Source organism: Triticum urartu, chromosome 3A (assembly GCF_056163025.1).
Source record: "Triticum urartu cultivar PI428250 chromosome 3A, HENAU_Tu73, whole genome shotgun sequence".
NCBI classification, from domain to species: Eukaryota; Viridiplantae; Streptophyta; class Magnoliopsida; order Poales; family Poaceae; genus Triticum; species Triticum urartu.
The window spans coordinates 712,599,492-712,671,580 of NC_141875.1; the positions used below are offsets into that span (position 1 = coordinate 712,599,492).

Genomic DNA, 72,089 nt, shown 5'->3' on the forward strand with positions numbered 1-72,089 from the left:
CTTATGTGAAAAAGTTTCAACCTGATAAGCTCAAACCCAAATCGGAGAAATGCGTCTTCATAGGATACCCAAAGGAAATAGTTGGGTACACTTTCTATCACAGATCCGAAGGCAAGATATTCATTGCTAAGAATGGATCCTTTCTAGAGAAGAAGTTTCTCTCGAAAGAAGTGAGTGGGAGGAATGTAGAACTTGATGAGGTAATTGTACCTTCTCTCGAATTGGAAAGTAGTTCATCACAGAAATCAGTTCCAGTGATTACTACACCAATTAGTGAGGAAGCTAATGATGATGATCACAAAACTTCAGATCAAGTTACTACCGAACCTCATAGGTCAATCAGAGTACGTCCGCACCAGAGTGGTATGGTAATCCTGTTCTGGAAGTCATGTTACTAGACCATGATGAACCTACGAACTATGAGAAAGCGATGATGAGCCCATATTCCGCAAAATGTCTTGAGGCCATGAAATCTGAGATGAGATCCATGTATTAGAACAAAGTATGGACTTTGATTGACTTGCCCGATGATCGGTGAGTCATTGAGAATAAATGGATCTTCAAGAGGAAGACGGACGCTGATAGTAGTGTTACTATCTACAAAGCTCGAATTGTCACAAAAATGTTTTCGACAAGATCAAGGTGTTGACTACGATGAGATTTTCTCACTCGTATCAATGCTTGAAAGTCTGTCCGAATCATGTTAGCAGTTGCCGCATTTTATGAAATCTGGCAAATGGATGTCAAAACTGCATTCCTTAATGGATTTCTTAAAGAAGAGTTGTATATGATGCAACCAGAAGGTTTTGTCAATCCTAAAGGTGCTAACAAAGTGAGCAAGCTCCAACGATCCATCTATGGACTGGTGCAAGCATCTCGAAGTTGGAATATATGCTTTGATAAAGTGATCAAAGCATATTGTTTTATACAGACTTGCAGTGAAGCCTATATTTACAAGAAAGTGAGTGGGAGCACTACAACATTTCTGATAAATATATGTGAATGACATATTGTTGATCGGAAATAATGTAGAATTTTCTGGAAAGCATAAAGGGATGTTTGAAAGGAATTTTTCAAAGAAAGACCTCAGTGAAGCTACTTACATATTGAGCATCAAGATCTATAGAGATAGATCAAGACGCTTGATATATTTTCAATGAGTACATACCTTGACAAGATTTTGAAGTAGTTCAAAATGGAACAGTCAAAGAAGGAGTTCTTGCCTGTGTTGCAAGGTGTGAAGTTGAGTAAAGACTCAAAACCCGACCACAACAGAAAATAGAAAGAGAATGAAAAGTCATTCCCTATGCCTCAGTCATAGGTTCTATAAAGTATGCTATGCTGTGTACCAGTCCTATTGTATACCTTAGCATGATTCTGACAAGGGAGTACAATAGTGATCTAGGAGTAGATCACTGGACAGCGGTCAAAATTATCCTTAGAGTACTAAGGAAATATTTCTCGGTTATGGAGGTGATAATAGAGTTTGTCGTAAAGAGTTACATCAATGCAAGCTTTTGACACCGATCTAGATGACTCTAAGTCTCGATCTAGATACATATTGAAAGTGGGAGCAATTAGTTAGAGTAGCTCTAAGCAAAGCATTGTAGACATAGAAAAATTGCAAAATACATACGGCTCTGAATGTGGCAGACCCTTTGACTAAATTTCTCTCACAAGTAAAACATGATCACTCTTTGAGTGTTAATCACATAGCGATGTGAACTAGATTATTGACTCTACTAACCCTTTGGGTGTTAGTCACATGGAGATATTAAGTAATCACATAAAGATGTGAACTATTGATATTAAATCACATGATGATGTGAACTAGATTATTGACTCTAGTGCAAGTGGGAGACTGAAGGAAATATGCCCTAGAGGCAATAATAAAGTTATTATTTATTTCCTTCTATCATGATAAATGTTTATTATTCATGCTAGAATTGTATTAACATGAAACTTAGGCCCCGTTCGGCAGTCCTCCGTGGAGTGGAGCGCGCGGAGCGGGCCTTAACCAACTCTGCAAATTGTGGCCTTAATCTCCGGCACGGAGCCGCGGAGCGGAGGGAATCCGAATGGGGCCTTAGTACATGTGTGAATACATAGACAAACTAAGTGTCACTAGTATGCCTCTACTTGACTAGCTCGTTAATCAAAGATGGTTAAGTTTCCTAGCCATGGACAAGAGTTGTCATTTGATGAACGGGATCACATCATTAGAGAATGATATGATTGACTTGACCCAGCCGTTAGCTTAGCACGATGATCGTTTAGTTTGTTGCTATTGCTTTCTTCATAACTTATACATGTTCCTATGACTATGATATTATGCAACTCCCGTTTGCCGGAGGAACACTTTGTGTGCTACCAAACGTCACAACGTAAATGGGTGATTATAAAGGAGCTCTACAGGTGTCTCCAAAGGTAAATGTTGGGTTGGCGTATTTCGAGATTAGGATTTGTCACTCCGATTGTCGGAGAGGTATCTCTGGGCCCTCTCGGTAATGCACATCACTATAAGCCTTGCAAGCAATGTGACTAATGAGTTAGTTGCGGGATGATGCATTACGGAACAAGTAAAGAGACTTGCCGGTAACGAGATTGAACTAGGTATTGAGATACCGACGATCGAATCTCGGGCAAGTAACATACCGATGACAAAGGGAACAACGTATGTTGTTATGCGGTTTGACCGATAAAGATCTTCGTAGAATATGTAGGAGCCAATATGAGCATCCAGGTTCCGCTATTGGTTATTGACCGGAAATGAGTCTCGGTCTTGTCTACATAGTTCTCGAACCCGTAGGGTCCGCACGCTTAACGTTCGGTGACGATCGGTATTATGAGTTTATGTGTTTTGATGTACCTAAGGTTGTTCGGAGTCCTGGATGAGATCAGGGACATGATGAGGAGTCTCGAAATGTTCGAGACGTAAAGATCGATATATTGGAAGGCTATATTCGAACATCGGAAAGGTTCTGAGTGGTTCGGATATTTATCGGAGTATCGGAGAGTTACAGGAATTCACCACGGAGTATATGGGCCTTATTGGGATTTAGGGGAAAGAGAGAGAGGAGGCTGCGCACCCCCAAGGCCTAGTCCGAATTGGGCTAGGGAGAGGGGCGGTGCCCCTTCCTTCCTTCTCTTCTCTTTTCCCTTTTCCTTCTCTCCTACTCCTACTACTTGGAAGGGGGGAGGCATCCTACTCCTGGTGGGAGTAGGACTCCCCAGGGCGCGCCATAGTAGAGGGCCGGCCCTCCCCCTCCTCCACTCCTTTATATACGGAGGAGGGGGCACCCCATGGACACACAAGTTGACCCGTTGATCTTTTTACCCGTGTGCGGTGCCCCCCTCGACCATAATCCACCTCGGTCATATCGTAGCGGTGCTTAGGCGAAGCCCTGCGTCGGTAACATCATCATCACCGTCATCACACCGTCGTGCTGACGGAACTCTCCCTCGAAGCTCTGCTGGATCGGAATTCGTGGGACGTCACCGAGCTGAACGTGTGCTGAACTCAGAGGTGCCGTACGTTCGGTACTTGGATTGGTTGGATCATGAAGACGTGCGACTACATCAACCGCGTTCCCATAACGCTTCCGTTTACAGTCTACGAGGGTATGTGGATGACACTCTCCCCTCTCGTTGCTATGCATCACCATGATCTTGCGTGTGCGTGGGATTTTTTTTAAAATTACTGCGTTCCCCAACAGTAGACGCCTCATGGAAAAAGTAGAAAAAAAGCTAAGCCGAGTGATGAAATGTGAGGAGAGAGAGAATCTGTGTAGAGTCCATCCAATGGTAGCCTCATATCCCTCCATTAGGGAGAGAAAATTCAAACTAGTACCTCAGCCTTTTCTACTAGGTGGATGGCATGGCTGCTCCCATAAATCATGCCCTTATTATCCATAAAATAGTCCTCACAATCGATAAAGGACACCGAGCCATGCCATTGATGGTTTTGAGGGGAGAAGTGCTCGCGCTTCTATGTTGAATTATGTTATTATAACTCGGAAGATACATGTAAAGACGCTCGCTAAGTTGTTTGACATTCATATGAATTGTCTTACAAATTATTCCAAAACCTCAAAAAAAAATATTCACAGATCCAAAAAATGTCCGCTTTTCCAAATTTTGTTCCTAGTTTCGGAAATTATTTCCATTTTTCAAAAAATGTTTGCATTTTCTATTTTCGTTCAGAATTCTATGAAAATTTCTTGTTTTTCAAAAATCATTCGCAAATTTAAAAATGTTCGTGTTTCCAAAAATTGTTCAAAATGACGAAGAATTTTGCTGTTTTTCAAAAATCTGTTCACAGGTGAAAACAATGTTCAACTCTATAAATAACTATTCGCAAATTTGAATATATGCCCGTGTTTAGAAAAATATACAGGTTTTCAAAACAAATTGTGTTTGAACTTTCAAAAATGTTTAGACCTGTCGTGGCTTATAGGCCCTGTTTGGTTCAGCTGTGGATTTCTAAAAGCAGCTGTGAAAAATCTGATGTGAAAAGATGTAGGTCATTTGGCAAACCAGGTGATATAACTTTTTCAGATTTTGGCCCGTAACAAAATCAGATTTTTGGAAGCACGTCCTAGGCTTCTGCTTTTGATTCAGATTTTGACAATGGATTTCTAAAATCGAATTCTGCTAAGTTTACCCTTTGGTTCAGATCCGTCAGATAAGAGCTGAACCGAACAGGGCATAGTACTTTCCTCGTTAGCTGCGTCATTTTACCGGAGAAGCTTTCGTGGTGCAATGGCTACAGAACTCGCTTTTTTTTGTAGAGCACGTTACAGAACTGTCGCTGCTAATGGGCCGGCCCACTAGATCGCCCCTGTGGGAATTTCTCTTTCCCAATCCCCATCCCCTCCCCGTCTTCCCTCTCCCACACCGGCGGCGGCGGCGGCGTACCCTAGCGAGGAGGAAGAGAGAAGAACCCGACCGACCATGGCGACGATAGTGAACACCACGGAGGAGGAGCCGATGCTGGCGGTGGTGCGCTCCACCGCGCAGCTCGCCTGGGCCGACGCGGGCCCGGAGGTCGCCGACCCTGAGGTGGCCCGCCTCTGCGCCGAGGCGCAGCAGCACCTCCTCGCCGCCCGCTGGCTCGACATGGCCACCCTCATGCTCGCCTCCGCCGACCTCCTCCTCCTCTCCCCCAGCGCCCCCGACAAAGGTACCTCTCTCCGTCTCCATCCCCACCGGCTTCTTGTCCAATCGCGCCTTGCTTATCCATCCTACACTCGCTGCTGTCAGATCTCGAGTGCACCCTGACCGTCACCTGCAACCTCGTCACCAAGGCCGGATCCGAGGACGAGGCCCTGGAGATCGCCAAGCTCATCTGCGCCAAGCTCACCCACCAGCCGGCCGACAAGACCACGCTGCGCATCAAAGTCCTCTTCAGCCTGTACAACCTGCTTCCGAGCCTCTCCGGCAAGGCCTTGGTCTACAGGAAGGCGCTCGAGCTCGCCGCCACCGCCGGGAAGGCCGCCGCCGACTGCGTCGTCCCCACTTTCAAGAACATCGATGCCTTTGTCGCCTACTGGGGCATCGGCAAGCCGGAGCAGAGGGAGCTGTTCCTTGCTGTCACCAGGATTCTTAAAGACCACAAGGGGTGCGGCCCTTTGCTTCCAAGTTCCTTGCATTTATTTTTTAGCCAGCGTGTAAGTAACATGGCGGCAAGATTGTTGTATACTGACACGATCCGTTCTTGTTATGATGATGATGATTGTCAGCATGACCAAGGACTACTTCAAGTTTCTGAACAAGTACCTGGCCACGTTCGATGGATCGGGTGATGATGCTGATGCAATCGGTGCGGCAAAGGAAGAAGCTGCTGCAGCAATTGTTGAGTTTGTCAAGTCATCTGACCTCTATCAGGTACTTTTATTACATCTCCGTCTTAGGGCTTGTGTTCGTGTCATAATGCATCGCTTTCTCCATACCAGAAACATGCCATTCTCCAATCATGTCACCAAATGTGAATTTGGTTATGACAGTCAAATATCACTATATTAGATGTAAGAAGACTAAAGTTATCTGCTCGCACTAGCCTGCAAATGTTAATCTTGTCAACCTTAAATATTTCTGGTTACTACCAGACCGAGCCAAGCCAAAATTGTGACAAGATGTCCCTTACAAGCTTTCTTCTTTTGGTTTGATGGATTATTGCTTCCACAAACTTGTGCCGCTATGCATTGCATTGCCCAATTCCTCTGCTACTGCTTTGTATGTCGTTGTGCCTTGTATGCCAACAGTAGGTTCTGAAATTCTTGAGGGATTTATTTAGCAAGTTTTAACCCTGGCAAACTATACATGTGGTTTAATGCCAGTTAAAAATCTAGCACTGGCTGCATACCTTACCTTATATGCTGTATGTATTGATGGAAATATGCTTATTGCAGTGTGACCTGCTCGATATGCCAGCTGTTGCACAGCTCGAGAAAGATGACAAGTATCAGCCAGTTTACGAGTTACTGAAGATATTCCTTACTCAGAGGCTCGAATCCTATTTAGCGTTTCAGACTGCTAACTCTACCTTGCTGCAAGGATATGGTATGTTCTGGTGAGCCAATGCTAGCAATACTACATTGCTTCAAGTTTTGGATATCTAATAGTGGACCATTTACAGGACTGGTTCATGAGGAGTGCATAACCAAAATGCGTCTCATGTCCCTGCTTGATCTGAGTGGCCATTGTTCTGGGGAAATTCCTTACTCTGCAATTACAAAAGCCCTTGAGGTAATCGGCTTACCTTGCCTTCCTATTGTTGTTCACTTGATTTAATGTTACATTGACTTTTTTAATTCTTTGTTAGATCAATGATGATGAGGTGGAATATTGGATTGTGAAAGCAATTTCATCAAAGATTTTGGACTGCAAAGTTGACCAGCTTAATCAATTGGTCATTGTCAGGTATTCATGTCCACAAGACTTTCTTGGTCCATATTACAGTGTTATCCTTTCCTTTTTCGTTTATACTTGTTCTGACATGTAATTTCAGCCGGCATACTGTGAGGGTCTTTGGGATGCCACAATGGCAGAGTCTACGTTCAAAGCTTGGAGTGTGGAGGGTAAGCCTCTCACAATTACCTCCTCTCAAATTTGCAGTAGAAAATTTCAGCTGCAAACTAGTTCAAACATGCATAGCTTTCCGATTTCCCGATGAATGTCAGATGTGTAACTCGTACAGTGACCTAGAGAACTTTTAGGTGCTTACCGAGCAACTAATACAGTTTCCTCTTAAAATTCTGCTACAGGGAAACATTGCAAATGCTATCAACACAATCCAAGCTAACAAGGTGACTGAAGATGGCGGGCAGGGGATGCAAGGATTGATGATCCGCTGATCGGAGGGGACTCCCCAAATTGAGACTATAGTCTATGAGATTAGATGAGCAATCTTATTGTATTAGACATCTTGTAATCCGAAATACTTCTACCACATGATCATGCTGGCTTTATCCTGGTTTGCAGCGGCGTGCTAAGCAATCTCATGTTGCATGAATTTTGTAGTCAAAAGCCATGCTTGAAGTCAGCTGTTACTCGTTTACACACATATTCCTGATTGTTCGTACTGGATGCCTGTTTATCATGATAATTGTTTCTTCTCCAAGTTTTGGCTTTGGAATTATGGAGAATTTGTATCTTGTTTTTTTATCAAGTAGCTGGTGTTTTATCTGGATGTGCTTTGCCATCCTAGAAAGCAAGCATGCAACCTGTCGGTGACGACGGACCTTGAGACAAGTGCAACTTTTGAATAAAAAATTCACACAAAAATAAATATGAACGACACCCAAAGAGGGTCGCTTAATATCGATACACAATTGTTGTTTAAACTCTAGAAAATAGCTTAGAGGTTGTTTGGATACGATTTAGTCTTATGACTAAAAGTAGTGGGACTAAAACTTGCTAGCATCATGCATGCTTGGATTCAAATACTAAAAAGACTAAAATCAAGTTAATGGGCATTTATTATCCTTCAAACCCTTCAATTCAGAACTCGCTTGTGTTAAAAGAGAGGAGTTAAATGAGGAGAGAGAGAGTATTAATCCACATTTTAGTAGAGGTACCCCTAACAAAAAAATTTAGTCTCAAAACTAGTTTTAGCCCCTCTTTAGTCAGGGGTGCTTGGAACTTTAGCCTCTTAAAAAAACTATTTTTAATCAGACTAAAATAAGTACATTGTATCCAAGCACCCTCTTAATTCTTTTACATGGCCGGCCTGGCCTTTTATTGTGCACGCAGGCACAAGCAACGTGAGTTGAGATCCTAACCTGGAGATAACTACAGATTTATTACCTTAAACTAATTTTAATCGTGCCCATGAAGGGCTAACGAGGCGGCGTGTGGAGGTTGGGAGCGGCTATAGGTCAGTTGACTGACTTTTTTTTGTCAGTCAACTGACCCAAACTCGTTTCAGTCGAATGGCTACAGTTCAACATGCTCCTGTGATTGACTGACCCAAACTCGTTTCAGTCTACTGACTTTTTTGATTGACGTATTTACTGAATCCCAAGCCCAACATGCTCCTGCGCCAGTGGACTCCCTGACCCGTCTATTACCCTTGAGGAAGAAAGAATATTAAAAAAAACCTGAACATTGATAGTACCCTTTAAGAAGAAAGGCAATAAAAACCACACAATGGTAAAATCTGCACGCAATTTACACAGAAATTGTTTTTTGTTATAATATGCAAAAATAAAGGTATTACCATTAAAGAAATAAAATTAAATAAAATGAAAATGAAAATGAAAAAATAATGATTTTTTCTAGGGAAGAATAAAACTCTTTAAGAAGAAAGATAATAAAAATCAAAAACAAAATAATGAAATTTTCTACGAAAGATTGAAACCCTTTAAGAAGAAAGAAAATAAAAAAACAAAAACAAAATAATGAAGTTTTCTAGGGAAGAATGAAACCCTTTAAGAAGAAAGAAGAAAAACGAAAACAAGTACAAAATAATGAAGTTTTCTATGAAAGAATGAAACCCTTAAAAAACAAATACAAAAACTAAACTAAAACAAAACAATAAAGTTTTCAATGTAATAATAAAACCCTTTAAGAAAACGAAAATATAAAAACAAAAACCAAAACAAGCTAATGAAGTTTTGGGAAATTAAACCCTTAGAAGAAACAATTTTTTTTTAAAAAAAAACTTGCACACAAGTATGCCCTCAAATTGCACTTTTCTAATATGCCAAAAATAAGCACATATAGTGCAATTTTTGCTTCTACTATAATTTACGCACATGGTGTATCATACCTACGAGTATACTTACTTACAAACACACACAAAAATTATAAGAATAAATGAAGTTGTGGGGACCCCGACTCATAAGTCGTGATCACCGAATGCATGTGTACAGTGATCCCAGAGATCGATGCTCACTGAACACACATAAGCTGAATAACAAGAGTCTTACATCCATACGTACCGTATTACACAAGTAGGACCATTATGGTCAAGTCTTGAGTATAACATCGCAGCGGAAATCTTCGTCGATAACTTGGACCCATGCCACCTGCCTTAACCCTACAGGCATTCTGACTAGGAAGCGTCCTAGCTCGCATGTTCGTCACCGAGGTACTCTTCTTCATATCATGTTCTTTCATGCCTGGCCAATAAAATAACCAGTGGCAAGCCAATGAGTACTTTGAATGTACTCGCAAGCAACCCATGTTTTGGTTCAAGATACAACAATGCATGATATAGGTAATTTTTGTTGTTGCGGAAAGCTAGTTTTTGAGTGCAATGACATGTTCAACAACTCGTAAGACATGCATCAGGAGAATTCAAGTAACCAAGAGGACAGTTTACAGATATCAACACAAAGGGAGTGGGCTCCAACCCAACTCATCCATGTCAAGTCCTTTGACTTGACCCAAGTAGTTCTTCCCACACACACTGGTTTGTAAACAAGTGGACGTAGCCCAAGAGCGGTTACCCAACTGTCCTTGACCGTGGACACGGCTATTCGAATAGTTTTACACTCTGCAGAGGTTGCACACTTTACCCACAAGATCTGGGGAACTTCCGTGTCATCCACGACCCGCGGTACCTCAAGTACCCGGGGTAAGCACCCGATCACTATCTTTCCCTAGACGACACTAACATGGAGTCCACTCGATTGGTAGTAACCCCCGTTCCCAACATTTCACAACTTAAAATTGTGGAGCCTCGCTCCCATATTGATCACATACCACTGGCACGGGGCACCAACGGTGTGTCCGGTGCCCCATAAAAATGTTCTTAGCCGCCCTACCTGGCACGACCCCGTCCCGAGAGAGAGCACCAACTCTCCCCCGTCACTAGTAATGTGGGCTCCAAGCTAGTATCGGCCTAGGTAATCAATAATGCCCTTTCCCATACAAGGGTAGAGTGGTTGCGCATGTAAGGTTGGAATAACGGTCGCAACTTAAACCAATCCGTTTTGAAAAACAACACACACACTTGCCTCAGTACACCACTTCGTCATCAAGTGGTTACCCAACTCATCATCTCCCCCGGGCATAAGTGGCACCCGGTGGGGGTTTTTGAAAAGTCTTTTGAAAATACTTTGTCTCCATCACCATGCATATACCCGTCCCTTTTGCGTAGCACTACTTAGCATCCTATCTACTCCCACCGGCATAACCCTCATAAGGAGGTAGGGTCATGCACAATGCAAGTATCAACGTGTTGGAAATATGCCCTAGAGGCAATAATAAAAGCATTATTATTATATTTCCTTGTTCATGATAATTGTCTTTATTCATGCTATAATTGTGTTATCCGGAAATCGTAATACATGTGTGAATAATAGACACCAACATGTCCCTAGTAAGCCTCTAGTTGACTAGCTCGTTGATCAACAGATAGTCATGGTTTCCTGACTATGAACATTGGATGTCATTGATAACGAGATCACATCATTAGGAGAATGATGTGATGGACAAGACCCAATCCTAAACATAGCATAAGATCGTATAGTTCGTTTGCTAGAGTTTTCCAATGTCAAGTATCCTTTCCTTAGACCATGAGATCGTGTAACTCCCGGATACCGTAGGAGTGCTTTGGGTATACCAAACGTCACAACGTAACTGGGTGACTATAAAGGTATACTACGGGTATCTCCGAAAGTGTCTGTTGGGTTGACATGGATCAAGACTGGGATTTGTCACTCCGTATGACGGAGAGGTATCACTGGGCCCACTCGGTAATGCATCATCATAATGAGCTCAAAGTGACCAAGTGTCTGGTCACGGGATCATGCATTATGGTACGAGTAAAGTGACTTGCCGGTAACGAGATTGAACGAGGTATTGGGATATCGATGATCGAATCTCGGACAAGTAACATACCGATTGACAAAGGGAATTGTATACGGGGTTGCTTGAATCCTCGACATCGTGGTTCATCTGATGAGATCATCGAGAAACATGTGGGAACCAACATGGGTATCCAGATCCCGCTGTTGGTTATTGACCGGAGATTCGTCTCGGTCATGTCTACATGTCTCCCGAACCCATAGGGTCTACACACTTAAGGTTCGGTGACTCTAGGGTTGTAGGGATATGTATATGCAGTAACCCGAATGTTGTTCGGAGTCCCGGATGAGATCCCGGACGTCACGAGGAGTTCCGGAATGGTCCGGAGGTAAAGAATTATATATAGGAAGTACTATTTCAGGCATCGGGACAAGTTTCGGGGTCACCGGTATTGTACCGGGACCACCGGAAGGGTCCCGGGGGTCCACCGGGTGGGGCCACCTGTCCCGGGGGGCCACATGGGCTGTAGGGGGTGCGCCTTGGCCAACATGGTCCAAGGGCACCAGCCCCAAGAGGCCCATGCGCCTAGGGTTTCAAGGAGGGAAGAGTCCTAGGAGGGGAAGGCACCTCCTAGGTGCCTTGGGGAGGAGGGATTCCTCCCCTTGGCCGCACCCACCTAGGAGATTAGATCTCCTAGGGACGGCGCCCACCCCCTTGGCCCTCCTATATATAGTGGGGAGATGGAGGACTTCTTACCTCTTGCCTTTGGTGCCTCCCTCTCCCTCTCCAACACCTCCTCCTCCTCCATAGTGCTTGGCGAAGCCCTGCCGGAGTACTGCAGCTCCATCAACACCATGCCGTCGTGCTGCTGCTGGAGCCATCTTCCTCAATCTCTCCTTCCCCCTTGCTGGATCAAGAAGAAGGAGACGTTACGCTGACCGTACGTGTGTTGAACGCGGAGGTGCCGTCCGTTCGGCACTAGGATCTCTGGTGATTTGGATCACGCCGAGTACGCCTTCCTCATCTTCGTTCTTTTAAACGCTTCCGCGCGTGATCTACAAAGGTATGTAGATGCAATCCAATCACTCGTTGCTAGATGAACTCCTAGATGGATCTTGGTGAAACCGTAGGAAAATTTTGTTTCTGCAACGTTCCCCAACAGTGGCATCATGAGCTAGGTCTATGCGTAGTTCTCTTGCACGAGTAGAACACAATTGGTTGTGGGTGTTGATGTTGTCAACTTTCTTGCCGCTACTAGTCTTATCTTGCTTCAACGGTATTGTGGGATGAAGCGGCCCGGACCAACCTTACACGTACGCTTACGTGAGACCGGTTCCACCGACTAACATGCACTAGTTGCATAAGGTGGCTGGCGGGTGTCTGTCTCTCCCACTTTAGTTGGAGCGGATTCGATGAAAAGGGTCCTTATGAAGGGTAAATAGAAGTTGACGAATCACGTTGTGGCTTTCATGTAGGTAAGAAAACGTTCTTGCTAGAACCCTACTTCAGCCACGTAAAACTTGCAACAACAATTAGAGGACGTCTAACTTGTTTTTGCAGCAAGTGCTTTGTGATATGATATGGCCAAAGTTGTGATGAATGATGAATGATCTATATGTGATGTATGAGATGTTCATGCTATTGTAATAGGAATCACGACTTGCATGTCGATGAGTATGACAACCGGCAGGAGCCATAGGAGTTGTCTTTATTTTTTGTATGACCTGCGTGTCATTGAGAAACGCCATGTAAATTACTTTACTTTATTGCTAAACGTGTTAGCCATAGTAGTAGAAGTAATAGTTGGCGAGCAACTTCATGGAGACACAATGATGGAGATCATGATGATGGAGATCATGGTGTCATGCCGGTGACAAGATGATCATGGAGCCCCAAGATGGAGATCAAAGGAGCTATGTGATATTGGCCATATCATGTCACTATTATTATTTGATTGCATGTGATGTTTATCATGTTTTTGCATCTTGTTTACTTAGAACGACGGTAGTAAATAAGATGATCCCTCATAATAATTTCAAGAAAGTGTTCCCCCTAACTGTGCACCGTTGTGACAGTTCGTTGTTTCGAAGCACCACGTGATGATCGGGTGTGATAGATTCTAACGTTCACATACAACGGGTGTAAGACAGATTTACACATGCAAACACTTAGGTTGACTTGACGAGCCTAGCATGTACAAACATGGCCTCGGAACACAGAAGACCGAAAGGTCGAGCATGAGTCGTATAGAAGATACGATCAACATGAAGATGTTCACCGACGTTGGCTAGTCCGTCTCACGTGATGATCGGACACGGCCTAGTTAACTCGGATCATGTTATACTTAGATTACAGGAGGGATGTTTATCGAAGTGGGAGTTCATTGAATAATTTGATTAGATGAACTTAATTATCATGAACTTAGTCTAAAATTTTACAATATGTCTTGTAGATCAAATGGCCGACGTAGTCCTCAACTTCAACGCGTTCCTAGAGAAAACCAAGCTGAAAGACGATGGCAGCAACTACACGGACTGGGTCCGGAACCTGAGGATCATCCTCATAGCTGCCAAGAAAGATTATGTCCTACAAGCACCGCTAGGTGACGCACCTGTTCTCCCTGCAGAACAAGCCGTTATGAATGCTTGGCAGGCACGTACCGATGACTACTCCCTCGTTCAGTGCGGCATGCTTTACAGCTTAGAGCTGGGGCTCCAAAAACGTTTTGAGAGACACGGAGCATATGAGATGTTCGAAGAGCTGAAAATGGTTTTCCAAGCTCATGCCTGGGTCGAGAGATATCAAGTCTCCGACAAGTTCTTTAGCTGTAAGATGGAGGAAAACAGTTCTATCAGTGAGCACATACTCACTATGTCTGGGTTGCATAACCGCTTGACTCAGCTGGGAGATAATCTCTCGGATGATGCGGTCATTGACAGAATCCTTCAGTCGCTTCCACCGAGCTACAAGAGCTTTGTGATGAACTTCAATATGCAGGGGATGGAAAAGACCATTCCTGAAGTATTTGCAATGCTGAAATCAGCAGAGGTAGAAGTCAAAAAGGAACATCAAGTGTTGATGGTGAATAAAACCACTAAGTTCAAGAAGGGCAAGGGTAAGAAAACCTTCAAGAAGGACGGCAAGGGAGTTGTCGCGCCCGGCAAGCAAGCTGCCGGGAAGAAGCCAAAGAATGGACCCAAGCCCGAGACTGAGTGCTTTTATTGCAAGGAAAGTGGTCACTGGAAGCGGAACTGCCCCAAATACTTAGCAGACAAGAAGGCCGGCAAAACGAAAGGTATATGTGATATACATGTAATTGATGTGTACCTTACCAGTACTCGTAGTAGCTCCTGGGTATTTGATACCGGTGCGGTTGCTGACATTTATAACTCAAAACAGGAGCTGCGGAATAAGCGGAGACTGGCGAAGGATGAGGTGACGATGCGCGTCGGGAATGGTTCCAAGGTCGATGTGATCGCCGTCGGCACGCTGCCTCTTCATTTACCTACGGGATTAGTTTTAAACCTCAATAATTGTTATTTAGTGCCAAGTTTGAGCATGAACATTGTATCAGGATCTCGTTTAATTCGAGATGGCTACTCATTTAAATCCGAGAATAATGGTTGTTCTATTTATATGAGAGATATGTTTTATGGTCATGCTCCGATGGTGAATGGTTTATTCTTAATGAATCTCGAGCGTAATGCTACACATATTCATAGTGTGAATACCAAAAGATGTAAGATTGATAATGATAGTCCCACATACTTGTGGCACTGCTGCCTTGGTCACATAGGTGTCAAACGCATGAAGAAGCTTCATACTGATGGACTTTTAGAGTCTCTTGATTATGAATCATTTGACACGTGCGAACCATGCCTCATGGGTAAAATGACCAAGACTCCGTTCTCAGGAACAATGGAGCGAGCAACCAACTTGTTGGAAATCATACATACTGATGTGTGCGGTCCAATGAGTGTTGAGGCTCGCGGTGGCTATCGTTATGTTCTCACCCTCACTGATGACTTGAGTAGATATGGGTTTATCTATTTAATGAAACACAAGTCTTAGACCTTTGAAAAGTTCAAGGAATTTCAGAGTGAGGTTGAGAATCAACGTGACAGGAAAATCAAGTTCCTGCGATCAGATCGTGGAGGAGAATACTTGAGTCATGAGTTTGGCACACACTTAAGAAAATGTGGAATAGTTTCACAGCTCACGCCGCCTGGAACACCTCAGCGTAATGGTGTGTCCGAACGTCGTAATCGCACTCTATTAGATATGGTGCGATCTATGATGTCTCTTGCCGATTTACCGCTATCTTTTTGGGGGTATGCTTTAGAGACTGCCGCATTCACTTTAAATAGGGCTCCGTCGAAATCCGTTGAGACGACACCGTATGAATTATGGTTTGGGAAGAAACCTAAGCTGTCGTTTCTAAAAGTTTGGGGATGCGATGCTTATGTCAAGAAACTTCAACCTGAAAAGCTCGAACCCAAATCGGAAAAATGCGTCTTCATAGGATACCCTAAAGAAACTATTGGGTATACCTTGTACCTCAGATCCGAAGGCAAGATCTTTGTTGCCAAGAATGGGTCCTTTCTAGAGAAGGAGTTTCTCTCGAAAGAAGTAAGTGGGAGGAAAGTAGAACTTGATGAAGTATTACCTCTTGAACCGGAAAATGGCACAACTCAAGAAAATGTTCCTGAGGTGCCTGCACCGACTAGAGAGGAAGTTAATGATGATGATCAAGATACTTCTAATCAAGCTCCTACTGAAATTCGAAGGTCCACAAGGACATGTTCCGCACCAGAGTGGTACGGCAACCCTGTCTTGGAAATCATGTTGTTAGACAACGGTGAACCTTCGAACTATGAAGAAGCGATGGCGGGCCCGGATTCCGACAAATGGCTAGAAGCCATGAAATCCGAGATAGGATCCATGTATGAAAACGAAGTATGGACTTTGACTGACTTGCCCGTAGAGCGGCGAGCCATAGAAAATAAACGGATCTTTAAGAAGAAGACAGACGCGGATGGTAATGTGACCATCTATAAAGCTCGGCTTGTCGCTAAGGGTTATCGACAAGTTCAAGGGGTTGACTACGATGAGACTTTCTCACTGGTAGCGAAGCTAAAGTCCGTCCGGATCATGTTAGCTATTGCCGCATTCTACGATTATGAGATATGGCAAATGGACGTCAAAATAGCATTCCTTAATGGTTTCCTTAAGGAAGAATTGTATATGATGCAGCCGGAAGGTTTTGTCGATCCTAAGAATGCTGACAAGGTGTGCAAGCTCCAACGCTCGATTTATGGGCTGGTGCAAGCATCTCGGAGTTGGAACATTCGCTTTGATGAGATGATCAAAGCGTTTGGGTTTACACAGACTTATGGAGAAGCCTGTGTTTACAAGAAAGTGAGTGGGAGCTCTGTAGCATTTCTCATATTATATGTAGATGACATACTTTTGATGGGAAATGATATAGAACTCTTGGACAGCATAAAGGCCTACTTGAATAAGGGTTTTTCAATGAAGGACCTTGGAGAAGCTGCTTATATATTAGGCATCAAGATCTACAGAGATAGATCAAGACGCCTCATAGGTCTTTCACAAAGCACATACCTTGATAAGATATTGAAGAAGTTCAATATGGATCAGTCTAAGAAGGGGTTCTTGCTTGTGTTGCAAGGTGTGAAATTGAGCTCAGCTCAATGTCCGACCACGGTAGAAGATATAGAAGAGATGAGTGTCATCCCCTATGCCTCAGCCATAGGTTCTATTATGTATGCCATGCTGTGTACCAGACCTGATGTAAACCTTGCTGTAAGTTTGGTAGGAAGGTACCAAAGTAATCCCGGCAAGGAACACTGGACAGCGGTCAAGAATATCCTGAAGTACCTAAAAAGGACTAAGGAAATGTTTCTCGTTTATGGAGGTGACGAAGAGCTCGTCGTAAAGGGTTACGTCGACGCTAGCTTCGACACAGATCTGGATGACTCTAAGTCACAAACCGGATACGTGTATATTTTGAATGGTGGGGCAGTAAGCTGGTGTAGTTGCAAGCAGAGCGTCGTGGCGGGATCTACATGTGAAGCGGAGTACATGGCAGCCTCGGAGGCAGCGCATGAAGCAATTTGGGTGAAGGAGTTCATCACCGACCTAGGAGTCATACCAAATGCGTCGGGGCCGATCAAGCTCTTCTGTGACAACACTGGAGCTATTGCTCTTGCCAAGGAGCCCAGGTTTCACAAGAAGACAAGGCACATCAAGCGTCGCTTCAACTCCATTCGTGAAAATGTTCAAGATGGAGACATAGATATTTGTAAAGTGCACACGGACCTGAATGTAGCAGATCCGTTGACTAAACCTCTCCCTAGAGCAAAACATGGGTGTTCGATTCATCACAATGTAACTAGATTATTGACTCTAGTGCAAGTGGGAGACTGTTGGAAATCTGCCCTAGAGGCAATAATAAAAGCATTATTATTATATTTCCTTGTTCATGATAATTGTCTTTATTCATGCTATAATTGTGTTATCCGGAAATCGTAATACATGTGTGAATAATAGACACCAACATGTCCCTAGTAAGCCTCTAGTTGACTAGCTCGTTGATCAACAGATAGTCATGGTTTCCTGACTATGAACATTGGATGTCATTGATGACGAGATCACATCATTAGGAGAATGATGTGATGGACAAGACCCAATCCTAAACATAGCATAAGATCGTATAGTTCGTTTGCTAGAGTTTTCCAATGTCAAGTATCCTTTCCTTAGACCATGAGATCGTGTAACTCCCGGATACCATAGGAGGGCTTTGGGTATACCAAACGTCACAACGTAACTGGGTGACTATAAAGGTATACTACGGGTATCTCCGAAAGTGTCTGTTGGGTTGACATGGATCAAGACTGGGATTTGTCACTCCGTATGACGGAGAGGTATCACTGGGCCCACTCGGTAATGCATCATCATAATGAGTTCAAAGTGACCAAGTGTCTGGTCACGGGATCATGCATTATGGTACGAGTAAAGTGACTTGCCGGTAACGAGATTGAACGAGGTATTGGGATACCGACGATCGAATCTCGGGCAAGTAACATACCGATTGACAAAGGGAATTGTATACGGGGTTGCTTGAATCCTCGACATCGTGGTTCATCCGATGAGATCATCGAGAAACATGTGGGAACCAACATGGGTATCCAGATCCCGCTGTTGGTTATTGACCGGAGATTTGTCTCGGTCATGTCTACATGTCTCCCGAACCCATAGGGTCTACACACTTAAGGTTCGGTGACACTAGGGTTGTAGGGATATGTATATGCAGTAACCCGAATGTTGTTTGGGGTCCCGGATGAGATCCCGGACGTCACGAGGAGTTCCGGAATGGTCCGGAGATAAAGAATTATATATAGGAAGTACTATTTCGGGCATCGGGACAAGTTTGGGGGTCACCGGTATTGTACCGGGACCACCGGAAGGGTCCCGGGGGTCCACCGGGTGGGGCCACCTGTCCCGGGGGGCCACATGGGCTGTAGGGGGTGCGCCTTGGCCTACATGGGCCAAGGGCACCAGCCCCAAGAGGCCCATGCGCCTAGGGTTTCAAGGAGGGAAGAGTCCTAGGAGGGGAAGGCACCTCCTAGGTGCCTTGGGGAGGAGGGATTCCTCCCCTTGGCCGCACCCCCCTAGGAGATTAGATCTCCTAGGGCCAGCGCCCCCCCCCTTGGCCCTCCTATATATAGTGGGGAGATGGAGGACTTCTTACCTCTTGCCTTTGGTGCCTCCCTCTCCCTCTCCAACACCTCCTCCTCCTCCATAGTGCTTGGTGAAGCCCTGCCGGAGTACTACAGCTCCATCAACACCACGCCGTCGTGCTGCTGCTGGAGCCATCTTCCTCAACCTCTCCTTCCCCCTTGCTGGATCAAGAAGAAGGAGAGGTTACGCTGACCGTACGTGTGTTGAACGTGGAGGTGCCGTCCGTTCGGCACTAGGATCTCCGGTGATTTGGATCACGTCGAGTACGCCTTCCTCATCCCCGTTCTTTTGAACGCTTTTGCGCGTGATCTACAAAGGTATGTAGATGCAATCCGATCACTCGTTGCTAGATGAACTCCTAGATGGATCTTGGTGAAACCGTAGGAAAATTTTTGTTTTCTGCAACGTTCCCCAACACAACGAGGAAGTAACAGAGGCAACCCATCAAAGTGGTTACCATCTCATCATGATTCCGATGCAACACTAATAAAGTGCTATATGGCATGCATAAAAAGGGTTTCATAAATATGGTCAAAGGGCTGCTTGCCTGTTTTAACAAAGTCTTCGAGGTATTCAAATATCTCTGGTCCAACTCCAAGCATTTCATCTACTTCGTCAACTATCGTCGAAAGCAACCATAATAAGCAACACACCAAGGCAGGAAATGAAAGTGCTCTAAAAATATTGATTTGACTTTTCTAGGACATCTCTGGTTATATGAAAATTAACCAGAGTGGTTTCATTGGAATTGGGTCAGTGGATATTTCTAAACATTTGGATATGATGGAATCAAGGGGTTTATGGATTTGCAAGAGGTGTACAGAAATATTATTTTGAAAAATGAGCAAGGATACCCATTTAACAAGGCATGATTTTAGAAGCATCTAGGAGTTGGTTTCACTGGATTTGGAGTTCAAATGATTTCTCTATGAATTGCAAAGTTGGCTATATATGAAGGAATAGACCACTATTTGAGGTGATACAGAAAGTATTAGTAAAAATGTTCAAAAACTAAGTTTTGAACTTATAGACATCTAGGATTTTGAATCATGGAATTTGGATAAAAAATGGGCTCTCTGTGATTTTCTAAAGTTTATCACAGAAATGGAAAAATAGGATTTGCTAATTATTTGTGAAAGAAATATTTCTGTAAAAATGTGCAAGTAGAACCATGCGATAGGGAATGAATTTAGAAACTACTAGAAATTTGAATCATCAAATTTGGACACTGTTTGACTTCTTTAGAGATTTTTGAACTTCACTGGATAAAGAAAATGAGAAAAGGGGTTTTATACCTAATCTCATGCGCTGAGCGTAATTTAGCCGGGCAGCGCACTGGGCCTGGCCCAGCTCCTCGCGGACACCCGATGGGAGGCCACGCCGAAGGCGTATTCCCCGGTGACGCTTTCGCCGAAGGGAAGCGTAGAACAGCTGGCCCGTCTCCACTTAAATGACGTGGCCGGCCGGCGGGGTCACTGACCTGCGGGGCCCACGCGCAGGGTCTTCTTCCTCCTCCCGCGCTCGCGACAGGAGGGGATCGAGCCCCGTCTGCGCGCCGGCCGGCGCCTTCCCTCGGCGACACAGGCCACTCCTGGCCAAGCCGCGGCCACCGGAGGGGTCGCCAGGGAGTGGCGCATCAGGGGCTCCCCGGGGATGGCAGGGAGGGTGGCCGAGGCGCGGTGGGCACTGGCCAAGGAGGGCGGACACCCAGGCAATGATGGGCAGGGGCACAGTGCCCCGGCGGTCAGGGAGATGGGGGGAAAAGGGTCGCCGGACCCTGGATGCTTTCCTGGTGAGGAGGGGAGGAGGGGAGAAGCCCGCCCTTGCCCGAATCGGAGTGGAGGCCGGCGGCGGCACTCCGACCATGGAAGGTGCTGGACGGCACGAGGGGGAGAAGGAGGATGTCTGGGAGGTGCACGGGAGAGAGGGGGACCCAACCGAGGCGAGAGAGAGCTCGGGGGTAGCTTAAAATGGGCGAGGCCGCGGTGCACCATGGGCAGCGTCCATGGACGTGCTCAGGTGAGCTCGTGGAGGGATAATGAGGGCGAGGGAGGAGGGGCCCGACAGTGTTGCGTGTCGTGGACGCCGAGGCGGCCTCGGGGGACACGATTCCGGCGCCCAAGGTCGACGGGAGGCCTTGGAATGGGGTGCTACAGTGACGGAGAGCACTGTAGCATGCTCCAGAGCGCGAGCTCTGCACGCCATGGCATTGTTTATGTGCCAGGGGCGTGTCCACTAGTGTCTGGGGCTTTGTGGGGTGAGTAAACAAAGGGGGGGGGGTGGCCTTGGATGCCCTGGTGAACCACTAGGAGAGGAGAGAGGTAGAAGAAGAGGGAGAGACGGGCTGTCCAGGGAGGTAAATGGGGGTATTTTACCCCTCAACCATTGAGCAATGGCCAGGGGAGAGTTACCGGAGGTAGGATAAGACTAGGAGGGGCTGTGGTAAAAAGATAGGGTCATGGAGATTAGTGGAAGTGGTCAAAAAGGTGGTTTTGGAAATTTTGCTGAAGGTGTTTGTTGTAGGTTTGGGCAAGTAAATTAACTCCACTTGACATGAGAATTAACAAGATCAAGTGTCACACATAATTGAGGTTGACCACCAAGTTTGAGTCCATTTTAAGAAAGTTGCCAATGCAACTTTTGTAAACCCTAGAAATAAGCAGAAATGGCTTTACCAAGATTTAGTCATGCAAATCTATTCTCCTTGATGCACCACTTGGTGTAGTGTCATCATTTGAGGGTTTGAACATGTGCACAAAAATTCAGATCAAAAGGACACACTTGGCAATGTAGAGTTGTTCAAATTTGGTTCTGGACAGAAAGGGTTTTGGGGTACTTTGAACAAGATAACATTCTCTCCAACTTGTGCCATTTGGTCTAGGGTAGATTATTACACCATTTGAGCATGTGCACCAAGTTTGAGAGCATTTGGACATGTTTGACAGTGCAAAAAATGTTCAAACTTGAAAAAGGACAGAAGTGGTTTTGAGAGGGTTTCATGGGGTTATACTATTCTCCATGACATGATACTTGCCAAGATCATCAAAAATGTCATATGTGACATGTTAGAATTTTCTTGGATTTTTTATGAAAATATTTCCTGTAGAAATATTTCAAATCCTTGAAATGAGCAGAAATGGTTTTGGGAGGTTTTGTCCAATATTTTGATCATGACCATGTGTTGAAACTCATATATATGGAAAATATATGTCCATTGAGTCTCCCTAATTTTTCTCAAATTTTTTTAAATCTTTAAAATAATTTTAACCTATTAAAGACCATTTTTGGCCTTAAGAAAAAGCCTTTAAATCAAATAGGAAAATAACTTTTAAAATTATATTTTTGTGGTTTCTGGGTATCCTATATCTAATAGGAGTCAAACATATTTTTGGAAAGATTTTTACTGCCCTGAATTAAGTACTTGCAGTACAAATCTTAATTCAGGGGTTTTTGGAAAACTAATTTTTGAAAATACTTTTTGGCCAAATTATTTTTGTAAGAAAATACTATATTGCTCTATACACATGGCATGATCATTGGTTCAAGAGTTTGGAGCAAGGAGATGAAGTATAGGAGTTGGAGGATTTATTTGATTTTTAGAACACTTGCAAACAACAGACAAAATCCAAACAAGGCAAGGTCCAAAACACTCAAAAGTTTTTGCCAAACCACATTTTATCATGATTTATTAGCTTAAGTGTTGTGGCATGAAAATCAGGGTGTGACAGAAGTATAGTGGCATTGGTACCACCCTTTAAGAAGAAAGGAATTCAAAAAATAATGACACAATTTACACATAAATTGCACTTTTTAGTTATGTAAGAATAAACATATTATAGTGAATTTTACATAAAAACGAAAATTTTAAACAAGGAACGAATAAGTAGCATTGTTATCGTCCTTAAAAACATGAAATGAATTAAAAACTAAACATAATAAAACAAATAAAGTTTTCTAAGAGAGAATAAATTAGGGACATTAGAATCACTCTCAAGAGGAAAGAAAATAAAGAAAAAAACTTGTACACAACTTTGCACTGAAATTGCACTTTTGCAACGAATACACATATAATAATGCAACTTTAGCAGCCTAGTATAATTTACACACATATTGTATTGTACTTTCATGCATACATACACATTATAATAGAAAAATGTATTTAATTAGCAAAAAAATTGCACAAAACAATTAGTATTGATATTACCCTTAAAGAATAAAGAAAATGAAAAAATCCACATAATTAGCACAAAAATGCACTTTTATAATATGTAAAATAATTATATAAGAGTGAAGTTTCTATCTCTGATGTAATTTGTACATGCAGTACTTGCATGTATACATTTTCACGCACTCAACATCCAAAAATACACGTAAAGAAGAAGAAAAAACTCAACAGAAACATAAAAAAAAAGCATACACGTGCAGGAAACAAAAGTAAACAAATGAAAAAAAAAGCATACACACACCAAAATCCAGCCCAAGAAGGAATCAACTGACCGAAAATAGGTGTCAATCGAATCCAAACAGCCCAATATCACGAGCAAAATTTGACGGAAAAAAGAAAAGCAACACAAATCTTAAAGCACAATTCAAGGGTCGGAAAATTGATTGACCACAAAACTAAAATTCAGCCGACTGAAATCTAGCTATTGACCATCCACTCACCCCTATGAACGCACAAATGCATACGCTACCCCTATGAGCACCTTCGAAAAACTAAGCCGGCATATTGCATCGCCGGAAATCCTGAAATAAATTCAGGAATAAATGCGAGCAGCAGGATTTGAACCCTGGTGGGCTGGGGATACCACAGTCCCTCTAACCATCCAACTACAGGTTGGTTCACACTGATTCCGTTTCCTATTATGTAGCAAACCAATTTGATTTGTATTCCTCCAACATGAATAACCATTACTCCTTTTATGCATGGCATGTAGGGACGCCATTCTGCCCATTGATCCTTGTGAAATAATGTATGTCAATTTATATTTAATATGTCTTCTCCCATTAATTAGCATCGGTGTACCTGGTCCGAATAATGCTTTAAGATGACCATCACGACCTCTATCAAACTGAACTAAAATATTACTTCTTTTGTTTTGTTCATCGTTCGCTTTTCTTTTCCATGCCTCGTTGCCAATGACAACATCTGTGTGCACCCATTTATCAACGATTGGCATAGTCGATGCACTAGGTGTACCAAGTGTGACTGGTATTGGGCGTGCTACATCAGTTGGTGGGCCTACTCTACTACTAATGGCCACCTGCAGCGCCTGTATTAGGCCCGCGCTACTGCTACGCTACTGTTACCCGTTGTAACGTCCCGAGACCGATGTGCCAGGTGTCTTCCAGTTATTCGCTGTCTTTGCCATGTCATTCGCTTGCTTGTTGCATCTTGTCATGTCATCATGTGCATTGCATCATCATATTTTCAAACTTGCATTAGTCCGGGTTCCCCAGTTCTGTTCTGAGCCCAGACACACTTGCACGCGCCCGCGGCATGTCCGAAATAGTATTTTATAAGTGGCCAGAAAATGTTCTCGGAATGGGTTGAAAGTTGGCATGTGGTGTTGTTATGTTGTAGGTAGGCCGCCTGCCAAGTTTCATCGCATTCGGAGTTCGTTTGACGCCCCAATGGATAACTATAACGGCATTATAGTCGGTCTAACGTCGGACGTTTTCGGTCTCCGGAAACAGTCGCCGGGTCTCCCTCTCTTCTCTTCTCTCAGCTCGAGACCATCTACACAGCCCACTACCTACCGTCAGGCCCTACCTAAACTCTCTCGTCAGCCCACGGCCCTCCTCGCGCGCGCGTCCGAAAAGTTGTCCCGAACCCGACCCGGACTGTCGCCACATTTGTGTCCGGATTATCCCCAAACGTCTACAAAACGTCTCCATTTTTTTATTTGGGCTCCCTAGCTATTTTATTCACGATCGTCCGATTGTGATCGGAGGGACGAGATAGTCTCTACCCTAATCCTTTGTAATATAAATAGTGGGCAACCCTAGAAATTAGGGATCTTGTCCCACCCATTCCGTGTCCACCGCCGCCACTATCTTCTTGGGGATCCGCGCTGCCCAATCTCCAGCCGCCACCCACACTCCCTCGAATCCTCCATCGAGCCAACCCCGGCTCCTCTGAGATCCATCCAGCCGCCCGACCCTCGCCGGAGATGAGTCCTGACAGCCCTGCTCCTTTCCCCTCTTGCTTCTCTTTCTCTCTCGTCTCACATCTCCTCTCTCTCTCTCAGGAACCTTTTCTTCGATCCATCGCCATGAAGTGCCACAGGAGCTCCGCCACAAGTCCCAAGCCGCGCATCGCCACCAGGGATCTGCCGGACATGGCCTCTGCCCTAGGACCCGTGCCCGTGCCTCGGATCAGCCGCGCCGCCCTGGGTCCCCGTCAGCGTCGGCCCTCTTGTTCCTGCGCCGGACAGAGGAGCTCGACCCCTTCTTCCCGCTACGTCCTCTGCTTCTTCCTCGAGCCCGCAGGGGAGACGACCACCCCTGCACCCCGCCGCCTGCAGGGACTGCAGCCATGTCGGCCTCTCGCCGGAGTCCTTCTCCTCGCCGCTGCCTCCCTGCAAGCACCGCCGCATCGCTTCCCTGCTTCCTCTTCGCGCTCGTGGCCCATGCCTTCGCCTTGCCGTCGTCCAGCCGTGCCGACGCGCCCCTGCCTCCTTGTTTCCGAAGACGAGTGCCGCCGTTCTCCTGCATTGACCGGCGCCAAGTTTTCCCTGCGCCTGGAACCGCTCGGATCCGTCGATGCCTCGACCTGCCGCCTCGGATCTCGGCGACCACAGTTCGCCGTTGCCGCACCGAGACCCGCTGCCGCCTCCATCGCCTGCTCGTCGACGTTCTGCTTCACGCCGCGCCGCCGTCCCGTTCGTCCCTGATGAACTGCAGCTGCCGCTCGGGTCAACGGTCGTGCGCACTCGACCGCACGCGCCCGATCTACCTCCAAGCCAGGCCTTGGGCCGCCTTCCCACACCGGTCTGCTCCACGCCTCTGGCCGCGTGGGCTATTTCCCCTCCAACGGCCCGTTTTGGCCCATGGTGAGCGCCCCAGCGCCCAACAGTTTCGGGCCGAGCGCCTGTTTTTTTTCCGCGACCGAATTTGCTAATTAACCAGGGTTTGGCAGATTTGCAGAAAAACCCTCCATGTTCGTGCATTTAATAACTCATCATCCGTGCACCGGATTAAAAAACTTTATATATGAAACTTGCTTAGAATTTCATCTAGTTTAATAATATCCAACTTTCATCTATGTTTAAAATGTTTAAAATGCTGTTTGTTTAAATTTGTTTAAATAACTTGCTAAAATGCTTTAATTCATAACTAAATAACCGTAACTCGGAATTTAATAAACTTTATATGTAAATGGGGTGGAAAAATGCTTAGTTTAACATGATGGCTTTACTTTGCGTGTTTAACAACTCTAAAATAAGGTTTAGGGCAGAACAATACCAAATCTATAATATGCTCATGAGGAGTTTCCGGAATTGTTATTCGTTGCTTCCGGCCTCATTTAAACTTGACTAGATAGGTAGTTTACTTTGCTTCACCCTTGCCATGTTAAGAACATTTAATATTGTTGGGGTACATAAACGAGAGAGAACTAAATAATTGATGTGGTGTTCCGTCAATATGCAACCTGTTGCATATTGAGCTCCACTTAACTTGTAGTGTTGTTTGTGCACTTTGCCATGCCATGCATATTTAAACCGGACATGCATCATACTTGGTTGTGCATCAGGCCATGTTTATGTGATGGTTGTTTACTATGTTGTTTGCTTCTTTCCGGTGTTGCTTCTTCGGGTTGGTTCCGATAACGTCGCGTTTGTGAGGATCCGTTCGACTACGCCCGTTTGTCTTCTTCATGGACTCGTTCTTCTTCCTTGCGGGATCTCAGGCAAGATGATCATACCCTCGAAATCACTTCTATCTTTGCTTGCTAGTTGCTCGCTCTTTTGCTATGCCTATGCTACGATGCCTACCACTTGCTTATCATGCCTCCCATATTGTTGAACCAAACCTCTAACCCACCTTGTCCTAGCAAACCGTTGATTGGCCATGTTACCGCTTTGCTCAGCCCCTCTTATAGCGTTGTTAGTTGCAGGTGAAGATTGAAGTTTGTTCCTTGTTGGAACATGGAGATGTTGTTCCTTGTTGGGACATGTTTACTTGTTGGGATATCACAATATCTCTTATTTAATTAATGCATCTATATACTTGGTAAAGGGTGGAAGGCTTGGCCTTTTGCCTAGTGTTTTGTTCCACTCTTGCTGCCCTAGTTTCCGTCATATTGGTGTTATGTTCCCGGATTTTGCGTCCCTTACGCGGTTGGGTAATAATGGGAACCCCTTGACAGTTCGCCTTGAATAAAACTCTTCCAGCAATGCCCAACTTTGGTTTTACCATTCGCCACCTAGCCTCTTTTTACCTTGGGTTTCGCGGACTCAAGGGTCATCTTTATTTAAACCCCGGGCCAATGCTCCTCTGAGTGTTGGTCCAACCTGTCAGCTGCCGGTGGCCACCAGGGGCAACTCTGGGCTGGCCTACCCGTACCTTGGACAATCCGGTGTGCCCTGAGAACGAGATATGTGCAGCTCCTATCAGGATTTGTCGGCACATCCGGGCGATGTTGCTGGATTTGTTTTACCTTGTCGAAGTTGTCTTGTAGAACCGGGATACCGAGTCTGATCGAAATGTCTCGGGAGAAGGTTTATCGTTCGTTGACCGTGAGAGCTTGTGATGGGCTAAGTTGGGACTTCCCTGTAGGGATTTGAACTTTCGAAAGCCGTGCCCGCGGTTATGGGCAAATGGGAATTTGTTAATGTCCGGTTGTAGAAAACCTAAAGTTGATCTTAATTAAAATACATCAACCGCGTGTGTAGCCGTGATGGTCTCTTCTCGGCAGGGTCCAGGAAGTGAACACGAGTTGGAGTTATGCTTGACGTAGGTTGTTCTAGGATCACTTCTGGATCATAGTTTCTCGTCCGTGCTTTGCCTTCTCTTCTTGCTCTCATTTGCATATGTTAGCCACCAAATATGCTAGTCGCTTGCTGCAGCTCCACCTCATACTTTTACCCTTCCTATAAGCTTAAATAGTCTTGATCGCGAGGGTGTGAGATTGCTGAGTCCCCGTGACTCACAGTTACTTCTAAAACCAGTTTGCAGGTGCCGATGTTACCGAGCAGGTGACGCAACCAAGCTCAAGAAGGAGCTCGATGAAGATCTCGTTCTGTGTGCTTTTCTGTTTCCAGTTGATCAGTAGTGGAGCCCAGTCGGGACGATCGGGGATCTGTGTAGCATTTGGGGTAGTCTTCTTTTATTTTGGGTTCCGTAGTCGGACCTTGATTGTATCTGGTTGATGTAATGCTTTATTCATGTATTTGTGTGAAGTGGCGATTGTAAGCCAACTATGTATCTTTTCCCTTATTGTATTACATGGATTGTTTGCGAAGATTACCTCACTTGCGACATTGCTTTCAATGCGGTTATGCCTCTAAGTCGTGCTTCGACACGTGGGAGATATAGCTGCATCGAGGGCGTTACACCTGTCTACCTATAGGATTTTTCTAGTAGTGGAAGAACGTGAGAGAGTAGAAGCCACATAACTATTGGTATGGACCCGTAGTCCACGGATGACTACTCACATGGTCATTGGTGCAGCAAGGTTGATAAAACAAGCTCAATGATGACATTAGGTGTTGTATATGTTAGCATATTTTTCTACGAGCTTAGTCAAACTTAAAGGAGTTGGACTTAGCACAAACCTTGTTGCACCTTGGGTTTCATGTGTGCATGTGGAGAGGATATTCTACTTAAAAATATCTCCTAACTTAAAAAAGAAACACTAAAGTCCTGTCCTGCAGTTCTCCTTCGTCTAACTTAGTAAATTCCACACTCCCTCTTTCTGTTTTGATATTTTTTCCTTCCATCTCCGCTTTTTCCATTGCTACAAACCGCCTCAATTGTCACACCAATTATTGACTTATCAAATAAAATTGTGTTTTATGTGATAAGTCAATAAAGTTACCAAATGAGTGTTTATCAAATAAAATTCTACTTTTTAACGCAGTCACAATAATATGGGCAGGTAAATCATATGCTAAATACTATAATATTTATAACACGTCGCAATGCAGGGTAACCATTTACTAGTCCCTCTTATCCAAACTAAATGTGGTTCTTTTAGTTCAAATTTGAACTAAAACTACAACACTTATTCCGGTCTCCTATCCAAAACTTCACACCCTTTTCTTTACCTGATTCAGCATCATGCCAAGCTAATTACAAATGTATTACAAAGTCGCCAAATAATGGCCTTCCAAGAAAGACGGGAAAACCAATAACTTAAAGACAATTCAACAAAAGAAAGATGTAACATGCTAACCAAGACTACAGTATGTATTAACAAGCCCATCACTGGCGTGTCATCCAAAAAATTGAGGCATAAACTCATAGATATCTACGCGAAAATAAAGAGACCTGAATTCAGCCCCTCCCACCCACGCCGACGGCGAGTCTCATAGCCAGTACACTTCTGACTCGGATAACTGGAAACACAAAACTAGACTGGTCCACTTATTTGTTATTGTCCTTGAACCCTGCAAGGAGAGGCTCTTTCTTCTCGTCCCAATTGTTCAACCTTTTCTGTGCCTCCTCTACCTGAGGAATGTAGAAAAAACACAATACAGTTAAATAGTGCATCTTTTTCAACGCATATATTTGATAAGTTTGCATCAAGCATATACTCTCAAGAAGGTTCTAAATCATGTGATGGGAGGAACGACAATGAGCAGGCAACAGTTTGTATGTTACACTTCTGACAACATATATGGCGACAAGAAAGATAGGCTGTGTCCTCGGACATCAGGGAGTTAATTTGCTATTCATCATTTCAAATTTCGTTTAAAAGAACGGAAATGTAAATTCAACTTTCTGCTCTTGTAGTAATAAGGGATACCTCTTTGGTCCAGTCTGTTCTTATGGTGACCCATAGCAGAATGGCTGTCTGCAAGGCCGTTCCCCCAATCAAGCCACCCCAAATACCCTGCAAGTAGGCATGCGATTCCATCAAAACAAGTTAGAACACAGAATTGAAGACTGTATCATCACTGAATATATATATGAAAATTTCACAGACAGATCCATCACCTTTGCGCCAAGATTGAAGAAAAAACCGAGAACAACACCAAGTGGAACGCCTACAACGTAGTAAGAGCCGACGTTCACGTAAGCAACAAATTGTTGCCATCCACACCCAACGGCAACACCTGATGTTTCCATGGATGTTAGTAAATTTAAATCAACATGAATATGTGGTATCTCAAGAGAGAACATATGCATCAGAAAACATGGTAGACTTGTTTCCCTAATTTGTACCTTCACTTTTCTTCCCTAAGGGTCTACATCTTGTAGTAGCCTATTCTTTTCTTGTATTTGAATACAAAAACTAATCAAATCATGGTACGGAAACCTACTATATCCTTAAAATAACAGGATAGGCATAATAGTTTGTGCATGGCCGACAGGGTACGTTGGAATTCAGTAACTATGAACAAAAAATATAGATTGAATTAAAAAACTGAAATTGCATAGGAATTGTAACGTTAAACAAAATGTAGATGGGCTAGTGATACTACCAGCTACTTATGTTTGAAAATTGCACCTGCCATGAACACTCTAGAAAGTTGTACTAATGGGCCAGACAAGAATGAAGATAGCACATTTCGTCATGCAGAAAGTTTCTAAAAGTTACCTGTCAGTACAGGTTGGATGCCACCGAGAACGAGGGTTACGGCGAGCAACGGGCAGAGATCTGCCACCGCGTCCGAAACTGCTTCACCATCTGTGAACAAGTAGCTGATGTGGTTGCGGAGGCAGAGGATCACAACAGCAAGGATGGTAGAGATTGTTGCAGAAAGCCCGGTCACGACCCACACAGAGAAAAATGCAGACTTGGGGTTGCCGGCGCCAAGCTCATTGCTCACTCGTACACTGAAGAGAAAACGTATCAATTAGTTAGTTAGAGTACTTACCTAGTTGTCACTACGCAATGCTAATGTTTATCAAGGCCTTTGAATATAGACTTGCGAACCTTGCAGCGGCATTGAACCCAACGGAGATCATGAACACCCAACCATAAATCGTCATGCTGCACACACGCATCACAAGTTAATTAGCACCCACAGATGCCTCACAAGCCAATTAGCACCAATTTTGCAGACTTATTACTAGGAATAACATCAAGATTCAAAGTCCAATGATACTCACCACACAGACAGGGAATCCAGGGCAATCTCAGGGTTGGGGAGCAATCCAGCAATGATCACGAGCACCTGAAAGTACCATGTCTCAAGGCACAGCATCACGGCAGACGCGGCGGAGAGTTTGAAGAAACTTGGCAAACCGGAGAAGGCCTGCCAACTGAATCCCGTCCACGTGTGCCGGCACGTCGGGCTCACGACAATGTACACAAATTGCGCTCCGACGATAATCCACCAGCTCACACTCAGCACCAGTGAGGCACCGAGCAGCCCAAGGCCGACCTTGTACATGAGCACCCAACTCAGCATCACATGTAGAATGAGTGTTGCCGTTGAGATGTAAGCACTCGGCAGGACGATGCTCTGGGCCTGCAGGAACTTCTGAATGGGGAAGTTGACGGCGTACGCGAAGATCTGAGGAATCAGGCCGTAAACGAAGATCGATGCGGCGCGGGCTATCTCCGGTGACTGTCCCATCAATAAGAGGAGTGGCTCCGAGAAAGCGTACATCACAGCAAGTGGTATGCCGGTTAAGCCCAACAGAATGACGGAGCGCTGTAGGTAGATTCCGAGCATGTCGTACTTGTGTGCACCGTAGGCCTGCCCGCAGAGGGTCTCCACTGCACTTCCCATGCCCAGCTGTAAAAACAAAAGCGTAATGTCTTAATTGTTAGGATTGCCACGAATTGCATTCTAGCAAATTTGTAGTTTAGATTCATCATCATGAGTTACTTTCATATTGCTCCCTCCATTGTCATCTATTCTTTTTCTTCTTACATACTAACTTGCAAAACGTTTTTGCATTTTCTTAGAAAACAACATCTACTTGTGTTTTCAATAAACAAGGAAAGAGGTTCAAATTTGTTGATTGATTGCTGGATTTGTTTTGGAAATTAAACAATGAAGATAAACTGATGATCAACTAAAAACAACAGCCAAGGCAACTAGTAATCAATCTCAAGAAGCACATTGAGAATCCAAAGACTCTAAAGTATAATACTACGTGTCATGCATCATTACTGAGTAGGTGCATCTGGTGGATGAGTCCAGATTTTCCATTAATGTGCAGCCTCCTTCGAGAGCTGAGGGAAGATATCACATGATACCATGTTTTAAAACAGAATTTTTGATGTTTCAAAAAAAATCATGAATATGCACAAGACATGTTCACACAATCCCTAAAAATCCACAGGTGAATAGTAACATTTGTGTTTTGTCTTTTTGTGACACTATTGATGCTGAATTTGTCTTTTTTATTTCTCAATGTGTATTTTGAATTTGAATCTGATTTTTTTAGGGCTAGTAGACATAGTCTTGTGAACATGCACAATTTTTCTGGAATTTTTTGAAGCATGTAAATTTGATTTTTGTGACATGGTATCACGGTATGATGGTATCATGTGATAGTTGACACCACAGGATATTTCCCCGGAGAGCTGGCAGCTACACCACCATGATTGGTACGACTAAGTGGGGTCGAAACAGCATTTAGACTTAAGATTAGAAGACAGACATTCCAAATGACATATGGAGCGAGGTGTAGTTGCCGACGAGCCATACCAATCCATCAACCTCCCACCGATAAACAAATTACTAGTGCCTCTCACCCATAAACAAACGAGCTTGGCTCTTGTCGGACGCTATCAATTTTTGATTGATTGGTTGATTGAGAGGGGAGAATATATCAATCCGTCGACAACAGTCCAAGACTGATGGGACAGGTCACGTCATTTGTCAAGGAAGGCAAGCATACTTTGCTTACACATTGGCAATACGATTTTTTTAGCAGTAATAAAATATGATCACCCCACAGTGTGCTCTGCTTAGAGATTTGTAACTTTTCTTCTTCTTTTTGTGTGGTGAAGATTACCACAGTATTTTATGTAGCACTGAAAAATCTGTAAGCCCGTGATGTCAGGGTAAACATGGAGCACAAGCTGCCCTGACTTAAGCAGACACACTGCGCACTTATTGAGGTGGTCACACCGTTATCTTTTGAAGGACCACATATAGTCCATAATGGGAACGGTCCAAGCACTTGAAGATGCCCAAAAAGGGAAGGGAAGAGAGTGGGGAGGATCTAGAGCTTCTGGATCTACTCAGTAATGATGCAAGAATGGAAGTCCTGTATGATGTGGAAGTGTACAAATTAAGCACCATGTGGCGTGTGATTGACAAGGGAAGAAGCCAAGAAACCGAGTGAGAGAGATAGAGGACATCATGTGTGTGGATCTAGATGAAAGATGACACATAGTAGATGGAGAGTGGGAGGTGGCATCTCGCTTTCGACCGTGCATGGAAAACACGCCATGCATGTATGGGTGGCCCTACTTGTGCATGCCAAATAGGCGTTGCCAACCCTAGACCTGTCGCGCGCAATCTAGTCTAATCTACCAGTGGTAGAGTACGTACGTAAGAAATATGAGTGCCACGCTCCGTCTGCTTAGCAGGGGGTGGGTGGGTTGGGGACTTGTGGGCATCATCTAGCCGTGGATGCTACCCATTGATCGAGAAAGGAGAATATATAAATGCGACGATAACAGTCCAAAACTTTTAGTATTTTATTTTATTTTCTGCGAGGAGAGAGACAAGAGTCCACAACTGATAGGATTCTGATTAAATTAAGCTGAAGATAAGCCTGCTATCAAGGGACTGTTAGGCACTAGTAGGACCCAGACACACTGCATACATTTAATGTGGTCACTATGCATATCCCGACAGACATTACCTCCCTCCATGCCTCTTTCCAACCACCTTCTAGGGGTCGGGTAGGGCAACAGATCTCCTAGATGGGGGAATGGATGGAGCTCGAAGCAGGCAGGTGGCACGCGGACACGTTGCTTTCGACCACGTGGACGGTTCAGAGACGGCCAGCAAGAAAGTGAAGAGGCAGAAGAGGACGGAATGAATCACTGGCTTGTGCCAAGTCGCCATGGAGGCAGTACCAAGTCGCCATGAATCACTGGCTTGTGCCAAATGGGCCTGCCATTTGCCATGCCATGCATAGACCTCTCGCCAAGGCCACTCCATGCCTCTAGTACTAGTAATAGTACTCCCACTAATCCAATCCACCTCTACTAATAAGCACACGACGTCATAGGCTAATCCACTCCAGGGTTGCCAGAATCTAATCCACTACGTACTTACTGTAACAGGAAACAGTACTTGTTCTAAGCTGTACGTGGGTGGGTTTGTGGCCATCATCTTGCCAAGCCACAAGGGGCCTGCCTGCAAGATCCATACCCGTCGGAGAGCATGTGCTAGCTCTGTCAACTCTCGAAGATCTACCCCAACATTTCCATCTACCCGAAGATCATGTGCTCTCAGCTCTCAATGAGCATGGGCTCCAACTACGCCGGCCAGAGAAACACAAACGCACCAAACATTTCGATCTACCCCATCGAAGCATTGCGGCTACGTATAGAGAATTAGAGATGAGAGGACAGACTCCGTGCGTACCATGAGGCCGTAGGCGAAGGTCTGGACGCCGGTGTTGCCGAGCGAGGCGGCGGCCAGCTCCAGGGTCCCCAGGTGGCCGCACAGGATCTGCGTCGACATGGACATGACGAAGTTGATCATGTACACCACCACCGCCGGCGCCGCCAGCCGCGCCAGCAGCCGGAGCTCCACCGACGCCGCCAACCACGCGCGCTCCGCCATCGGCGCCGACGTGTCCGTCAGGATGCTCTCCAGCCGGCACGACGCGCCATGCTCATGCTCCTCCCCGCCAGCCATGATGCTCGTGAGATTTGGTAGCTAGGACAAGAGAGAGGCTATGGAGCTAGGGGCTATAGCTAGCTCGCCTCGTATATGCGCGTGTTGTGTGTGTGCCCTCTTGGCGTTGACGCTCCGGCTAAATAGTGGATTGGCTTGGCTCTTTCCAGATTGAGATTGGTTTCTTCATCACTCACTCCCACTGACGGCATCGTCAATAACAGGCCTGGATTCCCGCTGACGGCACTGCCGACGGTGGGACTCACCACGCTCTGGCTGTCTGGCCAGACCACGGCCTGCCTGCCTTCCAAGTCGCCGTCCACGCAAGCCCACGAGGTACACGCGCCCGCTGTCGCTGGTCCACTGGCTGACAATGGTAGCTGGTGGTGGCTGGGTTGCCACCGGCGCGACCCCTTTCAAGGCGATGGGCAGTCCGGTCCAGACCTAGCTAGTCCGGTGGCTCTCCTTCATCACCCGAACCTTGGGGGAGTGGGTAGGTATGGACACCATGTGCGGCGATGATGCCCATACACATGGGAGCATGAGCATCATTTGAGCCAGCTTGGTGTTCAGAAACGTAGTTTCCATAGCAAAATTATGTTTCTATTGCAATTATGGCTGGACATACATTGCATCAAAAACAATGATTAAGCGCCAGGATCCATCTTATCTTAAGTTTCTATATCACTAGAATCTTTCTTTGTTAAGGACGTACTGCAGTGCTCTGCTCATCATCCTATTAGTTGTTGTATGTAAATTTCCAAAAATGCTAGACCTACGAATGATTTGTACGTAAACTTGCGAAGGATCCGGCTCCTCTGACATACAAAAGGAAAGGCAGAGAAGCACAATACTTCTTTGTGTAGAACAAAGAAGGCAAGTCAGAGAGGTGGTGCAGGCACCATAGATAATGTGATGTATAATGTGAGTAATTACTGTAGTTAAACACCGAGCCACCTTGCTTTAGTGCGGCTGTGGCGAAGCAAAGTCAGCGAACTGTAGCTCTACCTAACTTCCCTTGCAATACCAGAGGATCTCGTTTCACTTAAAAAGTCCTCCTATCCCACTAATCAAACCTCCCCCTGAATTTCAGGGTGGGCCCGAGCGTCACTTATCCCTAATTAAAACCTGCGAAATCACCCCGTAACCCCCCCCCCCCCCTCTGCACACAAGGACACATTGGTGTAGCATAGCTTGTAATTTCAATAGTTCGTTTCTTAGAGAAAAAAATGAATGGTTCATCATGCCATTGATCGCATCATCATGATATTACATGCTTAATGTAGCTCATCTATAGATGGGTTGTTGTTTGTTGCATTTGTTTGTGTTGTGCATGAGTGGGAAATACACTTTGGTTCCTGGTTGTATATGCACCCTATATGGGGATTTTTTTAATATTTTAATAAAAAGTCAAAATAGGTAAGAACTATTTTGACAAAACACTTGACTTACTTTTGCACTGATATATAAATGTCGACGAAAAAAAAACAAAAGTTGACCTCACAGCAAAAAAGACAAAATTTATTTGCTATTATAGGTCACTATTCACACTATTTTAGCCAAAAATTTGTCTTTTTTGAAAAGAAGTCAAAAGGATATATTTTTTTGTGGATTTTATTTCTCACGAGTACAATAGAAGGTCAAGTTTATTTCAAAAATATTTTCATGAATTTTTGACTTTTTGTTGATTTACTAATTTTTTTCCCATATAAGGTGCATATGTCCCCACAGATCAAAAGCTCCCCTCCGTGCATGAGTGCCGTAGACAGGAACCAATTTGTGGATGCCCTACGCTTTCCAGTATTATATTCCATGTTCCCTTCGACCTCATGTCAACAAAATAAATATTTTCTTCTCTTCCCTTTATCTGATTTATTCTCTTACTTTTTTCTCCTGAAAATATAAAACTGCTAAGATATAGGTCTACATTGGTTTAAGATGAACACCCAATGATGGTTGTAATCTTGAGGTGTTCTAATTTTATTGGAATGGATATTATACTTGGTGGCTTTCAGTGCTCGATGATCATACTTTTAGGCCCTACAAGGGGTTAGAATGTACTCGAGTCACTCCTAGGGGTAGCTCGGGTGCTCTACCCCCCTGCCCCGGCGCGTTCTCCACTTCCTGACATGTTCTCCTTGCCATCCTCGGATAAAGCGGCCCGGTGACGGCAAGGGCCATACTTGCTTGCAGTTTGGGGATCGACACAACCCGATCTGGTGTATGGGCACCGGCCCCGGATTGCGATTTACGGCACGGCCCATCCATCCATAGCAGGAGCAGCGACGGTTGATGACTTGAGGCGGTGAGCTGTGCAGCTTTGAGGCTCCTCTCTTTGGATGCCGCCACAACGATGGCGTGGTAGCGCCAAAAAGTGAAGTGGCCGCGTTTTTCTCTCTGGGTGGGGAGATATGTGTGAGGAGGTGGATGGTACGTCGACGATTAATTGACGGGTGTTCTTTGGTTGAAGACTCATGATTTGGCGCTATGAGTAGATCAAAACAATGTCGAAGTCTGTTTGTCGTTTTGCAATCCATCAACTTCTCATATCCATAAACAAATGGAACCCATGACACACGAGCTTGACTCTTGGCAATGGCAATTAACAAAAGTGAAACATTACGTGGAGCCGGACGACACTCCATACGCCCAGTAATACACCACACAGTCGTAATCTAAGAGAAATTTTCACGCTTCTTCTAAGCTGTGGGTTTTGCCAGATGGAGCGTGTGCTGGAACGAAGTATGCCCCATGCTTAATTACCGGGAGTGTTTACTACTAAACTGAAAAACGTCTCACTACATTATAAGTTACATAAGTACGACGGAGTGTCATCAAGGGACGCGCGCAGATCGGCATGCACGGAGTGATTTAGAGATGACTGGAGTGCAGAGTCGTGACGTACCATGAGGCCGTAGGCGAAGGTCTGGACGCCGGTGTTGCCGAGCGAGGCGGCGGCGAGCTCCAGGTTCCCCAGGTGGCCGGAGAAGATCTGCGTGGACATGGACATGACGTAGTTGATCATGTACACCACCACCGCCGGCGCCGCCAGCCTTGCCAGCAGCCGGAGCTCGACCGCCCCCGCCGCCCACGCGCGCTCCGCCAGCGGCGCCGACGTGTCCGTGAGGATGCTCTCCAGCCGGCTCGGGACGTCCCCGTCGCCACCCATGCCCTGTGGCTACCTTGGTAGAAGTACAAGAGTCAAGAGACGTGCTCGGTCGATTGGCTACTATAGCTAAGCTAGCGCAGCGAGCGAGGAGCTCCGATCCTGTTGCTGCTGCTGCTGCTTGATGGCCTTCCGGGCCGTCGGCGATCCATACTTATAGAGAGTCTCATGCATAAAATAATGGATAGCCCGCGCGCCCACGTGCTTGGGCGTGGGAGACTTGAGATTTGTTTTTGCTCCTTCAACGCGACTGCTACCGCGTTCGTTCGCTCGCGGCTGCTCCACACGGCGCCGCTTGCTCGGCACAGTGATATGATGACGGGACCCGCCCCGTTGCTTCCCGGTCGTCCTCGCGCTGCACGCGCGCTGATAAGGCATGGCCTACGCGGGCACCACACCCACCCATTGGCCATTGCCTCCGCGAAGGCACGGGCCAGTGATGCGGCCGGTAGCTGCACCCATCACCTTTCCAACCACAACCCTGGTCCAAACTAGATTATCATCTCCTTGAATCCTTTGCATTTTCACCTGCTTTGTTTACATGCCAGCCTGGAGCATTATATTGCCCGTAGAAGATTACTAGAAACACGTAGAAGCGCCACCTCTATCTCTTTTTCCTCTCCCCTCTCTCTCATGCATTGACGAATAATTGTCCAGCGTGGAGCACTGTCCGTGCCTTTAGTTGTTGTCAGGTGCCACTCGCGCGACGCCTTTCACGGCGATGTAGGCATTGTCCAAGCGTAGGCAGGTTCAAATAGCCGTTGATTAATTTGTTTGCCCGATCGTCCCCCGATCCGTGTACACAACGATCGTCATCAATTTCACGGCGACGCATGTTCCATACCCAGTATAGTTGGACATACATTGCACTAGAACACACACATTAAGTGCAAGAAACACACGGTTTGGTGTAGTAATAACTGCCTAAATCTTGCTGGCCTGGCAAGATAACTGGGACTCCAACTGACAGTAGGACCTAGCCAGCGCCGGCCATACCGGGTATCCAGCTCATAGGATATTGCAATGACTTATGCTGCATCGGATCTATCACCTAATAAGAGCAACTCTAGGAGAGTCTCAATATGCGGTATATGGAGGTTGTTGAGGTGATGCAGAAACTCAGACTCCAGGTCGACTTGTCAATGGGAAATATTTTTTTCCCCAAATCTCCCTGTCATCCCATATGAGACGGGGATCACGTGAAGTTTCCTTCACGCCACATGCAACTGCCGCTTGGAGTGCGCTTCAAAAGTTGGCCTCAAGACGGCAAATAGGGAGCCTGGAAGGCCAAATATGTTGGACACGTCATAAATTATGGCAAATCTCATAGATATGTTGACTATGCTAGAGTGCCTTTTTTTTGACAGAAAGTCAAGAAGTTCGTGCATGAGGCCACTGCGCTCAAGAAGTTAGTGGATCGCATCAAAAGCCGTCCCGGTAACACCGACGACGTGGTCGTGGAAGGTGAAGATGAACGAGGCAGTGAGCGAGGAAGAAGACGTCGAGGGAACACAGTGGGGGAACAACGAGAGAGGAACGTATTGGTTGTCAATCTACTGCTCATAGGGTGTGTGCTGCTGCTGGCGAGGATGTGTACAACTGAATGAGAACAGGGGGTAAGGGGAACCGAAAAAGATGACCCAGCTGAGAGGTGGGTTACACGTTCATCTCAATGAAACATGCATACGAGTTGCCACCTCAGCACTTACGGATGGACCTCACATATTGGAAAAGTAATTAAAATGCCCTAAGTCACCGATCGGTGGTTTATGCAAAAAAAGATCACCGCATACATGGTGTTTTGCCAACAAAATTGTAAAAGGTTGTTCCATGCAAACCAAGCCTTTAATGTGATTGTTTCATGGATTTATCTCGCTTAATTCTTCTTAAGTATTTGCTTGGATGTTCCTGGTGATTTTGTGTTATTTTTTTTACTATAATAAGTAACTATCTTGAACAATAGAAAGTACTACTCTCTTCGATCCATAATAATTCACGCACACTTAGTACAACTTTGTATTAAAATTGTACTAAGTATGCATCAATTAATTTGAATCAGAGGAAGTAATATGTTTTTGCCCCAATCGATTGTTTCTAGTGCGGGTAACTCCATAGGATTTCCCTTCAGTTCACCAGCTCACTTTCTCCTCCTATCTCCTTATAATGAACTGATATTTTCCTTAAGATATTATTCGAAAGGTGGTTTGCCGATTTTGAAAGCGACGACAGTAACCAACAAGGTCACTATAGTTGGGTTCGTAGAGGCTTTTGCCCTTTCTTGCACATTAGGTGTGTTGTGGCCTTGCCTTGGCTTTGCTATAGGAATTAGATGTCCGTGCACTTTTCTGCAGAGGCAGGGCCGGTCCTGATATTTCGGGGGCCCAGGGCGAAATTACAACCAGGGGCCCCTACTTAAAGATCAAAATAATAATCTCATTTCTTTTTAGATTCATTCCTTTACCTAACTTATTATTGTCTATTGTTCTAAAATAAAACGAAAATTGTAAATAGTGTATTCCTTTACTTAATTAGACAAATCGAATACCTGATACAGGGCAAACATCAATATGAAAGGTTTAAAGTTTAAAAAGGTTCATTGGAAATAATAGAAGATCATTTACGTACCCGACGGCTACGGGAGTCTGAGTGGCTTTATTATATAACCATGTTTGGATTGAAGTTATGTGTGTATAGCTGAGACCTTCTTTCATTTTTAAGTTAAATTTGCAGTCATGATAATTTGGAGAGGGAATGCAAAGAACGACAATCGAACACATAGCAGGCAACTTTTTCAATAGATAAGGCGATTGGTGTTGTGTCGACAAAGTCTAGATTGAACTAAGAAATAGAGCAACGGGCACACGAAATTAAAATTTTATACTGCATCATATGCGAGACCTTCTAAGATCTGACTGCTGCTGCACCATATGAACGTGACCAACTAGAAAGAGGAGGTTAGGGATTACCTTATAAGTGGGGTGGCTTCGTCTTGCACATGAGAGGCATCTTACGAACGGGGGATAACACAACGGGACCGGGGACCTGGAGGAAGACCAGCCGGCCGCATGGCGGAGAGCGATCTACATCAGCATCGCGACTCGCGATCGGGGCCCTCGGGGGAATAGGATCGTCGCGAAGCGGCGAACTCGCGATGGGAAGAAGGAAAACAGGGATTTTTCCGTGCGTCTAGGTCGATGCCTCCTTATGGTCTGGGCCATGGGCTCCTTGCGAACCCTGGAGGGGGCCCCTAGATTTCGGGGCCCTCGGCGGCCGCCCCCCTGCCACCCCCTCAGGGCCGGCCCTGTGCAGAGGTGGTAATTAATCACATCATTCATTTTGGTATAGTCTGTCTTCGAGTGACAAAAACCAAAGGACAACCAAACATCAAACTTTTCTTTTGTAAAAGTCGACTTTTCATCGTGAAGTTTTCAGCTGAACCTGTCTACTTCTACTAGAAACCTCTCTGTGTTTCCTCCTTTGTGGACACAAGTAATAGTCAAAGCCACATGCAAATTCATGAATCGATGATCCAACTCACAGATCTTAAAATATTTTTATATCAAGTTTTATTCTAGTTAAGCTGATGATGTTATGCATTGGTTTTCTGTCTGATAACTCTGAAAGTCAAGTATCTGCACATTTCAGACTTTGTATACGTCTAGACTGACTAGATATTATTATTTCGCATAAGCCAACTTAATTTAAAAGAAATATTAGTAGTTTGTCATATATTCATAGGTAGCCGACATATATTTTTGTAAGAAAGGTTTTCTGAGTACCACGTTACAAATAGGGTGGCGTTTTCACTTTCAGGAGCATTTGCTCCTGGATGAACAGTAATATAAAAAGAGTAAATGTTTTTAAAAAAAAATCTTTTTTTTGTAGATGTTTGTGTTAGTGTCACAAGCATGCTTGAATTTTCGTGCGAAACGGAGCAGCAATGTTTCGTCGGTGAAAAAAAAGCAAATTTGGGGTGACATTTGGGGGTAACATTTGGTGTTTAATTTGTTTTTTTTGTACAGGCTGAAATGCTTAACCTTTTTGCCTAAATGTTTTCAGATAGTATTCGGATGTGACTATGAACATATAGGAATATTGTTGGGATTTTTCTGACATTTCAAATTTTATTTCCGCGCGCAGGAGCACGTGCACCCGGGAGCCGAATTGGATTTCTGGTTACAGAACACTTTTTCTTTATCAAAAAAGTCATGCTTTGTGCAAACTTTGCTGAGTTCAAATAGAATAAACTTGTTTGGTTGCTTCCCTGGAGCAAACATGCCTGACCAGGCACTTCCCTAATATGTGCATCCACTTTGTTTTGTTTGTGCCCTGGATAATCTGGCGATAGCCTGGCCTGAAAACCTGAGAACGTTATCAGTAAAAAAAAAGGAAACCGGAGAGCATCATTAGCTTAGTCCATGTGACCGAGAGTGGGCGCTTGAGTGCATCCTAGGATTGCCAGAATAAAAAGGAAACATAGTAGCAGTGGTCTGATATGACATACTCAACTCGAATTGGCCAAGCATGATGTCCAGGGCAGCAATTAAACAGGCCACACAATACACATGCATGCAAGGTCATCCCCCATATGTTCTGAGTGCTTTTTCATGGCAAAGAAAAAGGAGCTACACCATTAAATATTTTTTTCTTCAAAGATGTACTGGTTATAGACTTCCACACATTCCACGAACAGGATGGTTTTTAATTTATGAATAACTCCAAGTTGTACCATATCAATTAACATCAATGAAGAGGCCGCGTGCAAAGCATCCAATGAACTTAATTACCTCATGCATGACACCAACATGAGCAGCAAAGGATAAGTAGGTTTATTTTTTAATGAGAAAGCGGTCGAAGGGAGTGCCTACTTTTGGAGGCTAGGCTACAATGATCCCAGAATTTGAAAGTCGTGCAAAAGAAAAGGTTATTTCAAAGTTTGAAAAAAATCCAAACTTTTCACCAATTACATATACAATATCAGTACATATTTTTAAAGTTTTATTAATTAGTACGATGATTTGGAGGCCACACAAAAAGATAGAATTCCGGCCCAAATACAACAAGAAGGTAGCCAGTTTTTAATATGGATCTGTCCTTTTTTGTACGCACCAGATATGAAAACAATATTTTTGATAAAATTTTGTATATAGACTTCTTTATATACATGTAACAATAAATTTTTTATCCCTTGAAAAAAATAACTTTTTTATGATGGAAAAAGTGTTATCTAGAGTCCGGTATCCAAATGGTATTTTCGGATAGAAGGTTAATCGGTCAAATGCCTTTTTCGGATGGAAGGTTGCTATGTGGCGCACGTGAGGTGTGCGAATCCCATGCTTTTTGGGGAGTATGACGCATGCATGGAGAGTCGGAAATGGTCAATGCTTGCATGCACGTAAGTGTTAGTTATTCCCACGAGAGACAAGACCTACTTCCTCCGTTCCAAATTACTCGTCAGAAATGAATGTACCATACAATCGACACACATACTGGTCTATTACCTACTCCTATAGCTTGTTCACAACATATACAGTACTCCATTACTGCTTTAACAAATAACAATAAACACCGTGTATGCCGTATATATTACTATATGTCTGTATCTGTATGCATGCATACACGGCGACATAGTAGAGTGTTTGGCGGAAATTTTGAAACAGTAGTAGAGTGTTTCGTCACAAGCCCGCCAATAATGCATGTGATGTTTCACACTTTCACTTTCTTGTTGCGTGCATGCATGACAAGGACGTGCGGACGGTTTGGGTACAACGCTGCTATACACACGACGCACAGCGAACGATCTGTGCCCGACAGAGCATATCAGTGCGTCCATGCAAATCATGAAAATGCAGCAGACGGCTTGATTAGCAGTCGTGCAACTATCGTCCAGACTCCATCGTCCACACATCAGTTTCGTTCGTAGTATAGGCATCCTAAACTAGGAATAATGACATCACTCTGTTGTCATTTTGCTTAATAATTTGGCTGACTCATTCGCTTCTTAGCAAATTGGTATCTACTGGATACAATTAATTAATTAGTACTAGTGACTAAAAAAATTAGTATTACGTAAGGAAAATATACACATGTTTCATCATTAAAATAATAAAGAAATTGTTTCTGTATTTACTTCAGTAATTCTATGAATGACTAAATTTTAAAAAACTGTTTACCATTTGACTGGGACAAAGATGAGTTGAGATATGTTTCACCATAAAATATAAGAAAATATTCTGTGTATGTATGTACTTCACAAAATTGTCAGTCGCTGGTGTATTTCATGATAGCCAGAAGCCCGGAGAGGAAAAATGGTAACTTTGGAAGAATATAAATGTCCAATGCATTGCATGCATTATATCAGCACCGTAAGAGTGATAGAAATATGAATTCCACTGCATAACATGCACGAACGATGAAACATACGAAAGGAGTACAATGATTTTGTAGTACTGACACTTAGTGTTGAATTAAGCAATAGATGTCAATTAAAGTAAAAATAGGGTTAGCTCAAACTTATTACGATTGGTCTATGGTCCCGCATGGTGTTTTCTACCGCAATAGCACTCGACTTGCGTTGCCACAGACCAAAATGGTCATGAGCAACTTAGGAAAAGAAAGATTTCTACCAAATTCCAGACTTATGATGTTGTCAATAGACATTTAGATGGCCATGTACTGCCAATTAAGAAGCGCGCCTGACTATGAGCAAACAGCCAAGTGAGAAATTAATCCAAATACACTGAAACATAATAAATCTAGCCGCGCAAATGCACGGGTCACCTTGCTAGTTTAACATAAAACAGGAGGGGTTCTCCTTCAGGGAAACAAAGGGTGCAGTTGCGGTTGATGGAATAACATGTACTGGTTTTGCTTGAAAGCAAAGATAGTGTACCTTATGTGTTGTTGGAGGTCTGGCCATTGGCACTTCAATAAGAGATTCTACCTTTTTAAAGAATACAGGTAATACACAAACAACCCTCACCGGTTGTGTGCTCGTTATCTCCGCTGATAGGTTACTGCATCCCTGGAAGCAAAGATATGCTTGATATGTTAGAAATGTGCGGTATTTCAATGGAAATGATAAGAATTTACACAAATATTTTGAGATATGCAACACCAATGTTAAATTTCATAAACAATGAAAGACATGAATATTTGGTAGTAGCGAAACAAATTGTCCAGTCCTTTCGTGGTGATAAGTTAGTAGCATCCATCTTGTTGACTCAGCTAGTTATCTATATTTACTAGCTAATGCCCAATGCGGTTGCTATATATGGAGCAACAAAATATATAAAGACATTGGTTAAAGGATTATTTTCATCGCATTGCGAAAAACACTAAAGCTTTGCCCCTCCGAGTTGGAGTTTACTTCTTAGCACCGTGGGTGGCTAACACCAACAAAACTAGAAAATATTTCATTAAATTATTAATATTCACTGTTCACTTGCAGCAATATACGAACCCATATTACATTTGAGGTGACACATAGGATTTTTTTATGCTAACATGTGTTACTCCTGTTCATGCCTCTATGACACTCATCCGATCTACTGTGATCATTCCTTGCCCGAGGGTTCTATTCCTAATCCTCTATTATGTAAATGTACAATAAATTTCCTTTCATCTCCATTTCTCTCCGCCAGCTTCTCGCATCCACTATCGTTGTCACTGCTTCACTTTATCCTCCCGTTGCAATCTCAGATACACTGGCACATTAATTGTAGTTGCATTTTCCAATAAAAACATATATAAGCGCATTACTTGAGTCACCCAAGATGGTTAACTGAAAATAAAAAGGTCAAATATCTATGTAACATTCATTTTTACAAGTCTTCAAAATCAATTTTACAAGTTCGTATTAAAGAAATCAACACCATAATTCTTGGCCGATACACCTGGTAACCCATCACACAAGTTTACTGCCCTAAATGAGTGTTATACAGGAAAATTTTAATAACAACCCGTTTTTGCGCCAACGAAATTATCAAGAAACAAATACGACATACTACAACTTTTGTTGTTAGCCCCTCGTCCACCACATCAGTGCAAGGGATCATGTAAACATGGGAACATGGGAAATGTTAGATAATCTAAGGCGCAGTTGATCTACTAAGGAGCAAACAATCAGACGAGGCATGATACCGAGGTTTATTAGCGAGGTTCACCGAACATCGCTATATCCCTAGGGCATGACTACGGGCGCTCCTCCCCGTGACACCGTCACAATACCACACACCGGCCACCTTGCGCCAGCACACGTCGCCGGCTCCCTATGCCTGCATTGGTTACATCGTGTGTTAACCCCATATTATATAGGAGGCCTAGGATACAAGTGTCCTATAGGGCATGACTCCATATCCTATTTACACAACATACAACTCACGGTCCAATGTAACCTACCTTGTACATAATATTCGACACAGCTCCAATAGGAAAACACAAGAGTGACAACTATTGCACATGGTACTATTAGGGCATGTACAATGGTGCCATATTAGGAGTGACACATAGGATAAAAGATGGGGTGGATGAGAGAGAAACTATAAGAAAAGGCTTGCCTTCTCTACATTAATAGATGATCTCTTAGCAATAATTGCCTCACCATATATTTAGGGATATCTTGTTGTTAGAGATAGGGCTAAGACATCACCCATTGTGCATCTTTTTTTGTCTTCACTAGATTACGTGATGGGCTTAAGATAAGACTGGCTCATCAACCATTGTACATGCCCTAATACGTGGAAAGACTCATGTTGGATTGAAATTAAAGTGATTAAAATAATTTTTTCTTTCTATTTCTTGCCATATAAGGAGACCTGGAACAAATTCTTTGCCATCACAAAGAGGCTACCATATCTTGTGGCAACGCTAAGAAAACAGAGGAAACAACAAGGGGGATTAGATGATTTGCCACACTTTATCAGGGGTTTGATGATTTGCCCCAGGATTGTGTCAATGGCTAGTGGACCCGGCCCCACCCATCAGTCTCAAGGGGGGGGGGGATGATCAAAGTGAAAAGTAAAGCATGGGTTAAGATCTCTCGAAACTAAAGTTGCAAGGGACAAGAACACCATTAGGTCTAGCTTGGGAAAAAATGAAAAGTAACCCGAACTTTAGTGCTAGGATGGCGAGGTTGGAAGAACGTACCATGAAAACGACATACCATTTTGTGGGTGAGCTGGAGACGTACCATCATTCCTTTCTTTTACAGTGACTAGGTACATGCCCGCGCGTTGCCACGAGAACAAATAGTATGTGCCTGTGCGTTGTAACATGGCTAAATAGTCATGTGCCCGTGATTGATCTACTTTATTGGGTTACCAAATATAAGAGATTAACTACTACTATTTATTTGTTTACGGTGGTGAATTTCTTACGGAAGGTGGGACGTGGACGTGGTCCTCTTGGAAGGAAAGGGAACCTTAGGTTCTTTTTAGATAGTGGAGATTTGTGCAACAATAGGTTATTAGTTGAGCTTGGTTACATCGGTTGGAAAACACAAGTGGTACTTTTAGGAACAGACCGTTTTCAATTTTGCTGACAAGTAATATGGTGAAGTTATTTAAAAAGTATTAAATTTAGGAATAAAGAGTATTATAATAATATGAGTTTCATGGTGGTAATAAATATAGGCACCCACCAAAAGTAATACAGGTGGTAGAAAAATAGGAAGTATCATTAAAAAAATAAACAGGCGGGTCTGTACCAAAATGGTGGGAACATTAGTAATATATTTTTGTATTTACTAGATGGTAGATCAGTAGTTTCACAACTACGGATATGATCTTCCCACATCCCCATTGATGCGGAGCATCCTACGGACATCACCATGTACACCTTCATAGCACATCAAGCTCCAAGTGGACCTGCCGGACTTAAGGTGAACCCGCTCCTCTTCAAGATTTACCTGAATATCTATTGGACTTGGTCGCTACCTCACCATGGATCATTGTGCATCACTAGGTACGAGGACGACCGCCACCAAGCAGTTGGGGAGCATCCCGGAGGCCAAGGAGAAGGACCCCAAGGCCACAAGGAGGAAGAAGGAGTGCAACAAGACCAACTCTGCACCTCCCAGGCGACCCCGTGCCCACGGGCCTCGAAGACCCCATGCGCACGGACTACACAGGGAGCTGGCGCTAGAGCACCCCGTGTGCACGGGCTTGTACCGTGCCCATGCGACCCCCGTGCGCACGGGCCCAACTTACATCGTGTGCACGGGCCCTACAGGATGGACGACTGTGATTGCTGTTTGGGTCTCCTCTTCATCCACCCCGTCCCTCACCTCCAGCCACCTATATATTCCGTACCTAGACCATTTGTTAGGGATAGCAAAGTATAGGAGATGATTATGTGAGCTTTGCTCCTTGTACCCACTCCTCTAGGAGATCATGGCCTCCTAAGGGAGAAGATCCACTTGTGGATATCAAGACCCCACATGTGGGAAGGATCCCCATCATAGGATCATCAAGACCTCTCTCCTCATAGGAGTGGGATGAACTAGTATCTTGTATCTTTCCTTTGCTGTTCTTGGATCATAGTGAACTCTTGTGTGTTCTTGGATCTAGCATATGTGTGATTGGATCTAGTCAATTGAGTGTTCCTCTTGTTTTCCCTCTTGTGTTCTTCTTGTTCATGGGGGATCCGCCCTCCAATTCATGAAAGATCCCCACTTAGGGTTCCACCCTACAACATCTTGGTATCAGAGCCAGGTTGATCACGAAATTGGAGCCCCCCTCTTTGTTTTCTAACCTAGTTTTGTTGATTTTGTCCCACTTTCGAAAATTCCCCACCAAAAATAGCCCCAATTTTTTTTAGATTTGTTGGTTTGATGAGGTTTTGTTGGATTTGATCCATGGATTTGCTTGGCTTCAAGTGGATCTAGATTTCCTCCGGCTTCCCCTACCTCCCATCCTTCGATTTTGACCTCAGATTCGAAATTACCCACGGATCCAGAGCAGTTCGTCCGCTCACAGAACACCCCGTGCACACGGGCCATCGGGACTCCGTGCACACGAGCCAGACAGACCCCGTGCGCACGGACCTTCCAGTGCGCTTCGGCCACTTGGTTTCTGCCCACCCCCACCCTCCCATACCACGCCCATACCACCTAGCCAAACGACAGCAACGAGATCCATCCATTTGGAGCCTAGATGGCGAAGAACTCCGCCAAACCGGCGTGTCCCAGGTGACCCCGTGCCCTCGGTGTGTGTACCATGCGCACGGGACCCCGTGCGCACGACCCCCCTACAGCAGTCGCGTGCACTTCACAGTTTCGGCCATAACTTTCACATCCGGAGTCCGATTTTCGCATTCTTTAGCTCGTTGAGTAGCTATTGAAATCCCCCATCCACCTAGATAGGTCCCATCACCATTTGACTCCATAAATTTTTTAACATTTTGGCATCTTTGCCTAGGCCCTCCACCATATCATCCGCAAAACCACCATAGCCTTCCGCAACCTAACCCTTTTTGCTCTATATAGCTTTTGTGGTTGTTTGAGTGGTGACTTGAGTCTCCTAAGGTGTTTCGGCTACTTAGGGACGGTTGCTTCTTCGTCAACCACCACTACCACTTCCGCATTGCCATCTGCGATTCCACCATATGACATTTTTCGTATGAGATTTTGAGTTTGCGGTTTTTACCGTTTCCTAAGGTGCTTCGGCTACTTAGGGATGGGTCTACATCATCTTGGTATCTACACCAAGACCACCGCCACTAATCTTCGCCATGAGGTCATCATCGACATCGACCACTTCACCATTTTGACAACCTAACTGTAAGCAAGAACGATAACCTCTATATCATCTTGGTATCATGGTATCCCATCATTGTACATTCCTGCCATTACATTGTTAACCCCTTAGCCCATTTTGCGTCACTTGCCTATCGAGACTAGCCATTTGAGTATTGTAGGCAACGTTCCTTGTGCACATTAGTGATCCATACCTTCCATTGCATACATACCATATCATATTGGTATCATCTTGGCATCATATCATCTCTTGTGTCACAAGATTGTTCCCGCATATACAAAATAGCTATCTTGGTTTGTGCATTTCGCATAGTGGCCATATCAAAAAAGAAGAAGAAGAGAGAATAAGCTTTTAAGCAAAATAAAAGAGAGCAAAGAAGCTTGTAAGCAAGAGCCAGAGCATCGCCACATTGCATACCATACTACCATATTGATCATCTTGGATCATCGTATGCGAAACACCGGAACATCATACACATAGCATACTTAGGATAGAAAGCTCATAAATTTTTCTTCTTATAGGTTGTGCACAAGTGTCGTATCCGCCTATTGAGCAATCGTGCTAGCGTCTCTCTTGAGTTGTGCAACACGAGCGTTTTCCATGGATTTCACATTTTGTGCTCATTCCTTGGTTGCACGACCCCATTTATCTATCCGTGTGTGTGTTTCCATGTGCCACATATTGCTATTGGTCTACTTGTTTCACTTGCAAATTTGTGAATCTTTTCCAATATTATTGACTCTTGCTAACATTTTTGCATCAAATTTTTGTGCCACTATCCTCACCGAGCTCCACCATAAGCCTTACTTGTGTAGGTGTGAGAATTGACAATATCCGGTACCAATTGTGCTATTTCCTTGTTACATTATTGAGTGGTCATTGATCCATCTTCAACATTGGATAAGGTACATTGGTCTAGTTCTTTCCTTTCTTCCACTCACATTTGCTCGAGTATTGTGATGGATAGACAAGGCATTTCATCTCCGGTCTTCCACGACAACGACGGCGCGAACAACTACATCACCAAAACGCCCATCTTCGGACTACAACGAGCAATGCGAAGCATTGAGCGACTCACCGTCGACATTCATCAATGTGAAGCACGGACAATGGACTACATCGACACCAAGTTGGACGCACAATTGGATGACATCCGACACATGTGGGCCAACTACAAGTCTTCTTCCTCTTCGTCATCTTCACGGCGGAGATGCTCAATTCGCAAGTCTTCGTTACGGCCACGCGATGCAAGTACCACGCGGCACCGTCATCATCTTTGAGGCGACCACCAAGACCATGAAGAGCGACCTTCGGGACGAGAGTTGGCTTCTCTGCCACCCCCGTGCACACGGGCCTTGGACCCCCATGCACACGGGACACGTGCCCACGGCCTCCTGCACCCCCGTGCGCACGGGCTCTACATAACAGCACCATTGACCCCAAGGTTGCGGCTTCGACAACAACTTTGGCATCTTCACCAAGTGACATCAAGGCATCTTCGCCTTTGGACGTACGGCATCTTCGCCTACTTCCCACGAGTACGCCTACTTCGACATCATCAAGTCCAAGGCGATCACCTACGAGCGAGGGCGACACTTCCATCTTCGGAAGCCCCTCAAGGGAGATGGTTGAGCATGGGATTTTCCCTTCAACCACGGCGACATATGATGACTTCAGTGACTTGTGCCACCATATTGAGAGTGAGAGTGACTTCACCACTAGACCCATATATGATGAGTTTTCACAACTCCCATGTGAGGAGAGCCACAACCCCCACCACTTGAGTGAGATGAGTGACTCCACCATATGTGAGTTTGAGTGCACCTACCTTGAGGGAGTGAGTGAACCACCACATAGAGAGAGTGAGATAGTTGATAGGTCATGTGAGGCCACTTTCAACTCTAACGACTTGACGTCTACCTCTATTGTGTCTTCTCATTTGGTGCTAGGTCCCATTTATGATGATGCACCGATCCTCGACGACTTTGTCCTTCCTATGGACAAGATGATGGCCATGGTGGAATACGATGCACCCCCCACATGGTTCCATCATGATGAAGATGACCACGACTCAGTCTTCGACACCTCACCTACACCACATGAGCGGAGCTCCAAAGGTAACATAGGTAATGGTGCTTCTCTTGTCCCACTAGTGGACTATCTTGCAAATGATTGCTTGCGTGATGATGATCACCCTATGGATTCATCACATACTATGTCTAGTTTCTATATGCCACCCATTCATGATGAATATGATGATGAGCATGTTGGATTGCCTACTTGTGATGCTATGCTCCATAGGATACCATGTGAAAATTCTTTTGGTCACATCATGTTTGACAATCCTTTGAACTTGTCATATGCTATGAGTGAGATATCCCATATTGCATCATTTCAATCTCAACATAGTAACTATGATTGCCCCATTAAAATAAATCCTATTTGCACATATGGCATAGATGACGAGATGATGGTCATTGGCTTTTGTTTCTCTTGCGATGATATTGCTATGATTCCTTTGCAAAATTTGTGCAATTCATCTCATATGATATGCCATGAAAATTATTGTGTTTCACATGATTACATCCCTTGTGTGCACCACATGCATACCATTCCTCACAATGCTCTAGATATTGCGAATGATTCATTAAATCCTTTGAGTCTCCATTATGCTATACATAACAACAAACCTCTCATGATGGATGCCATGTTTCTATATCATGCAACTCATTTATTTGAGCATTGGATATTTTGTGCTAACCAACACAAGCACGTGCGCATCATGATGGATGATGTGTACATCTACCACGCACACACAATTTTCCCTTTGTTTTTGTTGTGTGTAGGTACTCATGTATACTTGTCAACCTCTCAATCCCAAGAGTTGACGAAACGAGCTCTTGAGAGCAACGACGATTTGGGATCCCGTGGATTGTCCTTCCTACCATTCTCTTCGCGCAACGACTACGCGCATCTCTTCTACTTGGCTCTCACAAGGCTATGGGCTATATATCACTTGTTACTTTATGACCATTGTATCTTGTTCACTTTTCATGCTATTCCTCTTTACATGATTTTGCCATGCAATCGTGACCCTTGCTTGCATCTACCCATGATTGATCCTCGTTGCTATTGCCATGTTTATCATGTGCCTCATGCTATTGTTGATTCTTGTGTTGGGAGAGTCATGATGTTCCATTGTTATTTACCTAGGACTTCTTGCCAATACAATGATGATACCCTCCTCATATCTTCCTTTCATGGTTGTGAAATGTCATGTGAATTATTCATGCCCACTATTTGTTCACATGACATGCTTGCCATGATTCCTTCTAGTATGTTGCATCTTCGCACTACTAGCTTGCACTACTTGATCACTATGATTGCCTCGCACATGATGAACAATTGCTCTTTCTATTGTGTTGAGTGCCACTCTATATTCACTACACCCCGCGCACATTATGCTTGGATTGTCTTGCACTTGCCCCATGTGTTTAGACATCTCATTATATTTGGTGTTGTGAATGCTTCATATGCATACCATAGACCATTTGTTGAGCGCCTTATGCATGCTTTCTATGAGTTTGAGGTAGATGCTTATTCTCTTGACACACATATTTGCATCGCTACCTCACATCTACATGCTTGTTTCCATGATGTCCTTGATTTCGCTCAATTTATGTGCTTTCATGCCATGTCACAATCCTTTGTTACACCATATGCTATGCATGATGATGACACTTGTTCGGTGAATCACCACTTGAATGCTTGGTTTTGCACCAATGCTAACCACATTTGTTTTTCCAAGTGTTTGTTGTTCGTGCTCCTTTTGAAGGAATCACAAGATGGTGCGACATTGGAGAGTGCACATTTGGAACTACAAGATGACGAATGCTTGGTGACCGTCCACTTCTACACGACTCCATCATCTCTTTCCCATGGTGATTTGGATTTCGATCCGAGGTCGGATCTTTCCCAAGGGGGAGGGGATGATGCGGAGCATCCTACGGACATCACCATGTACACCTTCATAGCACATCAAGCTCCAAGTGGACCTACCGGACTTAAGGTGAACCCGCTCCTCTTCAAGATTTACATGAATATCTATTGGACTTGGTCGCTACCTCACCATGGATCATTGTGCATCACTAGGTACGAGGACGTCCTCCACCAAGCAGTTGGGGAGCATCCCGGAGGCCAAGGAGAAGGACCCCAAGGCCACAAGGAGGAAGAAGGAGTGCAACAAGACCAACTCTGCACCTCCCAGGCGACCCCGTGTGCACGGACTACACAGGGAGCTGGCACTGGAGCACCCTGTGCACACGGGCTTGTACCGTGCCCACGGGACCCCCGTGCGCACGAGCCCAACTTACCCCATGCGCACGGGCCCTACAGGATGGACGGCTGTGATTGCTGTTTGGGCCTCCTCTTCATCCACCTCGTCCCTCACCTCCAGCCACCTATATATTCCGTACCTAGACCATTTGTTAGGGATAGCAAAGTATATGAGATGATTATGTGAGCTTTGCTCCTTGTACCCACTCCTCTAGGAGATCATGGCCTCCTAAGGAAGAAGATCCACTTGTGGATATCAAGACCCCACATGTGGGAAGGATCCCCATCATAGGATCATCAAGACCTCTCTCCTCATAGGATTGGGATGAACTAGTATCTTGTATCTTTCCTTTGTTGTTCTTGGATCATTGTGAACTCTTGTGTGTTCTTGGATCTAGCATATGTGTGATTGGATCTAGTCAATTGAGTGTTCCTCTTGTTTTTCCTCTTGTGTTCTTCTTGTTCTTGGGGGACCCCCCTCCAATTCATGAAAGTCCCCACTTAGGGTTCCACCCTACAACACTCGTTATGACCATTTTCTTAGCCTTACCCACCGGGCCGATCTTGACATTCTTACATTCCATCTGGATATGCTCAAGATGTATAATGTGATCCATATCCTCACGATCTTCCTTGAACCTTCATTCCATGTCCTCGTTTTCTTGCTTCAACTATTGATACATGTTATAACACTTGCTTCAACTTTTAGTCCATGGTTTCATGCGCTTGAGCTTAATTTCCATGTCCACCTGGTGAACCAGCACCTTACGCTCCATGTCATCACATTTTGTTTAACCATCCAACCCATGTCCACATGCTCCTGATGCTAATTATCTTACATGTACTCGAGTGCCATATGTGCATACTTTTCCATCTTTGGATGGTCACAATGCTCCTTTGGATCCAAGGTCCATGCAGCAAAACACAAATTGGTGCTAGTTTTGGTACAAAGGCCAACTTAAATATATGAGTTTACTAACCTAGTTGTTGTGGGAGTTAAAGAACAATATCAGAAACCATTTAACACAATAAATAAATTAAGAAGCAGCTTGTGAAACACCCGTTTAAAAATAGAATGGAAAAATATTAGGTTAAATGATTTTTTATCGTTCTTAGCTCCCACAACAACAACTAGGTTAGTATAACATTGAAATAGGTCTTTGTCCCAAACGCCCAAATCTAAAACTAGTTATTTGTGGTTTTCTACAACGACCATGGATTAGAAGGTGCATCAAAACCATGCGGATGTGAACAAGTATGTGCATCTAACCCATGGGGCATGGACTAGAAGGTGCAACAGGAGCATGAGGAGATGAACAATAAAGTTAAGCAAGAACGTGATGATATGAAGCATAAGGTGTTGATCCACCGGGTGGACATGGACATCTATCAAGGAAAAGTGTGTAGTCATGGACAAAATTGAATTAGGAGTATGAGAGAATAGATCATAAGTTTAATTAGGAGTGTGAGGAAATGGGCCGAAAGTCTAAAAAGGATCGTGATGGCATGGATTGCATTACACATCTCGAGCATTCCCATGAAGTAAGGAACAACCGGGTGGAGGGGGGAGTAAGGAGCTCGTCCGAGGGAAGGAAGGAGCTCGCCAATGAAGCCCCTGGGTCTATTTTAGGGTGGTATGCAACCCAGGCATCTATCTTAGGGTGGAAGGCGACCCCATTATCTATCTTAGTGGTGTGGGGGTGCTGCAAGTTCGTTGAAGAAAACTCTTCATCACCGAGGTTAGAGGGATTGTCGGGGGTGCCAGAAGCACGGCGGTGGGTGGCGGTTGGGGGGGGGGCGAGCGGCCGGCCGGTGGTAGCAGGTGGTGGGAGGAAGAATGGTTGGAGGATGAAGACGTGAGCAGAACCATTCATTCTATATCCAGTGGCTCAAATTGACCTTGGAAAATCGACTGACCTGATTTTACTTTTCAGGCGACTTGAGGTTAGCCAGTCCTCTTAGTTTTGCTCTTTTTGTTCTTTCACCCACAAATACCATCACAATCTTATAACCATTGCATGCTTTGACCTAGTAGGTACAATTCTACACTCCTTCACAAGTGTAGGAATAATTTTCAGAAACTCTCGCCGAATAAGTATATGGCACTGATGTGATGCACATCCAAAATAATGTAGATCAATGCTACCTCTTGAGCATGCGTTGGTTTTCCCTTGAAGAGGAAATGGTGATGCAGCAAAGCAGCGTAAGTATTTCCCTCAGTTTTTGGGAACCAAGGTATCAATCCAGTAGGAGACCATGCGCGACGTACACAAACAAATAAGAACCTCGCAACCAATGCGACAAAGGGGTTATCAATCCCTTCACGGCCACTTGCAAGAGTGAGATCTGATAGAGATAATAATAATAAGATAAATATTTTTGGTATTTTTATGATATGGATTGAAAGTAAAGATTGCAAAATGAAATAGATTGGAGACTTGTATGATGGAGAATAGACCCGGGGGCCATAGGTTTCACTAGTGGCTTCTCTCAAGATAGCATAAGTATTACGGTGGGTGAACAAATTATTGTCGAGCAATTGATAGAAAAGCGAACAATTATGAATATCTAGGTATGATCATGTATATAGGCATCTCATCTGTGACAAGTAGATCGACTCCTGCCTGCATCTACTACTATTACTCCACACATCGACCGCTATCCAGCATGCATCTAGAGTATTAAGTTCAGAAGAATGGGGTAACGCCTTAAGCAAGATGACATGATGTAGAGGGATAAACTCATGCAATATGATGTAAACCGCATCTTTTTATCCTCGATGGCAACAATACAACACGTGTCGTTTCCCTTTCTGTCACTGGGATCGAGCACCGCAAGAATGAACCCAAAGCTAAGAACTTCTCCCATTCCAAGAAAGATCAATCTAGTAGGTCAAACCAAACTGATAATTCGAAGATACTTGCAAAGATAACCAATCATACATAAAAGAATTCAGAGAAGATTCAAAAATTGTTCATAGATAATCTTGATCATAAACCCACAATTCATTGGATCTTGACAAACACACCGCAAAAGAAGATCACATCGAATATATCTCCAAGAGAATCGAGGAGAACTTTGTATTGAGATCCAAAGAGAGAGAAGAAGCCATCTAGCTAATAACTATGGACCCGAAGGTCTGAGGTAAACTACTCACACATCATCGGAGGGGCCATGGAGTTGATGTAGAGGCCCTCCGTGATCAATGCCCCCTCCGGCGGAGCTCCGGAAAAGGCCCCAAGATGGGATCTCTTGGGTACAGAAGGTTGCGGCGGTGGAAATAGGGTTTCGTGGTGCTCCTAGATGTATTCGAGGTATATGAATATATATAGGAGGAAGAAGTAGGTCGGTGGAGCAACGAGGGCCCCACGAGGATGGAGGGTGCGCCTAGGGGGGTAGGCGCGCCCCCTGCCTGGTGGCCTCCTCGATTGTTTCTTGACGTCCACTCCAAGTCCCCTGTATCACGTTTGTTCCAAAAATAATGCTCCCGAAGGTTTCATTCCGTTTGATATTCCTTTTCTGCGAAACACTGAAATAGGAAAAAAACAGCAATTGGGCTGGGCCTCCGGTTAATAGGTTAGTCCCAAAAATAATATAAAAGTGTAAAATAACGCCCATTAACATCCAAAACAGATAATATAATAGCATGGACAATCAAAAATTATAGATACGTTGGAGACGTATCGATCAAATATAATTACAAAGTGAATACTGATTTGTGTGGCCTTGAGACCAAGGGTGAACCACGAGATGAATTGGTCTTGATGTCAGGTCAAGAAGATGCAGATCAAATGATGCATGCTCGAGAGGGGAGAAAAATAATGTGACATACGCATTGTCAAGAATCGTCCAACCGCAAGTGATAGTCATGATGGCTAAACTGAATTTGGTGTTTCTAAAAATTCGATAATGCTTTGGGTTACATCATGTCTAAGTTGATCTTCATATTTTTCTATGGTTTTGGGGTTGAAACGAAACAGTAATTCAGGTGTTCCACCAACATGATCTTGCGAACTAATTTTTTTGTTTTAGCAATTGTTTCCTACCTACCACATTGTCAAGAATTTCGTACATTTGGTAGTAACAATCAGCATATTTATGCATGGACTAAAGTGGTGTGTTTTTTGATAAAAAACTAGAAAGGAGACCGATGTTTGATCACATGAGATGAATGATAAACCTTTTCTGTATGCTCACTTGTGTGCCATTATCAGTTTATTAGGTAGGCATCTACAAAAGGAAAATGAGAGAATATATCATTACTAATGTTTTATGCAGTTTACCATTATAATGCTTGGTTACTTGTTTATAAAAATGGTCATGTACTGAATGACCTATTTCTGAACTAAATGCTACTATACGTGTGTGAAGCGTCCTTAGTTACTCTGTTAATTAATTTATAATTATGTGTTAGAAAAATGTAATGATAACGAAAGGGTTCACTCAGCGTTCACGTTTATACTTTGAAAAAATAGGACAAGACAAGTGTGTGGGACCCATTGACTATTATGCTACTCCCCACTGGACACAATTTTTCTTCAATATTACCTCCCATTTTTTATTCGATACATGCTCACATGACCACGTCGCCCCCGGCCGCCATTGCAGGGAATAGATTTTTCATATGGCTTGTACTCACCTCATAGTGACCTCTCATACGGTTTCAATAACTTAGGCACTAATTTATATTTATTAATTAGTTCTCTATATATAACAAATTAAACTTTGCATAAATCAAACTAAGAGAATCACATATGACATCATTGCATTTGTTTGGGGATCTAAAATGGGCCTTGTTGGTCAAGAAACTACTTGTTTGGGGATCTAAAATGGGCCTTGTTAGGTATCGCCAAGTTTTCCCTGAAACCCTAAAACCCCCTGGCGGCGATTAGGGTTAGGTGGACGGGAAGGCGCCCACGGATCTCATCTGCGGGGTGCTTCGACACACGCGGGGTCGATGGCAACACCGTCCGCCAGCAAGGGCTGGAAGCACAGCAACAACCTCTATCCCCGCTCCGCGCGAGCGCAGATGGAGGAAGCGCTGGGCATGCTGGACATCACCGAAGAGGAGGTGACACCCCTGGTGATCGACGACGCAAACGATGGTGCTCCGACGAAGTGGCTGCTAGTGGGGAAGGTTCTACACTGCAATCTGCTCCATATTCAGACAATCAGCAATGCTCTCTACCTAGCCTGGGGAAACCCTAGAGGTCTATATTTTCGGCCCTTCGGGGGAAATACTTTTGTAGCAGAATTCGAGTCCAAGCGCGATCTTGATGGCGTCTGGGAAGGAGCACCTTGGCATATTAGCAAGAACGTAGTGATTTTGGAGGTGTTCGAAGCCCACATGCAACCTTCTGAACTAATGTTTACAAGCTACCAGTTTGGGTTATGGTAGTCAATCTACCCTACAATTTGAGGAACGACAAGAGGGGTTTAGTGATAGCGCAACAAATCGATAAGCACGCTTCTGTCGTCCAAATTGATCCTGTGGGAGGCTTTCTGACGGCACGAGTAACCATCGACATGCTCAAACCTCTACGTAGATGAATAGTCATTGAATCGACCAAGATGGACAAAGTGTACTGCTATGATATTGAATATGAATAGATCCCGCACTTCTGTTTCTTGTGTGGTCGCCTAGGTCATTCTGATCTGTTCTGCCCTACACCAGGGACACGGGATGCAAACGGTGAGCTTCCTTTCAAAGCGAGTCTTTGAGCGCCCGAGGAACGAAAGAAGAACTTCTCTGGGGAGAACTCGATGAAGGAGAAACAAAATACACAGAATAGTACAAAGGAATCTAGATCATCTAGTTCCAAACAGCACAAGCGTGTTGAGTTGACGTCTCCTGTCAAGAATCCCATTACGAATAAGAGAAAAGGAGGGCCGCAAACACAGGTATACCGGCAAGTGGTGCCAGCTCCACTCGCTATCATAGAGAAGGGAGAGGTGGCTATGACTTCTGAGGGGGGGGCGAGACCTATCTATTGCAGCAGATATGGAAAATCCAGGGGATGTCTTTGTTGAAAAGAATCCTAAGAAGAAGAAACCGACCCCCCCCCCCCCCCCCAGCTTCTAAAACTTCGGCAGCGTCTGCTAGTCAGCGCTGCTAGTCGCAATGAGCACCATCAGCTGGAACTCTCGAGGGCTTGGGAACCCTCAGACAGTTCGCGAGCTTCGCAAGATTGTGAAGCAGTAAAGTCCCGCCCTTTTGTTCATCATGGAAACAAAAATAAACGGCAAGAGAGTGGAGGATATGAAATTTTCATTGGGTTTTTCGGGTTGCTTTGCCATCGATAGCGATGGCCTTAGCGGTGGTATTGGCCTCTTCTAGTCAAAAGATGTGGATGTCAAATTGGAGAACTATAGCCGTTCACATATTGATGTTTCTGTTAAGCAGAATAATAAAACTTGGAGTTTTACTAGTTTCTACGGAGAGCCCAGGGTGGAGAACCGACATCACAGATGGCGCTTCCTTCGTATTTTGTATGCTATTCCACATGATGCATGGATCTGCATGGAAGACTTCAATGAAACTTTGCAGGCGGATGAGCATTTTAGTGTCAACCCACGACCGCAATACTAGATGAGGGCATTTCGGGATGTGCTGTCAGATTGTTCTCTCCAGGATCTCGGATGGAGAGGAATTCCCTACACATGCGATAATAGGCAGGCAGGTGCAGCAAACATGAAGGCGTGCCTTGATCGTGCCCTTGCCAATGAACGTTTTCTGAATCTTTTTCAGTTTACGGTGGTAAAACATGTAAGCAGCATCGAGTCGGATCACTATTTTTTCAAAGCAGAATTCAGATCTAATGCAGACAATATGTGGCCACGAGCTCGACGAACTTTCAGATATGAGAATGTGTGGCAGTCTCACGGTCAATACGATCAGCTTGTACGTGATTTGTGGCATGCAGGCGCGGGCCGAGGAGGACTGCAAGGCATAGTTGACGCACTAACAATTGTCCAAAAGGACTTGGGCGCTTGGGGTGACCGCGAGTTCGGAAACCTTTCGAAGAAAGTGCGCAAACTCCAGAAGCGTTTGGAACATTTGAGGGGTGCCTCGATGAGTAGAGGACCGTCATAGGAGGAATTAACGGTTGCATCGCAACTGCGAGAGGCCTTGAGGCAGGAGGAAATATGGCTTAAGTAGAGATCGCGGGTGCTCTGGCTACGAGAGGGTGACCTCAACACTGGGTACTTTCAGGCTCAGGCTGCTCACCACAAAAGAATCAATTGTATCACGTCTTCGGAGAATGCACAAGGACAGATCTTACAGGATCGAGGGGAGGTGAAGAAGGAAATTACGGACTTCTATCATGACTTGTACAACATGCAAGGCTACAAGCCAATGGAAGAGCTGTTAAACTGTGTCCAACCCACTGTCACCGAGCAAATGAATGGTTTTGTTAACAAACCGTACGATGCAGACGAGGTGAAGAGGGCACTTTTCGATATGGCACCATCGAAGGCCCCGTGAGTGGATGGGTTCACGGCGGGTTTTTACCGACGGCACTCGGATGTTATTGGAGATGACATCACATCGGCTGTCCTGGACTTATTGAATGGGTGTGAGTTGCCATTGGGACTAAACGACACATCGATCACACTAATCCCAAAGGTACGGCACCCGCAGAAGATTTCTCAATTCCGCCCTATTGCTCTATGCCTTGTCCTTTATAAGATTGCTGCCAAAGCAATTGCTAACAGAGTTCAGGGGATTCTGGATGAATTTATAGGAGAGGAGCAGAGTGCTTTTGTCCCGGGATGACTAATAACGGACAATGTACTTGTCGCATATGAGAGTACACGCTATAAAACGGCGAAAGAAGGGCAAGAATGCTTGCTGTGCGATCAATTTAGATATGCTCAAAGTCTACGATAGAGTGGAATGGCACTATCTCGAAGCCATGTTAACAAGGTTGGGCTTCGGATAAAATTTTGTTCGCCTGATCATGAAGTGTGTGACTTCGGTATGGTTCACAATCAGGATGAACGGAGAGTTGCTACCTTTTTTCAGTCCGTTCAGGGGGCTTCAGCAGGGGTGCCCCATGTCGCCGTATCTATTTTTGCTATGCACACAGGGCCTCACATCACTACTAAATAATTTTGGTGGCGCATACATCGACAGAGGCATCAGAGTGAGTTCTCATGCACCTGGGTCAATCATTTGTTATTCGCTGACGGTAGTTTGATCTTTCTCAGTGTCAACACCCAATGTACAGAGTGGCTCAACGAGGTTCTCCGGATTTATGCTGACTGCTCAGGGCTGGCAGTGAACCGGCAGAAGAGTTCCATCTACTTCAGTGGCAACACAACACAGCCCCTACGATAGCTGCTTAAGTTGTCTCTCGGGATCAATGTGGAAGTGTTTTCAGAACGCTATTTGCGGCTACCGACAACTATTGGTAGAATAACTAGCGGGACATTTGAACACTTAGTGGAAAGGTGTCGTGGTAAAATGCAAGGATGGTCAGAGAGAAATATGGCGTGTGCAGCAAGAGAAGTTTTGCTAAAACGGTAATCCAGGCCATCCCTATATTTACTATGAGTTGTTTTCTCCTGACAAAGAAGGTTTGCAAGAGTATTACATCACCCATGGCGAAGTACTAGTGGGGGAGGTCAATCTATAAACACTCTCTTCATTGGCTCTCGTGGGAAAATCTTGCAAAACCAAAGGTAAAGGGTGGCATGGGCTTCTGAGATCTACACCGATTCAATCTTGCGATGCTCGGAAAACATGGCTGGCGCCTTCTTACCAAACCGGACTCCTTATGTGCTCGGATGTTGAAGAGGAAATATATCCCTCACACGGATTTCCTCAATGCCACAGCCCCGGCTCGATCTTCAGCGACCTGGAAGACTATCATTGCGGGGCAGGATGCCCTAAATGTTGGTCTTATTCGCCGAGTGGGTGACGGACAATCCATAGCTACCTGGACGGACAGTTGGATACCCAACACTCCGACGCTAAAGCCCAAGGGGCGCATTGGAACTACGCCACTTCCTACTATCTCAGAGCTCAGAAATGATTACACTGGTAACTGGAATGAGCAACTGACTCATCAAAATTTCATGCAACCGGACGTGGAGGCTATCCTGAATATACCACTAAACCCGACAGGCGGCGAAGATACTTTGGCTTGGGCCTTGGAGAAATCTGGCATCTACTCTGTAAAATCAGCATATCGTACTCTTGTGACTCGCAACGAGCTCAACCCTTTAGAGGAAGGGACGATTACTGAAGCTTCATCGGCAAATAAACAGTTGTGGACAGCCCTGTGGAAAGTCAATGTCATACCCAAGGTTCAAGTCTTCTGGTGGCGAGTACTCTGTGGAATACTCCTAGACTCAGTTAACTTGCATTACCGCCATATCAAACCACTTGCTACGTGCGAAGTATGCAAGGCCATGAACGAGGACATGCTACATGCATTAGTACATTGCACTCATGCAAAGAAGTTTTGGTTGGCAGCCCGAGACAGATTTGATCTGCATCTACCACGGCTGCATCCAAACACTTGGGCTCGTGATATTTTGCTTGACCAACTCTTCACAGAGGGGGATAGAAGCAAGATCATCACGATTATGCATAGTATATGGTCGTCACGCAACTGTTGGATGCATGACCGTGATGGCTATGACCCTGTAAAAGCGTTGAAGTTGGTTCACGAGACATTGGCAATTTTGGAGATACCACCAAAACGAAAGATTCAGTCGGCTGGGCAGTGTTGGCGGCCACCAGAAGTGGGCTGGGTCACGATCAATACCGATGGAGCGGTTAATGCTGAGGACATGAAGGGGGCGCGGGCGGTGTGGCTAGGTCACATATCGCGTTCCTTGGAGCTTTGAGATAGTAGTGTAAGGGGGCGCGGGCGGTGTGTGCGAAATGGACTAGACATTGCAGCAAGAGTGTGAGGGCATGGATTCCATGGCCATGCTAGTGTAAGTCCACATGGAATCGTAAGTGGTGTACAACTTGTGAGGGTGGAGCCAAAGATACATTCCTTTGTTCTTAATTTTCACAATAGCTATATGTAAGTCGCCTGAATTTAGAATTTGGGCCAATTGATTTTCCCGTGAAGGAAGGAACAACGCACGCGCGGGGGGGGGGGGGGGGGGGGGGGTAAGGAGCTATCCGAGGGAAGGAAGGAGCTCGCCAAAGAAGCCCTCTGGGTCTATTTTAGGGTGGTAGGCAACCCAGGCATCTATCTTAGGGTGGAAGGCGACCCCATTATCTATATTAGTGGCGTGTGTGTGGGGGGTGATGCAGGTTCACGGAAGAAAACTCTTCATCACCGAGGTTGGAGGGATTGTCGGGGGTGTCGGAAGCATGGCGGTGGGTGGCGGTTGTTGGGGGGCGGGGCTGAGCGGCCGGCCGGTGGTAGCAGGCGGTGGGAGGAAGAACGGTTGGAGGAAGAAGATGTGAGCTGGACCATTCTTTCTTTATCCAGCGGCTCAAATTGATCCTGGAAAATCGACTGACCCATTTTTACTTTTTAGGCGTCTTGTAGTTACTCGGTCCTCTTATTTTTGCTCTTTTTGTTCTCTCACCCACAAATGCCATCACAATCTTATAACCATTGCATGCTTTGTCCTAGTAGGTATAATTATACACTTCTTCACAAGTGTAGGAATAATTTTTCAGAAACTCTCGCCGGATAAGTATATGGCACTGATGTGATGCACATCCAAAATAATGTAGATCAAATATAGTTACAAACTGAATACTGATTTGTATGGCCTTGAGACCAAGGGTGAACCACAAGATGGGTTGGTCTTGATGTCAGGTCTAGAAGATGCAGATCAAATGATGCATGCTCGAGAGAGGAGAAAAATAATGTGAGATACACATTGTCAAGAATTGTCCAGCCGCAAGTGATAATTATGATGGCTGCACTGAATTTGGTGTTTCTAAAAATTCGACAATGCTTTGGGTTACATCATGTCTAAGTTGATCTTTGTATTTTTCTCTGTTTTGGGGGGTTGAAACGAAAAGGTAATTCAGGGGTTCCACCAACATGATCTTGGGAACTAAATTTTTTGTTTTAGTAATTGTTTCCTAGCTACCACATTGTCAAGAATTTCGTAAATTTGGTAGTAACGATCAACATATTTATGCATGGACTAAAGTGGTGTGTTTTTTGATAAAAACTAGAAAGGAGACCGAGTTTGATCACATGAGATGAATGATAAACCTTTTCTGTATGCTCACTTGTGTGCCATTATCAGTTTATTAGGTAGGCATCTACAAAAGGAAAATGAGAGAATACATCATTACTAATGTTTTATATAGTATACCGTTAAAATGCTTGGTTACTCATTGATAAAAATGGTTACGTACTGGATGACCTATTTCTGAACTAAATGCTAGTATACGTGTGTGAAGCATCCTTGGTAACTCCGTCAATTAACTTGCATATGATTGTGTTAGAAACCTGTAATGAAAACGAAAGGGTTCACTCAGCGTTCACGTTTATACTTTGAAAAAACAGGACAAGACAAGTGTGTGGGACCCATTGACTAGTATGCTACTCCCCACTGGACACAATATTTCTTCGATATTACCTCCCATTTTTTATTCAATGCATTCTCACATGACCACGTTGCCGCCGGCGGGCACTGTAGGGAATCGATTTTTCAGATGGCTTATACTCACCTCAAAGTTATCTCTCATACGGTTTCAATAATTTAGGCACTATTTTTTGTGTATTAATTAGTTCTCTATGTATAAGAAATTAAAGCTTGCATAAATCAAACTAAAAGAATCACATATCACATCATTGTCGTTGTTTGGGGATCTAAAATGGGCCTTATTGGTCAAGAAACGTTTTTGGGAAGTGGCAATTTCATAAGAAACACATGTTTCATCTTTTATTTTAGATGTTGCATTGATGATATTTGTTCCCTAACATAAATTGGATGAACCCAAATGTTTGTTTTCCTCTAAATAATACTCAATACTATCATGGAATGTGGAGGTGGGGGATGAAAACACAGAGATGAAAGGATCATAGGAGGAAGGAGACGACGGAGAGAGGGAGACATCAGGAGATGCAGATGTCATCTCATGTGAATAGTCTACGATTCTCATGGTCACATGATACACTTCTCTTTGTACATATATTATATTTGCCCGTGGCAACGCACAAACATTTAACTAGTTTGGTAGTAATAATGATCATATTATGCATGGACTAAGGAGTTTGGTAAGAAGACTGAATTGATCACATGGGAGGAATGTTAAACCTTTTCTGTTTGCACATTTATTTGAAATTATCTACAAAATGAAAATTGAAGAATACAATGTATTATTACCAAATGTTTTAGACAGTTCACCGTTAATTAATGCTTGGTTAGTAGTTGATAAAAATGGTTACGCACATGATGAGCTATTTTCTGAAGTAAATGCTAGTATACGTGTGTGAAGCGTCCTTGGTTACTCCGTTAATTAACTTGCATATGATTATGTGTTAGCGTGTGGGCGAGGTCTCACTTGACTAAGATTTAGTTAACCAAGTCCAATTCAAGTGACATAACATGTAAAAAAAATTAATTTTTTTGCACGAATAAGATCCCATAAATATATCATCTAAATCTCGATCGACTGAGATTTTGCAATACCGTATGTGTTAAGTCAAGCCATTCCACATGACCACGTCGCAGCCGGCCGGCACTGAAGTGTCCAAACAAAATGGCCGGCTACGTATACACTATAACAGAGGGCCGGCTAACCAGCTGCTCCACCCCTATAGTCTTCTTATACCAAGTATAGTAGTGCAAACACATGGCCGGCTAAGCAGCTCAACCAACCGAAAATGGCGCCACCAGTGAGGGATCGCACCATGTACAGGCACCACCTCTGCTTGTGCTTCATTCTTCTTGCGTCCACGGCCACCCTCTCCGCCGCCGTCACGGCTTCCTCTTACTCCACTGCCTGCCCCTCCCTGGCACCGGCTCAGGACCGCCACACCGACGGCGACGACGCCGTTGCACTCATCCGCTCCTTCCAAATCTCCGGCGGCCAGTTCTCCGGGGGCGCCGACGGCCTGTTTTCCCCCGTCGACGACCCCTACAAAGCCCGCCCGTTCCACTTCCTTCCACACGGCGCGTCCCGCACGGACGACCCGGCTCTCGTTCACCTCACCGGTACCTTGACCATCTTTGGTCCCCGCAGCTGGCGCCGTGGAAGCCACCAGTATTACAGCGAGGCCGCGTCCATCGCCTTCGTCCTCGACGGTTACCACTCCTCGGCCTCGCGCGAGCTCTGCATGGTCGGGACCGGCACCGAGCACGCCGTCGACGGTTCTGTCAAGCAGTACCATGACGCCGTCCTCCGCCTCCATGTCCCCAGCCCTCCCAGCCTCGCCGATCCTTTCGTGTCCGGCAGCATGGAGGGCTCCTCCGACCTCGGGACCATCAGCCTCCTCGCGTACGCCGGGGGCGACCACTACAAGTACGACGACTCCGGGCGTGCGGCCTGCAGCCCCGGGCCATCGATGCTGCCGGCCAGTGGCTCGCTCCGGGCGCTCGGCGGTGTCAACTCCGTGTGCGCCCACCTGAAAGAACAGCTCATGATCTCCTACAGGTTGGAGCATGGCCGCACCGTGCTTCCGCGGATGCGCGTCAACCAGATGCAGTGCAGCGCGGACGGCGCCGCCTTGCACGCATACGCGGTGCTCTTCAATGACACCAGGCCGACCGAGAGGGGCTACCGTCGACGCCGCTTCTTGGTCGGCGACGAGGCCTTGGTGGCCGACGGGCACTGGGACGAGTCTCGGCGCATGCTCTGCCTCAGAGCGTGCCGGGTTACGCTACCGGCGCCGGCGTCTGCTCCGGTGGTCGACTGCGGGATCGGGATGAGCTTCTGGCTCCCAGCAGTGTGGACGATGCGGGAAAAGAGAGCGGTGGCCGGGATGCTCTGGAACTCTAGCCAAGCCGACACTGAACCGATGTCGATCATCGACGACCAAAGAAGCAACGCCAACATCTCCGACGTGAAGTACAGCTACAACGACACGATGCTGGAGGAGGCCAGGAAACATCACCAGAAGATCAGCAATGGGAAGAAGATGATAGGGTCAGACTCTTTCCCAGATTTCAACTCTAGTAACGGTGACGCTGAGTTTAGTTTCCAGGCGCTAGACATCAGGGGGCAGGCCTACCCAGTCACAATTGGGTTACGGATGGTCGCCGACAATATTCTGGCCGACGATGATGCCTCCTCCCGGCGTTGGGTGGTCTTCGGGAGCACGCCCACCACCGCCGCGGCCCGGCGTGCGGTGGTTGACGACATGAAGGAGGACCTGCTGAATGTCAGCTATGTCATACGCTACTCCGCTCCAGGTGACAAGATCAGGGTGTGTCCTAGCAATGCGGCCCACTACTCAAACTATAGCGTTGAGAAAAGAAAGATCTTGGCAGAGGGCATTTATGACCGGAAGAGGGGCATCCTGTGCATGGTCGGCTGCCAAGAGTGCACCGGCTCGACGGATTGTCAGACACTGGTAACGGTGCAGTTCGCTTCCCTTGGTTCCAAGGTGCCGGAGCACGGAAGTGGGGCGATCAGCAGCCTCAGAGACAAGACCGATCGCCTCTTCTTTGCGAAGATCAACTTCACCATGCACGGGATGTACTCCGCGCAAGTGGCCAACGCCATATCGAGGATGGACATGGAAAGCGTCATGCTTGTGGCCTCGACGACGCTCTCGTGTGTCTTCACCATCCTGCAGATCCTTCACACCAAGAGGAACCCGGAGGCGGCTCCTGCGACATCGGTGACCATGCTCGCCGTGCTCACCATGGGGTTCCTCGCCCCTCTCGTGCTCAACTCGGAGGCCCTGTTCGCAAGCAGGAGGAGCCAGTACCATGAGTTGCACCCCACGAGCCGGAGGATCGAGATGAACGAGGTCATGATGAGGGCGCCTACACTGATCGCCTTCGTGTTGCAGCTGCGCCTTCTCCAGCTCGCGTGGTCCGGCCGACGCACATCCACCATGTCCGAGTGGACCGTGTTATGGATATGCCTGCCGTTGTACGCCCTCGGAGGAATCGTGGCCGCGGTCGTCCACGTGATCAACGCCCGCGCCTCCACGATCGGCATGGCCGGATGGCGGGTGACGATCTGGCAGGACCTTGTGTCGTACGCGGGGCTGATACTGGATGGCTTCCTTCTCCCGCAGGTCATCCTAAACGCGTCCTTGGGAGCGTCCAGAGCTCGGGCGATCTCGCCGTGGTTTTACATGGGGGGCACCATGCTCCGCTTGATGCCTCATGCGTATGATGTAGTCAGGGCCCAGATCTACAAGCCGAGCATGCGCTCTTCCAAATTGTACGCGAGCCCCCACGACGATCTGTTCGGCGCCGCTTGGGACATGGTTATACCGTGCGGGGTGGCGTTGCTGGCCTTCTTGTTGTTCTTGCAGCAGCGACTTCCAGGCACCGAATCACTTCCTTCGCAGAGGAGCAGATCGAGTGGATATCAGATGGTGTCTAACATTTAACATAAAACTGGAGAGTGGGCACCTTATGTAGTGTACCTTACTAGCATTTCTTTTTCATTTCAAGACTCTGGTTACGTTTGTATACTTCACATCTTCTATGTCAGTGAAAAACGGAGGAATTCCAAGACAGTGTATGTCACTATATAAGCGTGGACACATAGCAAATACAGTAGCAAAGCATTGATGATTAAAGTAAACTACAAAACAATCATCATCACAACTATTATATTATCCCACAAATCCACAGTACGTCCATACAAAACTACTATGACACTAATTTTACTTCATAAAGCATATAGCATCTGAACGTTCACCAGTGTTCTTCACAGGCCGCTCCCTCCCAAGGAAAGGGCCATTGATTATATACTTGGCCTCCACATACAGGCCTGCAACCGTAAATACAACGCCGCCGAGTGTTAATTTCATTACAGTGGTCAGAAACTGCTTCTCATCTTTAGGTGGACTGCAAGCAAACGAAGAGCGACCTGAGTTAGAAACCATTTTCCTTTTTACAGGTTGATGAGAGAAAATTAATGCTAAAATTAGTGTATACCATGGTGATGATGATGCAGGGTCCTTCACTTGTGTGGAGGATTCTGCAATGCTGGCGGCGGATTTGGCTCCATGCTGCAAGGAAGTTTAGATGCTTTGCGTTAGTTACAACGAAATTTTGATACAAGATTTGTGTTTATTACAAGCAGTGACACAAAAAAATTTGACAGAAGATTTGGGTTAATTACACACAGTGACAGCACAAAGAATCTTGATAAAATCTACTAGTATTAAAAATTTACAATCAGTTAGCGCTACAAGGGCAACTCTAACCGATTTCCTAAAAGTTAAAGGAGGATCCGGCCGAGTAAAGTTAAAGGAGTAAATTTTTCCTCCTCTATTAACCACAAAAGGAAGATCATGCCACTAGCACCATAGTCCTCTCGGCCCCACCGCCACCACCACCACCATCCTCTCGCCCGCCACCACCAACACCAACAACACCATCCTCACGTCCGGTACCATCACCACCACCACCATCATCACCACCACCACCACCACCCCCCTCGGCTACCACCATCATTCTAAAAAGAGGCTTCCACTTGGGTCAATATCTCCCCATGAGTGAGATCCCAATACTTTTTGCAGTTTCATCCATTGTGGTTGGATTCATGAACATGATAGCATGTTCTTTGGCCACCTCCTCTTCTTCGTCCACCTCTGGATAATGCCAAATTTAGTCATAGTTCAGCTCATGAAGCCCCATCGTTGCCGAGGACTACAAAGATGCTAAGAGTTCGGCCATGTTCATCTCTGCACTACGACAACAAAATAACCAAACTACATCACCATCATCTACCAACAATCACCATCGACTGAAATGTTGAAGATGTTTTTATTTACCTTATTGGCATTCCATCGAACACTTGGCAGCCGCGGCCTTTCTTGCCGGCTACCGTCTCTAAATGCGCCGGAACAATGCCTGTAGGTGTCGCCGGAGACGTTGCACGAGGCGTCGGCCGTGGACGGGGCGACATTGTGGCATTTTTCTTCTTCTTCTTCTTCTTCTTCTTCTTCTTCGTGGCCTCCTCGGCGAGGGCCGATGCCGCCGCCTTCGGTTTACTAGCTTGTTTGGCTCCGGCGGGAGGCTGGCGGGTCATCGCCGGAGAGGCGAGCACCATCCCGGCGGCCTTCGCAGCGGTTGGAGCCGGAGCTTCAATGTGGTGAACTTTTTTTTATCTCCAAGCTTTTCTTTGGAGCGGGTAGCGACACGGGTGTCGTTTCTGGCGGCGACAAATGGGTGACGGTGGACGACGGGGTGTCCAAAGGGTCCGGGCTATTCATTCCGGCAGGAGGGTCGGTCATCGATGGCGGCGGCACATTGTGGCGGATGCGGTGGGAATGGAGCCGGCGTGAGGGCGGGAGAGAGGTGGCGCCACTTTTACTCAGCTTCACGCGGTGAGGATATTTAGAGATCGGAGGGAGTTTTCGACGGGGGAGAAAGGATTATCCTCCTCTATTCAGTTTAGGGGATCGGGTAAGTGCGGCGTAGAGGAGGATACCCGAATTTATCCTCCCTTACGGCTAGATAGAGGATCGGTTAGAGTTGTTCTAATGTGGGTACTTTTGGTTAGGCAACAGGTTTATAAAGAGAGTCGAGGGTAAAACGGGAGGAAGAATCTGCAAATAATTTTTCTAGCTAGCAAGGTCGGAACATTTTTTTCACGAATTTGCAAGGTCGGAACATCGGCACATTGTTGATCTTAACTTAGAAAGAAAGAACGTAAAAAATATCTGGATCAGATTTTCCTGATTCCACACG

The 72,089-nt window shown here is 45.1% G+C and overlaps 4 protein-coding genes and 1 long non-coding RNA gene across 6 annotated transcripts in view; 3 read left to right on the forward strand and 2 right to left on the reverse strand.

The window, feature by feature from the left end:
• The first annotated feature begins 4,825 nt into the window (after window positions 1-4,825).
• LOC125546165 (uncharacterized) lies at window positions 4,826-7,621 on the forward strand. The gene is made up of 8 exons (XM_048710333.2): window positions 4,826-5,182; window positions 5,263-5,620; window positions 5,742-5,886; window positions 6,411-6,561; window positions 6,638-6,747; window positions 6,824-6,921; window positions 7,010-7,079; window positions 7,266-7,621. The coding sequence occupies exons 1-8, from the start codon at window positions 4,954-4,956 to the stop codon at window positions 7,353-7,355; spliced, it is 1,251 nt and encodes a 416-aa protein (XP_048566290.1). The 5' UTR covers window positions 4,826-4,953; the 3' UTR covers window positions 7,356-7,621.
• A 17,436-nt stretch (window positions 7,622-25,057) lies between these two features.
• Window positions 25,058-28,491, forward strand: LOC147982035 (uncharacterized). The gene is made up of 2 exons (XR_015599093.1): window positions 25,058-26,932; window positions 28,194-28,491. It is a non-coding gene; the product is annotated as an uncharacterized LOC147982035 (long non-coding RNA).
• A 768-nt stretch (window positions 28,492-29,259) lies between these two features.
• Window positions 29,260-38,304, reverse strand: LOC125546164 (protein DETOXIFICATION 40). 2 transcript variants are annotated; one of them, XM_048710332.2, is made up of 7 exons: window positions 37,915-38,304; window positions 31,303-31,934; window positions 31,127-31,183; window positions 30,788-31,026; window positions 30,184-30,302; window positions 29,993-30,079; window positions 29,260-29,694 (listed from the first exon to the last, which is right to left on the reverse strand). In XM_048710332.2, the coding sequence occupies exons 1-7, from the start codon at window positions 38,176-38,178 to the stop codon at window positions 29,611-29,613; spliced, it is 1,482 nt and encodes a 493-aa protein (XP_048566289.2). In that variant the 5' UTR covers window positions 38,179-38,304; the 3' UTR covers window positions 29,260-29,610. The 2 variants fall into 2 exon arrangements, with proteins under 2 accessions (XP_048566289.2, XP_048566288.2); XM_048710331.2 differs by lacking the exon at window positions 37,915-38,304 and adding an exon at window positions 34,755-35,231.
• Window positions 38,305-66,848: 28,544 nt separating this feature from the next.
• LOC125549384 (uncharacterized) lies at window positions 66,849-70,040 on the forward strand. Its single transcript, XM_048712814.2, has one exon. The coding sequence runs from the start codon at window positions 67,091-67,093 to the stop codon at window positions 69,773-69,775; it is 2,685 nt and encodes an 894-aa protein (XP_048568771.2). The 5' UTR covers window positions 66,849-67,090; the 3' UTR covers window positions 69,776-70,040.
• Window positions 70,041-70,049: 9 nt separating this feature from the next.
• Window positions 70,050-72,089, reverse strand: part of LOC147982036 (uncharacterized) — a 5,926-nt gene continuing 3,886 nt past the window's right edge. The window contains exon 2 of the mRNA XM_087514202.1: window positions 70,050-70,402. Within this exon, the coding sequence (XP_087370328.1) occupies window positions 70,055-70,402 (348 nt within the window). The 3' untranslated portion in view covers window positions 70,050-70,054. The remainder of the gene's footprint in view (window positions 70,403-72,089) is intronic.

Coding starts and splice junctions, on each gene's coding strand:
- LOC125546165 (XM_048710333.2), top strand. CDS start 4,954: ATGGCGACGATAGTGAACACCACGGAGGAGGAGCCGATGCTGGCGGTG. Junction 5,887..6,410: donor AGTCATCTGACCTCTATCAG/GTACTTTTATTA, acceptor TGCTTATTGCAG/TGTGACCTGCTCGATATGCC. Junction 6,748..6,823: donor CAATTACAAAAGCCCTTGAG/GTAATCGGCTTA, acceptor ATTCTTTGTTAG/ATCAATGATGATGAGGTGGA.
- LOC125546164 (XM_048710331.2), bottom strand. CDS start 35,030: ATGGCTGGCGGGGAGGAGCATGAGCATGGCGCGTCGTGCCGGCTGGAG. Junction 31,935..34,754: donor CCTTCGCCTACGGCCTCATG/GTACGCACGGAG, acceptor TTGTTTTTACAG/CTGGGCATGGGAAGTGCAGT. Junction 30,303..30,787: donor CATCCAACCTGTACTGACAG/GTAACTTTTAGA, acceptor TGGAAACATCAG/GTGTTGCCGTTGGGTGTGGA.
- LOC125549384 (XM_048712814.2), top strand. CDS start 67,091: ATGGCGCCACCAGTGAGGGATCGCACCATGTACAGGCACCACCTCTGC.